This window comes from Oryx dammah, unplaced genomic scaffold (genome assembly GCF_014754425.2).
Source record: "Oryx dammah isolate SB20612 unplaced genomic scaffold, SCBI_Odam_1.1 HiC_scaffold_20, whole genome shotgun sequence".
Taxonomy (NCBI): Eukaryota; Metazoa; Chordata; class Mammalia; order Artiodactyla; family Bovidae; genus Oryx; species Oryx dammah.
The window spans coordinates 15,742,784-15,814,872 of NW_024070204.1; the positions used below are offsets into that span (position 1 = coordinate 15,742,784).

Genomic DNA, 72,089 nt, shown 5'->3' on the forward strand with positions numbered 1-72,089 from the left:
GATCTATATTCTAACCACACCTTTGAAAGGCTTGTTTTCTCCATCATGAAAATTTAGCTAGGAGCACTGAAAGTACCAAACATTAATTGTTAGGGGTTTTTTTTAAATTGAAAAATGAAAAGATAGAAGATAACATCCAAAGACTTTACCACACAAAGACAATAGTAACATATATTTACTCATTTGGGGATGAGTTTACATGACTGGAAGATCACAGGGATGAAAACTGAATGCTAAATGAAATAACTATGCAGATACCCTAACAAATATATTCAGTACATGTTATGAGCATAAAACTGTAAGTGCTCATTTAATTGAATAGGGTTAAAACTTAAAGACTTGCTTATAACAGTTCAAAAAAAAAAAAATGATAGGTCAGTAGTTTTCAACCTGGAGGGATGTTTGCCTCCCGGGGGATGTTTGGCTATGTCTGGAGACATTTTGGTTGTCACAAGTGGTGGTGGTGGGGGTGATATGTGTGTGTGTTTCTGTTTGTGTTACTGGTAACTAGTGGATGGATAGAGGTCAATAATGATGGTGAACAATCTATAGTACACTGGACATCCACCCAATCCCCACCCCGATCAGAAAATTATCTGTCCAAAACAGGAGACTGAGAAACCCAACACCTAACTTCATAAATAATGTGCTGGAATGAGGGACATATACTGAACATAGAAAATTATTGAACATTTATGTTCAAATAAATAAAATGCTTTTATTTGTAATTTGCTTCCCTGTTTTTGTACCATATTTACTTCTTTGGCTCAGTGGTAAAGACTCCTCCTATGAATTCGGAAGCTGCAGGAGATGTGGGTTCGATCCCTGGGTCAGGAAGATCCCCTAGGAGGAGGAAATGACAACCCACTCCACTGTTCTTGCCTGGAATATTCCGTGGGGAGAGGAGCCTGGTAGGCTACAGTCCAAGGGTCGAAAAGAGTTGGACAGGACTTAGCGACTGAGCGCACACACACACACACTTTATTTCATTTAAATGGGAAACAGACAAAAGAAAAAAATGAAAAAGACAGCAGAATTCCCTTGCCCCTTTGGCTTTCATAGGTGTATATTTCCAGCTTTCACGCCTTTGTCTAATTTGGCGTGACCCACATAAACTGTAAATATCAGTACAGTCGGGGAGCCTTGTTCCACCGCAAAACTTCGAGGGTTGTATGGGGTTGATATTGTCACCCAGCTTAATTTAAATATAGCAATTAAATTCTGTTAAGTTTATTCCTTGTTAATCGGAAATGGACTTACCTTTTCCCACTTGAATGCGGATGCACTTGCCTTTGGCGTCTGCCTCCTTGTAACATATGGTTACACTGTATCATTCCGGCTTTGGATACATTCCTATCCTCGAATCCTCGCCCAGGTCAAGAGGGCAGAACCATCCTGGAGAAGCAGCCGCCGCGTACTTTGGTTTTCTTTGCTGCGATGTGGGCGAGCCAGAAAGCAATCCAGAAACCGCCAGAGGGCGCCCAAATGCCGCAAATGAAAGTTCCAAAGCCTCAGAAGGGTTTTGCAGGAAGGGTAAAATTGGCTTTTGTCTAATGAAAAGAGCTATACCGTTCTAAGCGATGTTGTGTTACGTTATTTTTCGCATTTGCTTCTTGCCAATAGATAAGCAAGGTGAGCATATATCCCCACCCTGGTTATTTTGTATTCCTGTGATAAAGTGGCAGCCCCCCAGGGACACCCCACACCCCGCAGTTGGCCACGGTTTTGACCTGTCGTTTCTGAGCTGGCACTGTGCAGCTTGTCTCGGCTAACTCGCTCTTCCTGAAAACTGGTGCCTCCGTTAAAGCACAGACATCAAAAACAGAAACAAATACAAAAACAAAAACCCGACGGCTCCGTGCCTAGGGCTCTGGTCTTCCCTCCTTCTTCTCCCAAGTCCTGAGAGCATCCTCGCAGGGGCGACGCCGTGCGCCCGGCCAGCTGGACCTCCGCGCCGCGCTGGTCCAAAGCCGCAGCCTGCCGGGGCGCAGCACACTCGGTGCACCCGGGCGCCGCCCAGGCGTGCCTGCCCTGGGAGACCACTGTCCACCCTCGGGCGTCGGTCCTAATGGCCCGAAGGGAGCCGCCAGGTCAACCCCTCCCCCGAACCTCACTGCCCGCCCGGGTATCAGAATTTCAGCCGGACATCGCGAGCGTTCGGATGGGATGCTGAGAAAGGGTAGCAAGGGGCAGGGGGGCATCAGGCACCACCTCGAGGCGGCCCCTCAAGGTCTGAGCGAGAGCCCGAGACCTTCTTACCCAACCGTTCCAAACAGAATAGACAGAGAGAGGGGGGCGCAATGGAGAGCGAGTGTGTGTGTGTGTGTGTGTGCCCCAAACATCGCCGGCGCTGCGGGGGGAGGAGAGGCGACGGAGATGGGGAGCCAAGGACTGGAGAGGAGTGGAGGGGAGGTGGGTTGAGAGTGGGCTAGGAAGGCAGGAGGGGCCCGGGGATGGAGGGAAGGGGAGGAGGCGAGGAGGGGAACCAGCCCTTTGGAGAAGGCAGGCGGGGGTACCCGGGCGGACGGGGCTGGGGGACCGCGGGGAGCGGACGGGAGGCGGGCGGGGCCCCGAGCGGGAGGGAGGGGAGGGGCGTTCGAGGGGCGGGGCGAGCGGGGGGCGGGCGGGCGCGCGGGGGGAGGGCGCAGGGCAGGAAGGGGAGGGGGAGCGCGCGCGCGAGAAATGCAGAGGCTGCGGCGGCGGCGGCGAGGGCAGTAGCGGCAGCGGCGAGGGCGGCGGCGGCAGCAGCGCGACAGCTCGCTCCTCGCTCCGGGCTCCCCGCCGTCGAGCCGGGGAGAGAGCCTCCCGCCTAGCGGCCAGGCACCCGGCCGGACGACGCCCAGCGACCCGGGCCCCTCCGCGGCACCGCGTTCACCTCGGGGCGGCCACAGGCACCCAGACCCGGTAAGGAGGCGCGCCCCGGTGGCCCTCGCAGCCGCCGCGGACCCGGGGTGCCGGCCACCCCGGGGGCCTCCGTTTCCTTCCCCCCACCGGCACCCCCCCCTTCTTTCCCCATCTGTACCCGCCCCACCCCCCCGAGGCCCTTTGTTCTCTCTCGGCACCGCGGCCCAGGATGGGGGGTGTGGGGAGGGGGAGTGGTGCGGGGCCCCCGATTAGACGGCGCTGGTCGTGGGGGTGGGGATCCCTCGGGGAGGGCTCCGTCGCGCCGCGGGGAACTGAAGAGATGGGGGGCGGCCCCCTGAGGTGGGTGGCTGCAGCCACTCGCAGGGTGGGGAGGCTGGGGGGATGGGGGTGCTGGTGAGCCTGTTAAGCGGAGTTGGTGGTGGGTAGCGGGAGGAAAGCAGCTAGTGCAGCAGGACATTGCCGAACGTGAAGCCCTTGCGGTGCACTGAGTCCCGAAGAGACGGTTTTGTGAGTCTGGTGGGAGAGGCTGTCACCCGCCCGGCTCATCGCCGGGAAGAAGGCGCTGGGTGCGGGGGTCGCAGCGGCAGAAGACGAAGGGTGGGGGTGGGGTGGGGCGAGAGTGTAAGGGGGAGAAGGGATACGGGGGGACGTGGTGTGATCAGAAGGAAGGAGGTGGCTTTTTGGTTCAGCAAATGGGTTTCCTTGGCTGCTGGGACTCCTGAATCTTGGCTTGGAGTGGCCGAGGAATGCGAGGCTCACACGACAGCGTGCCTCCGGAAGCACCACTGAGCCGATCAGAGCCCCAGCTCCGGAGGGGGCCGAGCTGCCTTGCCATTAACCTGTGGGCTCCATCTGAGCGTTTCCTTGTCTCCAGCACTCAGTTCGGAGAATGCGCTGGGCGCCTCCTCTGGCGGCCCTGGCCCGGAGGGTGTGAGCTGGAACCTGACAGCGCGCGGCCCCTCGCCGCCCAGCCCGGCCGGGAGCGAAGGTTCGGGGTTTAGTAGGTTTTGCCTAAAGCGCTAACACTGAAACCTGATGCCTGGCCCCTGTTCCCCCTTCTACGCCCAATCGCCTCCTCCCTCCTTCCCCAAAGAATAAAAATTGCAGAATCCTTGGATCCGAGCGCACACACAATGCGTGGCTACAAACCGCATTCTTTTCATGAATATTCATCGAACGCTTGGCTGGGCTCCTTATCTGCTTCCTCAAGAGACATTTCCGCCTTGAAACGAACTCCGTGAACAGTCTTTGCCTGTGTAATTTTCACCCTGCTTAAAATAACGCAGCGCACATGGGTGCATTTTTTAGTATCTGGAACAGGATTGACAACCACGCCTCGGTCTGCCGCGAGGCCACTAGCATATCTGCGGCAGGTTAAAATCAAACACTGTCAAAGAGGTGGTCTTCCTGCACTAGGGGTGTGGATCAGCCCCGCAGGGATTACAACCGGGGCTCACAGACCTCAGTACTGCGGGCAAAATGAATGAATCCGGACTGTAATTACCTATTCCTTTGTCTTGGCCTCGCGCATGCGCCGGAGAGCAGGGTGTGGAGGGCCCGGGCCGACCCATCTGATCCCTCCATCACCCACCCACCCACTCCCTTCCCAAGCCCAGGAACAAAGGCGTTTGCCCTAAATGTTGCGTGAAACCCTTGGATACAGATGACAGTTTCCCCGCACCCCGTGCGTATATTTCTTCTCCCAGGCTATCTCATCTTTTGCCTTCTTAGCTATTTCAATTGATGAAAAATAAGATTAGCCTTGATGCTGAGGGCAAACTGTGGGGTTTAATGTTTTTGTAACCGAACACTGCTCTTTTCCTTTCTCGTGCTGTTCATTGTTCTTTTTCCTGTAACATATCGCACTGCAGTGATGGTGGCCCTATTAATTTGCATCAGTTAACCGTTTGTCTGAAAGATTTTTGCTGCTGGCCATTTGATGAAGGGACATTGGTCTCAAAAATGACAGTGGGTCTTCCCCCTGGTGTCACTACGGGAAAAATTAAGACATTTGGCATTTCTTCGAACAAGAGGGCCTACAAAACCCAGAGCTGAGAAAATCATTACTTTGTCAGGATCCTAACGCTGTTTTCTTTTGATTCCTACCTCATTGTTTCATTAGGAAAATCCGAGAAGAACCCCATGGAGATGGAGACCACTGGTAGGGGAGGAAGAAGGCACATGGGGCTGCTGGGGTGAAGATGGTCTATTAAGTTCTTAATTTTTCTTTTCCATATATATCGATATACGTCTCCATATATATATACATATGTGGACACACACACACATTTGATGGTTGATGACTGATTTTTCTTTACAGTGATGCAGATTATGGCCTCTTTTTGGGCCCGTTTGTTCTACCAGCTAAAAAGAGACTTAACTGTTGTGTATAAAAAGGAGCTAAATAATTATCTTTTTGCTATGGTACATTACACTTGAAAGAATTTTATGTTTCAGTATTCTCAGTACACCCTGGTAAGACAACACGTGGCAGGAAAATGGAAATTATCTTTTTTGTTCCTGTTAATAAAACTTGATATTGATCAAGTTGAATGTATCAGGACCTTTATTTGATATGGAGGGTAGCCGCCTGCTACCCATGGTCCTCCATAGTACTGGGTGGATTTTTTAGGGTTTAGAGGGCTAGGGGTAGGGTTTTTTTTTCTTTAGGTTATGTTTTTGAGGAACAGATGAATCAGAGTATAGATCACATGCAATAACAAGTATATACCAATATGCCCCCAATTCGAGGAGTCTCAGGTTTTTGAGCAAGATAATTTTTAAATTGAATTATAAATGATCGGTTACCTTATTCTTTTACCCAGCTAGCTTTTTGGCAAGCTTTAGCAGGTAGAGAAAGGGAGCTGAGTCTTTTGACAAAATGCGCCAACAATGACCATATTATCAGTGGCGCCAGTGGCGTATCTCTCCTTAACTGATACACTTGCTCTCATTATGCAGGCAGAAGAGAACCTTTTCTCCCCACAGACCACCCTAATTTGAACATCTTGATTTGAGTGGAAGAGTCCTACGGGGCTTTGGCTCCTTATCTTTGGAGTCGTCCGTTGCAATCTTCCTGGATTTACTAGAACAAACCGTATTATAATCTAAGGTGTGATGTATTCTGTCTCGTTAATTTTTGTCTTCAAAAATTTTTTCATATGAAGGACAATTTCAAACCATTTTCATCCCACAGTCAAGATAAGGGGAGTATGAAAAACTTAGAAGATTTGGTCACTGTTAAATGGATGTCTGTAATATCCACTATAATTTTGTAAAAAATTACCCAAATCCGAAACCGTTTTTAAGGAAAGTAAGGTGGCAGGTATATACATATGTATACACACACACACACAATTTGTGTATATATATATATATACACACACTAATGTTACAAAATAAATTTTATTACTGATATGAAACAAAATAGTTGGTATAAAATATCATTTTATAGTGCTTCATGTTGGTCTTTGGAAAATAATCAGTTTTCTGTTTTTCTCAGTATGTATATAGAAGGGAGAGCCTAGCTAGTCTTCTAAGATACTTGTTTCCAATTTTTACCAGTGTACCCCTGAAATAAATGGGTTGCATTGAGCATCTTAAATTAGCGTGTTCATTTAGGATCTTAAACATTCACAGGAAAGCATTTTAAAAGCTGTAATAAACAAATGCTTATACTAAACAAGATTTATAAAGTTGCTCTGCCTTATTTTTGTTATTGTTTATAAAATTTTGTTTTGAAAATATTTAAAAAGAGGCCTGCTCACTATTGTTCATCAAAAGCAATTGATTTCCTTTGGTTTCTGATTCTGTTGAAAGAGATGTTCTGAATTGCTTAGGTCTTTATCTTTCTAATATGTAGTTTTAACTACTTTATTTATATCCTCTATCAAAAGATTAACATCTTCTTGATGATTGTTTTAGTTGGTAAACTGGAAGCCAGGTACTGTGGAGGTAAAACTGAGCTTGTATATGAGTTGAAGTTCTGGAGGTGGGTGGGGGGATGGGGGCGGAATCTGTTGTTTTATCAAGTTTTCTTAACTCATTGAATCCTGTCCATTTATTCTGACTCTTAAGACTTTGGGTAATACAATGCAATGGGAACTTTACTTTACAGCTTAAGTCTGGTGGATTAGTATCAGGAAATAACCCAGGCTGTGAATAGCCAGAATGTTTTTTAGAGAGAAAATATTCTCGATAGGGGGGTTTCCTAGGGTGTAGTCGAAAGGAGAGTCAGTTTGAAAAATCTCTAGGCACTGGCTGGGCCACTTTGACCAAACTGCTTCAGACCACTCTGAATTTCGTTTTATCCAATTGTAAAACTGGAGTAATAATTCCTAATTTTAAGCTATAAAAAGGATCGCACGTGTCTGAAAAGGGCGTAAGTACCGTGGCTGGCTCCTCGAGGCCCCTCGCCCTCAGTCTGCATTTGCAACGTAGTCATCAGTGTGACTGACATCAGTAACTAATTTCTGTATATTGAGCTGTGTTTTTGTTCCATGCTGATTAAGACTTGAGGGTTTCAGTATATTCAGTCAGAAATAGGATATTTCAAACCTCATGGAGATACATATTTGAAATTCTATGAGATACCGTATGGGAGTTTGCTCCCATGTGGACTGAATGACGCCAGAATGGCCACCCTCACTGAATTTCCCACGGCTGCCTACATAACTCAAGAGATGGCATTTCAGTTCTTTTGAGAAAATACAGGGGTGGTCTTAAAACCACAGAAGTTCCCAGCCTGCCAAAAGATTTTTGTTAAATGCCGTCCCCTCCCCTGCTATCAAGACAGACATCTAGGTAAGTGCCATGTAAGAAAATGTCCAGTAAACCGTATCAGAAGTAAATGATAATCATCTAGATCTTTCCAGTGGATAGTTAAATTGTAATTTTGAAAAGACACAAGCCTAGGAAGCAAAGTGATTAAACGACATTCTCGTCTTTGTTCTGGAACTCAGAAATGGGATGACGTGGATGCTGAGTCTCATAGTATATTTTTCTTCTTCTGCACCCTAAGGGTTTAAGGAACATTAAAAATCAGGCTTTCCAAAGGCAGTAGATGTTTTTGAACAAAAACAGAGAAAGCAAGAGTTTTTTTGACTAGCCAAGGAAGTTAGAGAGGGGAGGTGCTGATTGAGCATGCCTCGAAATCTAGGAGTAAATTCCTGAAAGCTTTAGAGACTTTGAAATGGAAGCCATCTGCAAGCGCCACAGGGACCCAGGTCATAAGGACACATGTCAAGATTATATAAGAAAATGGTGTTCAGCTGGGAAGGCGAAGTATTTCCACATTTCCTTATCACTTGACGCTTTCTAAACTTGTTTTTGAATTGATTTATTTTCTTAATCATTTTGGATGACTTAAGAATTTCTTTTTAGCCATTTACTAGTTGTGTGACATTTATCAAATTGCTTAACTTCTCTGTGCTTCAATTCTCATCTGTAAAGTGAAGATTACAATATAGAGTTTCTGTAAAGATTAAGTAATCAAACAGGAGAATACCTCACACATTCTGTGTACCTTTATAATGCACACTCACTGTAAAGTGAGAGGACCAGCTTTCTTTACTTCATCCTCTGTATCTATAGCTGTTTATATTCTTTCTTCGAAGGTTATCGTTGCAAGAAAGTCTGGTTGAGGTACCTTGGACAGGAGTTAGTAGAACATAGAAATCTGGTTTAGAAAAGCCTCCAAGTGCAGCTCTGATACCTTGAAGTTGTTGCCAAGATACTTGTGCTAGTTTTAAAAGTCCAGAGTGGGTCCCCAGCCCCCATATTGATTAGTATTACAATGAAAAACAATACGGTGAAAGTCTTTGGAACTTACAGCCCCTGCTGACTCAGATGGTAAAGAGTCTGCCTGTAATGCAGAAGACCCAGGTTTGACCCTGGGTCAGGAAGATCCCCTGGAGAAGGAAATGGCAACCCACTCCAGTGGAGATCTTCAGAGAAAGGCTCTCTGTTTTGATCTGGACTCCACTGGAAGACCTTAGGTATAGACACAATTCATTCATAACCTGAAAAGACTTGGCTTTGTGGTGTCCTGAATCAAGGTGCATTCATTGGCATCTGAAAGGAGTCAGTACAAAGATTGGTAAAAACCAATTTAGATATTTAAAATCCTGAGGACACTGTTCCACATCCCTACCACCCGCACCAGGAATAAAACCAAAGCTTGTCTTATTCAGGGATGTGAAGATATTGTTACCTGTTGACAAAATCTCTGGAAATAATTATCCCCCTGGCAACCTTAGTCAGTGTGACAAAAAAAAAAAAAAAAAAAAGAAGTTCTTTAGCCTTCCAGATATTTGAGATGGTTTATCCTGGAATCACTTTGACTTTTCAGGCATTTAATTCAGGGATCTGCCTAAGTGATTCATCTTTGGCTTTCTGGACACTGGGCTTTGCGTTGAGTGAAGGTAAAATCATTTTCATTTTGGTTAAATTATTTTTTCTAATAGTTTCTTTAAACAGGATTTTGAATCTTACGGAATCAGAAGGGAAATTAATTTATCTGTCAGGTATCCACTGTGGGAAAGTGGTTTTGGGTATGGTAAGTGTATCATAGAAGAAATTTCCTTTTTCCTTTTAAATATGGAGAAGTTAAGGGATGAAATTGGACATCTGTTGACTATTATGTGTCTTATGCTGTAATTGAAATTTATCCCCTTAAATTGTAAGAGGCATTTTGCCTGTGAATAAATGACCCCCCAGAAAGGAGGGTTAAATAATGTACATAAGATCCTAGGGCTAACAGAAATTAATAGAATTTGGATCCATGTCTAATAGTTCTATTCTGCTGGCCAATGCTGATTTTTCCCGTAAGCCTTGGCCATTTTATCTCATGTAATATGGACACTTGGGATAAAATGGATAATATATTGTAACACATTAACCTCTTCAATATTCATTTAGAGAGAGTTGTGCTAGGTTCTTCTCTGAAAAATTATCTTAGAAGAGATACACTGTCTAATAAATATTTAATCCATAAATGCATTTAGTGGCCTCTAGATTAGAAATGCTTCCTGTTGTGTGAATATAGGCTGATGTCTTTAAGTCATCTCTTTTTCTGGGGATGACGATGATAAAGGCTGCTTTTGAGGACTATAGAGAAATGGCCTCGTTGCACTTCACATGTAGAAATAATCACTCAAATGCCTTACCTGTAATTCTACTTTTGAAATACTAATCAGAGACACTAATCAGCCCTCTTCCAGCTCTGTAGTTGCCTGATTAGAAATAAACCAAGTCCTGAACTCGTGACCCCATTTTCATTCTACCTCCAGGAAGGGTTCCTTTTCACGATGTCAGTGGCTGCGTTTAAATACTCCTAATTATGAACGCAACCTCAGTGTTCTTTTGTAAATTCTTGCATCATCCTAACAGAAGGATTGTAAGCTCATCACCAAAACACTTCTTTTGGAACTCAGAGGACCTTAGAAATGTTAGTGGCATAGTGAAGGTCCCATGAGCTGGTTAGTGGCCAAGTGGAAACCCAGGTTATTTCCCACTAAAACTCCATTCCTACCAGCCCTCCTTTTGGTCTAATTGAGTCAAACCCTTACTATCTTCAGCTTAAAAAAAAAAATTCCTTCCTTTCTTTGACTCTGATACCAGTTTTGGGTTTTTTTTTTTTTTTTTTTTAAGTCTTTATTGAGTTTGTTAACAATATTACTTCTGTTTTTTTACGTTTTGGGTTTTTGACCCTCGAGGCACTTGGGATCTAAGTTCCCCAAACAGGGATGGAATCCACACCCTGTGCCTTGGAAGGGGAAGCCTTAACCACTGGACCACCAGGGAAGTCCCTGATAACAGTTTTTGAAAATCCAGTCCTGATCCTGTGTTCTCTCCAGCAGAGAACCAGTTCCACCTTCTTGATAGCACCACTTGTGCTTCCTGCCTGCTGCTGCTTTTTCGACATGCCATCTTCTCCGCTTTCTTCTTATTATAGGCGTGTGGTTTCCTTCAGATGCTAAAGAATTTATGGCATGCGTTAAAATAATTTCGCCCAGAAGACTAAATTTTTGTGTCATATCTTTGTTTCTCTCCTAAAATAAACAAATGTTGCAGGGTTTGGAGCCTGCAGATGGAGGGTAGGAGTTTGAAAAGAAAGCCAGTTGGTTTTAGACTAATTTGGGGGCTGTGGAGTGAGCAGAGCAGTGAAGCATTGTGCCCTAGAAATGCTCCAGAATCTCCTGGAAGATCCAGTGTGCACAGTGCTGTAGAGATGGACATGAGTCTTTCTGTCCGTTCCTAGGGTTATCTGGACTCCCCAGGTGGCACTAATGATAAAGAACTCAGCTGTCCAGGGCAACATACATAAAAGACAGTGGGTTTGATCCCTGGGTCAGGAAGATCCCCTGGAGGAGGGCATGACAACCCAGCCCAGTATTCTTACTTGGAGAATCCCATGGACAGAGGGGCCTGGTAGGCTGCAGTCCATAATGTCGCAAAGAGTCAGACAGAGCGAGTTAGCATACACAGACAGTCTGGTTTACTGGCTTGAGAGCTGCGTGAAACATGAGGTTTGATCTTTTTTCTTTAGAATGATCAGAATGATCATTTGTGGTATTTGGGATGATTTAGAGGATTTAAAAGGGCAGTAAGTTTCTGAAGTAGTCATTAAAATATGAAACTGAAGTACTTAAGTTGTTAAAACGCTTGATAAAGCTTAATATATTCAGATGCTTGAAATGAATTTTAGCAATGTAAACTGTGCATTTGTATTTGGAGAAACTATGATAAGTTTATTTTTAGATAAGAGAGTTCTAATTCATATTTTAAACAATCTATTTAGACATTTCAGTAAGTAGAGAATGAGTCTTAGATAAGTTTATATTTTTTCCCCAGGGAACCCTGCAATAAACAAATCACTTTGCAATTTTGTTTATGCTTTTAAATTATCAGTTTTGCAGGTTCAGAAATGGAAATATTTCTTAAATAAAGCCAAATTAAACCCTTTTCTTTTTTTTTACATTTATGAGGCAAAGGATATCAGAGAACAGCTTCTCCTGGTTAAGCTTTCTAAATTACGAGTATCCTAGATTGCTTGGCCAACTAATTTTGAAAAGACCCACATCATTTACCTGATGGTGGCCATTCAAAACACCATTGCCAGTAGGCTAATACAATAGCCAAGTTAAACAGTAACAGGATCTACTTGGGGAAATAGTATATCAAAAGAGAAAGCAATAACAACCATCTAGTGCCTGTGAGGACATCCAGATTTCCTTGGAATCACTGGATCTTCCCACAGTCCTGTTTTAAGCCTCTCTGAGCTTGTCTTGGAAACCATAGGGGCTGTAGAAGATTTGCTGACTCTGACCTTTATGAATATTCTCAGCTGTTTCAACATGGGATAAGAGCATCTGAGTTTGCTTTAGGCATGTTTAAGACTTGGGGAAAAGGAAACTCTAGAGAAATCAGTGACTTACAGATAGAGAGATTTGAGATGGCTTTCCTCCTTTATCCTGTATTCCATCCAAGAGGTAGGGTGAGATTATATGACCACTTGGGTATTCACTGAAGACTTGATTGATTAAATGAGGTGTTCTGGAATCTAATTTGCATGACTCATTTTCCTAAGATAGGAAAAAAAGAGTTTCAATTAACAATTAATGGTGACAATGGTTCTTAACAGAGTCTTGTGATCGCCCAGCCTCAATGAATACAATTGACCAGAGGTTATTACGGCACTAGAGTTTCTCAGTAGCCCTGGTCTTTTGTTGAGACTTCAAGCTTTGAATTCCCAGGGCTCACCCAGCTGGACTTTAGAAACCTGGTTCCAGAACTTCTACTATGTGGTTTTCAGACAAATAGTAACAAGTGTTTGTAGCAATGGTCTCCCACCGAGAGCATTTGTAGCAATGGTCTCCCACCGAGAGCATTTGTAGCAATGGTCTCCCACCGAGAGCATTTGTAGCAATGGTCTCCCACAGGTTAACACAAGGTTGATGGTTTCCCAGGTATGTGATTCTACATGTGACTCACATCTGAGTGTCACTCTTGTCCATTACCTAATTCAGTGGTTGACTAAGGAAAAGTCTCGTTGAAAGTTTCATTGGTATAAGAGACAGAAGCAATAGCTCACTCCACTTAACCTCCACCCTTTCTGTTCTAACTGGCTTCGCTCCTACCTTCCAAAGAGCTTAGCCTTCATTTCATTTATACTAAAGTCTCCTGGGTGGGTGGGTACGAGGTCCTCCTAGGAGAACTCAACTGGCTACAATGCAGAGAAAAACAACTACATGATGGGATTATGACACATACTTCCACTAAGGTAAGAGAAGAATTTTTAAAAAACTGAGTCTGAAGGTCACCAAGCTTCTCATGTCTCTGCCTCACCCAACCATGTTAATTGGTCCTTTCCTGCCTGAAAAATATCACATGGTTGTACTTTAAACTTTAATGTTGTCAGTAGTAATACATTTTATGACTGTATCCTTATTTCCAGCAACAAATATTACCATATTAAGGGGAGATGTGGTGGTTAGAGGAATCAGTTGGCAACTTAGGGTTTGTCCCAAGTTAAATTAGGATTTGTACCCACGCTGCCACCTTTAACTTGCCTTCTTTATGATCAAGAGTGACCGTTTGCATATGTCTTTCCTGTTAGTGATCCCCTTTGCTAGGCATACTACTTAAGGAGTGTTCTTCTATCTGTAGTGAGATAGCCAAGGGTCCCAAATAAAGGGTAAAGAGTCCAGAATGATGTAATACTGCAAAAAAAGTTACTGCTGTTATAAGTGGAATGAAGAAAATAGAGGTGAGCATTATTTCTGTTGGAAGAGGGTGTCATCTGGGGCAGATAATATCTAAAAACTAGCCCCCTCAATTTCCTAAACCCTTAGGGTATTTAGATAGCATCATATAAAATTACTGTTAGCAGCACACAGCATGGTGAAGCAGCAAGCCCTGACATGTTAGCAGCTGTTTGCATAGTTTACCTGGCAGAGAAAACATCTAACTGCTAGAACAAATGTTTCAGATCGCTAATGTGCACCGTGGTTAGTGTGAAGTGTAAGTTGGCTGCGGAAGAATTTCCACTGAATTCTGATTCTGATAACACAGTTAACTACCACCCTAACTAAACCATCCCATCTTGAGAGAGGAAGACGCCTTTGGGAGTAATAGCATTTCTTATTAAATACTGAGGTTTGTGAAAATCCTTCTGAAAAGAAGGAAATGGCTATGCTTGAGGGAAGTTTCCACGGGGTATTTTTGCAGCTCTGTTTCTGGATGGAGAGAGGGGAACACCATTCCTTTCTGTTCCTGAGAGTGTCTGGATTCCCCTTGTGTGGGCAGGGTTTCTGGTAAGTACAATACAGGAAGCAAAACTGCATTGTTCTAGATCAGCAGTCGGTGACCTCGTTTCTAGGCCCCAACCCCCTCTTTCTAATGCTTTCAGGGGAGAAAAGGAGCCTGGAGAGTGAGAGGAGGCAGGGGAGGGGCAGGAGAGCTGGAGATAATCGTGTGTAACAGGCATTGCAGAGGCAGGGCACTTTGTTCCTGGGTTCCTCTGCTAGGGCTGCCATGACAGGCTCCCCGGACTGGAGGCTACAGTGCCAAAGTCAAGGTGTTGCCCCGTTCAGCTTCCTCTTGCGATGTCTCGCCCTGGCTTGCAGATGGCTGCCTTCTGGCTGGGTCCTCCTTGAGTCTTCCATGTGTGCGTGCACCGCTGGTATTCCTCTCTATGTCCCAATCTCTTTGTATAAGGACACACCAGTTCTATTGGATTTAGGCCTACCTCTGTGGCCTCATTTTCACCTAATTTACCTCTTAAGTTTTGAGGTGCAGTAAGTTAGAACTTCAGCATACGAATGAAAGCAGGGCACAGCCCATTTCACATTAGGAAAGGTGGTTTAGAGGAATATTCAAAGCCGCTGTGCAAAGTGCCCCGTTCCCTGCCCTCAAGACAAAGGAGGTGGGGAGAATCAGCTCCCCTGGAGCCTCTGGTTTTGTTGTTGTTCAGACACTACGTCCGACTCTTTGTGACCTCATGGACTGCAGCATGCCAGGCTTCCCTGTGCTTCACCATCTCCCGGAGTTTGCTCAAACGCACGTCCACTGAGTCGGTGATGCCATCCAACCGTCTCATTCTCTGTCGTCCCCTTCTCCTCCCATCTTCAGTCTTTCCCAGCATCAGGGTCTTCCAGAGAGTCAGCTCTTCACATGAGGTAGCCAAAGTACTGGAGCTTCAGCTTCAGTCCTTCCCGTGCCTGTGGTTTACTCCTGGCAAATCCATGTGAGGCAAGCCTGAGCAGTGTTCTCTTTTGACAACATGAGATGCAGAGAAGTTAATTTCCTTGAGATTCACATCACTAGGAAAGGTAGAAACTATGTGGACTTCAAAACCTATTTCTATGGCTCCCTCGGGCTGGGGATGGCAAAGGGTATGTGCAGGTACTATTCTCTCTGTTGTACTCAGGATAGATGTGGGATGAGGCCTCAGAATCTTTCTCAACACTGCTCTAGGCAGTTGCCGCCAATCAATAGGTATTAATATGTGGTGCAGCCCTTTTCATTCCAGCACTACATGATCATGCCTTTCCTCTGCATGAAGCCTTTTCCATTGGTTATCCATATTTCTAAATACAGCAAGGGAATAAAGAAAGAGAGAAGGATTGACATAGTCCAGGTCATGTAAAGGACACCCATTCTTGAGTAGATTAAAATAGAGGTATTCTGGGGGGAGAAAAAGAAAAAACACAACTCCTACCAGTAGTGGCATTGGTCAAGAGCCCTTCTTAATGTAGATGGAAGGGTTGACCAGATGTTTAAGCCAGTTTAAAATCCTGTACCAGCATCCATGCTTGTTGGTAGGGATTCAGGGTCCAGAAGAATCTTACTGTGGGCAAGTGTTTATTGGATGGATGGTTGAAGACATTAGAAGATACAGGTTTTAACAGAAAGCAAATGTGGAAAGAATGGTTGGAATTTTGATAGGTTTCTCTACAGTGGGACAGTAAGGGTAGGGAAGCTAGTGTCAGTCATATGAAGTTTTTGATAATGAAAAAATCAAGGCTTATGAATTCTGGGGCCTTTCCAAGAAGTAAAACAAGTAGTGATACTGAAGGGACTCTTTGAGGGGGCATTCTCAACAAGTGTGAATGTGGCTGTATCTTCACCTAACACTCTGGCGGCTCTTTTTCAGAAAGCACTTGACTTTTGAAAGTGCCCTTTCAAGTAATTCAGTCATTGCCTTTCTGTTTCGAGCTGCAGGTCACGTCATGTTGTGTTTAACTATAGCGATAAAAATATTACCTCACTAAGCCACAGTCTAATTGAATATAGTAATTCAATTTGGTGAAGCTAGATGAGCCACCGGCCCTAAACTAAATTGAAAGTTGCTACTGTTTCATATCTTTTATGGAAATAATTTTCTTCATAAAACCTGCAATGTTACTGTAGAATTTTTTTAACTCTTTAATTTATGCAACATCGGTCTTTGAGCCGATGTCTGCAGTCTTCTTTCGGTGTTCAGTTTCTGATCAATAGCACCTTCTTCCATTCATTCCAGAAAACGGGGATCTTCCTGCAAACAAAGGTCTGGGGCATCTCCCTGGTCATTGCCCCTCATATCCGTCCATTCCTCTCTACACTAAGTCGTGAACGTAGTTGAAGTTTTCACCCCTCTCCTCGATTACTGTGGTCATACTCTGCTAAATGCACGCGTGGCATTCCTGTGCTGAACACTTTTTTATCATGACTTTCTGTTACACGTAGAATAAAATTATCAGAATCCTTTGCCAATCTGTAAGTTCCCTCGAGTTCACCTTCTGTTTTCCTCTTCAGCCTCCTCTAATCCCCATTCTCACCCGTGTGGCCTGCCTTTCAGTTCTTCCAAATGCTCCAGCCCCTTTCCCATTGTTCTTCCAGGAATATTCTTTTTTCCATTGTTCAAGTACTCCTCAACCTAAAAATGCCACTTTCTCAGATGTTCCTTTCCTGACTGTCCCCATCCCTCTCAGAGCACTTGGCATTTTTGGCTCTTAATTGATCAAAACATGATGTGATTATTTAATGTCTCCATTCCTCTGGATGGAAAGACCCAGGAGGCAGGGATGCGTCAGTTTTGATGATCCGTGACAGAGCTGTCCAGCAGTTCTGGGGCTTACGTAGTGCTTCATATTTGCTCGGTGTCAAGGTTGTCCACAGGACCATATATTTCATGGAGGGCACACATCCTCTGAAAGTCACCTTTGGCGGCTGAGATAACTTCCATGTATTGACATGCAATTTCACCTCATCAGTTGTGCTTACTATGAAGATGAATACCTGATGAACTCCAATTAGTGTAATTATTCTGTTTCCAAGCACCAACCTTAGTGGTAATTGTTGTGCAGGCCTGTGACTTTATGGAGTAATTAGTATTAATGGCTCATGCATCCAGACTTCCTCCTAAGGTAGGGTGTCAAATAATGAAATTGTGTTATTTGGGAAACAGCAGTATTACCCTGTGAGGTCTTTTCAGACAGAAACCACAGCAAGTGAACATTGGGGCAGATTGTAGCTGTACTTCTCATGCGTTCTTTCAAGTGCTTGAATGTCACGGGTCTGCCATGAACCGGTCATATTGAGCATCTTAACCACTGAATTTTTATAACAGACTTTGTGAGGTCGGGAGTATTAGGCCCCCAGATGAGCATAATGATTTTAACACTAATAGATTATAAACTTAATGAAGTAAATATGAATTTAATGGGCAGAGGAGCCTGGCAGGCTACATACAGTCCATGGGGTAGCAAAGAATCAGATATGACTGAGCACACAGCCCTGATTTTATGCTGTGACCTCTTACTCTAAATGATTTTCTCCAGCACAAGGCTTTGCTTCGTTCATCTTTGGATGTCAGTTTCTAGCACGAAACCTATGGTCCAGTAAGGACTGAAGGCATAAGAGGTCATGTTTTACGGCCATGTGACATCTTGCTGTGCAGATAAAGGCATATTTCAGAGTACTGACCTTTGCTGTACTTTCACATCCCGGAACCAGCTTGTAACAAACTTTTAGCAGATAATCACAGTGTTTCCTTTGGGTTGGTTGGGGTGAACACAATTTAAACGGTTGTGATTTACTCCTCATCCACCCCTTACCCCCACCATTTACAGGTACTCTTTGATGGTCAGTGTTCAACTTTCATTGTCTCATCCCTGAGTGTTTTTAGCTTCAGTGTGAACTAAAATTCTTAGAGATGAATATTTTCTTCTCAGCCCTGAGATCTCTCACAGGACAGTAACCTCATTCTTAATGATAGGATTCTTATTAAATAAAAAAAGTTTGTAGTTTTTGACAATCATAGGAAGTTGATTTTTAAAATAACCTGTAGTTAAGAAATAATAATGTAAGGTTCCAGTTAAAAGCAAGTCTAATCTGGTAATACAACTTATTCTGAAACATTTCTAGATATTGATATTTTACTTGCAACATTTTTATTTTAATTGTCTACTTTTAAAAAACATATTCAATGTGCAGTTATAGGTGAAGTGATTTCTGGGTCTTGATTGTCTTTATCTTTGAGCTGTGTTGGGCTGGCTATTGGGCATCTCATACCATCTACATGGTTAATACCATAAACACGTGCTACTTTACTAGTAAATCAATACTTTGTCTTAAAATGGTCTCATTTTAGATGAAATGGGGTGCATTCTACAAGATGGCTGTAGACTTGTACGGTCTCATTTTCAATGAGTTCAGTTTGTGAATTAGCCAGTGGCATTCTCTGCAGCTGTGGCTCCTTTATCTCCCCCTTGCTTTCTGATGTCCCTCCCTACTAACACATAGGATGGCACATCCGTATGGATTGAAGGGAACTGGCCATCAGAAGGGAGAGCTCAGCCTGGGATCATCGACTCTGTAGGGCCATGAGTTGGATTTAAATTGAGTAGTGGAATGAAAAGGGCAGTGATGCTCTTTGCAGTTAATCTTTGATCTTATGTGCTGTTGAGTATCCCTAACTCACCATACTGACAGCTGGCTTCTCACATACCAGACTTCTTGTTTTGAAGCCTTGAGGTTGTAGATTATGTACTTGGAATATGTAATTAGCCGGAATGACATGGTATTGATGGTTGAGCAGCGGTTTATGACACAAATGAGTAACTGGATGACTGATAGACTTTTGGATGTGTATTTCCAAGAAGAATTTACTAAGCAATATTTTCCTTGATTTATTTAAAAAAAATCATCTTAATGTGGCTTGCTAAGATAAAGATGTCATTTTGGTTTTAAAGTTGAGGAATAGAAACAGAAAAGTTGCTGTGGCTGCAGTAAGGAAGCCCAAGGCATGGTTGGCTTAGATATTCAAGTCCCACCATCCCCCAGCTCCAGGAAGCATTCTGTGTGGGCCTCCTGCTGTTGTGGATACCTACGTCACTCCCCTTCAATTTTTTGTGAAGACAGTTCTATTTCTGTTCTATAAATGCATTATCAGGTTGGGTGCACATGACGTACACGCACACATTTGAAGACGTAAGCTTAAAAATTTATTTTATATAGTTAAAAGGTACAGGTATTACTTGGTAATGAATTCAGTCTTTATTTTAATATCAATGGTTTTCTAAAAAACAAAATAAAACAGGCAGTGGTTTTGGTAAGCATATTTTTAAGACTAAGCTTTTTAAAAGCAGTTCAAATGAGCAGCCGACGTGGGAGTTTGCTACTCTGTTAAATGCAGTGTAGGAAAATACAAACCACATTAAAATCTTGTAGAGTTAATATTTGTTTATTGGGTGAGCTGAGAGACGCAGAGACCTGTTAACCTTGTTTTTAAGGAGTTTACAGTTGGTGAAGGCAAACAGGTACACCAGTAATTACAGTGAGACAAAAGCGTTGGTCTGTATCCACATAGAGATATTAGATACTTATTGAATTAGCAGCATGGATCAATCATTACCTCTGTCCTCTCTCTGTTCTGCTGTTGGTAGATCCATCTTTTCTACTTGACTAAGCCATCCATGTGGGATATTCTGAGTTGGTAGGCTATTATTTAAAGAGTTTTATGTAACTATCACTTTTGAGAATATAGAATCCAGCATTGGTTTCATTTAATTCAAAGGTCTTAATCTCTCGGTAGAGAAGTCATTTACATATCTTACATTTTTATTAAGAACATAGTACTTTGGGATTATAAACTGAAGGGAAAGCCTTCAAGCCTAGTTAGTTCTCAGAACACATATGAATATGCTTTAGGTCTCAAGCAGAGCGGCCTCTTCAGTATCTGAGGGATCTAACAGGGGAGGGGTTCCCAGCTGGTGCCCCCTGACCACTTTAAGACAGTCTGCTCAGCCTGAGAAATAAAAGGGAAGAATTTCTCTTGTTCTTTCTTTGAAAGTCTCAGAAAAGCACTTAATGCTTTGTAGGATCCTTCAAATCTTTATTCTTGGGAAGTTGCTTCCTGAATTCAGGAATGAATGATGCTTGTCCTTTGTTCTAGAGAGAGTTGGAATCTCTAGGAACACAATGGGAGGGGTGTGGAAATGACTCTGACCTGGGACTAAGGAGTATCTCTGCACAAAGTTCATTTTGATAAAAGGTGCTTTGGAAAATCTTAATTCTAGAGTTTCTTGGATTGGGTAAGTTTGCAGTGCTAAAGTTAGTAACAGATCATTTTTCTATTAGTATTCAATGTTTTGTCATAGGAATTATATTTCCTTATGTGTCTAATCCTTTTTTCTCTAAAGTGCTGGTTTCTCTTGACTTCTGTATTGCAAATAGCTTACAGAGATTCGTGAACATGACTTTAAAAAGAAATCTCAATGACTTCATGGCAAGTTTGGTAACTAATCTCATATTGTTCTTCTAACCTTCACCTTCTAGTTTGATTTGTACTACGTGTTGTCTACCAGCTGACTGACAAATGATTATTTTTCAACCCCATAGGGAAACTCGTTGGACATAGAAACCCTGTCCACTTGACTGCTGTTCTTCTACAACTTAGGCAATAGTTGTCTCAGAAATATTGTTCAACACAAATCAATGTATTAGTCTTAGAGACTTATCTATCTGCCTTGAGGGAGAAATACAAGAATGATTATTTTGTACATTTTAAACATTTGTTATTACATGAATTTAAACCAGTGATACATTTGTGAGTCCCTTGGGCAAGTCATTTGGAGAACTAATTTTCTGGCTGATAGATGAGAATTATAGTATTCATGCTCTGTTGATATTCTCTTAAGTAGTTAAATGGCTACTGAATATATCCTGAGACCATGTCCTAAGAGTTTAGTTTTCATGTCATTGTTATTTATATCATCTTTGTAGACCCTAATATCTAGATGTTGAGTAAGTCAAATATACTGGGTAAAGCACACTTCTAATTAGATCCATCTTAAGAAAAAACTATTAACAGAAAGTCTTGTAAATATATCAGGTCTTCATATCAAACAAGCCACTGTGTAAATCCTGATATTTTCAAGAGCTGGAATTTTTCTGTATACCTTTTAAAGTTTGTTGATGGAATTTTCCAGCTCACCTTGCAGTAAACAACCGCAAATTCTTTCTGGAGGTGTTGTAAGCAAGACTGATAAGGCTTTCTGAGAGGGAAGCAAAGAACCTTCCTTGAGCGCATCAGGAATGCATTTCTGAATTAAAGCACAGATTAAAGATCTGTTTTTAACATTACTGACTTGGACGCTTTTCATTTTGAAGAAGGAAAACTGCCTAAATATGGGCTTGGGGTTGAAGGCATTACCGTGTAGACCTCTAGAGACAGGTGTTTAAATGAGGCTTCTGTAACCTGGCCAGGGCAGAAGGAGAAGAGGATGGCAGAGGATGAGATGGTTAGATAGCCTCACCAGCTCAATGGATATGAATCTGAGCAAACTCTGGGAGATGGTGATGGACAGGGAAGCCTGGCATGCTGCAGTTCCATGGGGTTGCAAAGAGTCAGACCCAACTGAGCAACTGAACAATGATAGTAGCGTGTGTCACCAAACCAGTACAAACATGTGTGAAGAGGTTCGTTCGTGTTATAAATGCTTATTTGGAGTCTTGTCTTTTCTGAGTTTCTCAGTTACATTCTCTTTGATGGGTCTGAGCACTTTGAGACACTTCGCCTAACACTTTTCTTGGTGTGTGACTTGAGATATATTTATGAATTATACTTATTCTATTGTCCAGGTGCCTTTCGTTTGTATTTTTCCCCACTGTTTCAATCGCTTTCTCTTTTCAGAACAGCATTGCGCTTTCTTCTTCTTAAACTCATTCCAGATTTCTTTGGTTCTCCTCGGCAGCTTAGTTTCATCCAGGACAAGTGGTCACCATTTTCAGCCAACTCACTTCACATAGCTGCCTATCTGAGTTTTTATTGAAGGCAAAATAAAACTTCAAAGACGCCGAAGAAGCTTGAGCATCCCTTCTCTCCCTTTCAACTAACACCTACCAGTGTTTATCTTGGGAGTAATTTGAGGTTTATTTGATGAAACATGTAGTCAAGTGTTAATAGAGACTAATATCAAGCTTCAGAACAGTGTGCAGAAAGCTTTAATATTTTTTGTTGAGCATTTGATACTCTCTGATCATGGGTTTCTGTGGAATCCATGAAAGCTTGGAGTAAAAATGCTCGCCTGGCTCCCTGATAACCTCAACCACATGCGCTGATGTGCAGCCCCAGCCGTTTCCCATCTGAGCTTGTTCCGCCTTTTCTTTGTCCCCTTTTCTTCTTGAGCCTCATGCCATCTCCAGTTTGCCATCCCATTTTCCAGCACCACGTTGGCTCCTAATTTCTCATAAATACCTGAAGTGTGGTGCAAAGGATATGACTCTTTAAACGTGATTCATTGTGAATCATATTTAAATATTGATACCACAGTGATTTCCCAAAGAATATGTGGAAGCTTCTTTCTGAGTGTAAACTGTTAATCATCTACTTTCTATCCAACATTGGTTATCTTCAGTATGTTTTAAGGACCCAACTTCTCAGGTGAAGACTACATAGCTCTCTAGCGAATGGCTAGGAAAGGACGACTGGTCTAGCGCTTGCTCAGTTCAGGCCGGTAAGAAGCCAGTTTAGCTGCTTTGAGCCAAAGGAATGTGTACAGTAGTGACAGTAAAGCCACATGAGTCCTTCACTCTCACCTGACTTATCAGTCAGCACTTGACTGAATATTGGGCTTCCCTGATGGCTCAGACGGTAAAGAATCTGCCTGCAATGTAGGAGACCCGAGTTCAATCCCTGGGTCAGGAAGATCTCCTGGAGAAGGGAATGGCAACCCACTCCCACCTTCTTCCCTGGAGAAGTCCATGGGCAGAGACCCTGGTGGGCTACAATCCATGGGGTCGCAAAGAGCTGGACACAACTGAGTGACCTTCCGTTTCACTTTAACCGAATGTTATACAGTATTCTAGCTCCTCCTGAAAGAACGTGTAGCATAGATGAAAAGTCTTCTCACTTCATTTTTTTTTTCCCCTCTTTTTTTCTTTCCTTAAGTTACCAGACCCCGGGTCCAGATAAGAAGGTCGACGCTCTTACATGCACAGAGGGCCATGTATTTGGTGATAACCATTGGCCTCCCACTCAGCTTGACCCTAGGTCTCAGAGTCCTAAAGGATGTGTTAAGATAGCTAGGGCCATCATCTTAATTACAGCTTGGGTTACCTTCCTTCCAGGATCTTTGCAATGTAAGGCTGATTCCAGTTTGGACCCAGTTAGGAATTGAGATGTGTCTGGCATATATCCATCTGCTAATGGCCTTTAATGGTTGAAAACAGAAGCTTCCCTTAGGAAGCAAAACTGCTCCAGTTTGGATTTCCCCTCCCCTTTTACCCCCGTGTGTGAAATCCTCTTGACTGGTAACCACTGCAGAGTGGTCTTTGGGAAAGCCACCCAGGAGTGTGGTGGTGTTTTCATTTGCTTTCAGTCTTTCAACCTGTAGGCCTGTATTTGACACTGTTAATAGTTGATGCAGTTTCAAAGGTGCTTCTAAAAAGGCCTAGGATGTTATGGTTTTGATTAAAAGTTGATAACATGAAACCATCATTACAGGGAAGGTAAACCATACAAAGATACGGTTTTCAAATGACATCTTACAGCATTTTATATTCTTTTAAAATTATGTTATTATAAAATAAAGCCTTTTAGTGTGCTGAACACAAGCTTAGCAGAGACCAAGCAGGTAGTGCCGCAGGCTTCACAGATGCTGACGTTTTAGGGTACAGCAACCTGAAGGGGGACATGTTGTTATCCTCCCATTGTACAGATGAGAAGACTGATGTACAAGAGCCTTAAACCCCAGCTCACACAGCCTCTGAGACCAACCCTTTCTGGGCCACAGTCTATGCTCTTCACTTGCCAGAAGCATTCCAGTCAATGGAAAAACTTAATTTGTTGCTTCCAATTTGGGTCACTTCTCTTGACCTCTTTAAGTAAGTGCCATGCATTAACTATTGGAAATAGAACAGGAGTCGGAAGCTATGTCTGTTCGGGGGCTGGAGTGGGGCCAGTGTGCACAGAGGTCCCTGTGTCTGCCTGTGAGACTGCGGGCTACCAGTGTCTCATTGCCTCTCCTTCAGCCCCTTTGGCTGCAGTGGGTGGGAATTGATCCTGTGGGTCAATTTACCAAAAAAAACACCAAGACCCCAGACCCGTTGGCGACCAGGAGATGGGGACTTGGGTGCCAGGCTGCAAAACTTGTCCAATGATTCAGCGTGCAAACATTGGAATTCCTGAGACTCAAATTTAAGCTTAAAGAATTAAATCAGAGGACTCAACTGAAATATTGAATTGTACTGTGATCTCCCTACAAAATATGAGGTGCGCTGTATTTTAAGGGAAGGTGGTTATCTCCGAGAAGACACCCCATTCCCTCATGTTCTGTTTGGTTTCTTCAGTGGCAGAGAGAGGAGTGAAACCACAGTAAGGCGCTGGCTTCTCAGACTGCTCCTTAGAGTGGAAAGATTCTTGATGTTTTGGCAATTACTATCAATTACACTGATTTTGTTGGAGAAGGAAATGGCAACCCACTCCAATGTTCTTGCCTGGATAATCCCAAGACAGAGGAGCCTGGAGGGCTACAGTCCATGGGGTTGCAAAGAGTTGGACATGACTGAGTGACTAAACCACCACCACCACACTGAATTTGTAGTTTGTGTGTGTGTGTGTGCGCTCGCACACGCACGTGCGCAGTTACATCTGACTCTTTGAGACCCCATGGACGGTAGCCCACCAGGCTCCTTTTTTCATGGGATTCTTCAGGTAAGAATACTGGAGTGGGCTGCAATTTCCTTCTCCAGGGGATTTCCTTGACCCAGGGATTGACCTTGGGTCTCCTGCATTGCAGGCAGATTCTTTACCATCTGAGCCACCAAAGGTGCTAATACTGGGTAGGCTAAAGACTTTGTTCAGATTTTGCAGCAATGTCATATGGGAAAACCTGAATGAACTTTTTGGCCAGCACAGTGAAATGATGTGTTTATAAGCCCTTTTATGCCCAGAAGTTTGCCCTTTTCCTTAAAATCTGAGTATAAGACTGGATCTTGTATGTGAAGGGAAATAGAACATTCTGGAACACCTGTACCCTACTGTCTCCACCAGAGTCCTGCAATAGATGGTAAGAGGGAGTAGTGATAGACCCACCTGGACCTAAATCTTTGCCTTATTTATTTACATTGCCTTATTTATATCTACACTGACTTGGGTCAGTTTCTCCATCCTTCTTAGCTTCAGTTACTTTGTGCCTAATTTGATATGAACTGTATCTACCTCCTGTTGCTATGAGGATTGGTCTGCCCTGGAGTAGTCCCTCAAAAAGGAGTGATAGTTACTGTTAACTCCCCTCCTGGCTCTTATCCAGATCTTTGTTATAACATGTATTCGTGGACTATATCCTATCATACTATCTTCTCGTTGATGGTCTTGTCTTGTATGTGTGTGATGCTGTCTCCTTACTAGGCGGTAATGGAAGCTCTCTGCTACCAGCCCAGGTCTGTCTCCAGCACTGTGCCGCTTACATGTCCTCAATGCATAGTCATCCCCTGCTGGCAGAAAACCAAGCACTGGGCCTGTTGCCAAAGTGTTTATCAGACACGGTTTCTCCATGCCATATGTGCTTCATATTATGTAAAGTCAGGTAACATTCAGTTCAGTTCAGTTCAGTTGCTCAGTTGTGTTCAACTCTTTGCGACCCCGTGAATTGCAGCACTCCAGGCCTCCCTGTCCATCACCAACTCCCGGAGTTCACTCAAACTCATGTCCATTGAATCGGTGATGCCATCCAGCCATCTCATCCTCTGTCGTCCCCTTCTCGTCCTGCCTCCAATCCCTCCCAGAATCAGGGTATTTTCCAATAAGTCAGCTCTTCATATGAGGTGGCCAAAGTCCTGGAGTTTCAGCTTTAGCATCAGTCCTTCCAAAGAACACCCAGGACTGATCTCCTTTAGGATGGACTGGTTGGATCTCCTTGCAGTCCATTTCCTTGCAAATATATCCTTACACTGTAAACTGTAACACAGAGTTTAAGGTTCCTCTTTGATAGTTCAGGCTCTCAAATATTGGATGATAACGTTTTCTTCAGTAAGAATCTCAATGTTAAATATTTCAATATATGCCCTTTTGGTAAGAATGTATCAGTATGTATTATATATCACAAGGTCTGGAGGACAGAATAAGTAGGTGAAAGGCTGGTCCAATGTTATGCTATTTTTTTTCTTCCAAACTGGTAATTTAACTCATGCCAGAATAATTGGATTTATACTTCTGAGTGACCTTGCTTTAACTTCAGACCAAATTTTGTATAATGTCAGTTTTGTTTGATTTGCTTTGTGAGGACAGGTAAAAATTATATCAAGTCAGAAACGTGAATAAAACATCAAAGAGCTGTCCAGTATCAGGAAACACATAATGACTTAGGAGTATGGTATCCATGGATGTCTGGGGACATACATTCTAGCCAGTAACTTCTGCTGAGCTGAGGTCTGACATTGAATCCTGGAAGCCCTGTCTTTCAGTTCTCCCTTTTAGGGGTGAGGGAACTGATGACCAAAGGGTCTATGAGTTACCCACAAGCACACTGCTGTTATATATATACAGATCCTAAAGTTATGTTTTAATGTGTAGGGGCCTTGATAGGTGTTTAGGCATTGAATATATATGTACATTTATGTGCAAAATACTGTCATTACAGTTTTTAAAAAGGTAATTAAGACTTTTTCTTTTAGTGGATGTCAAATATATTATATATAAGTTATTTAACATTTTAATATTTTAGCATTAAAATTATTTTTAAATTAAAATTTAAAAAATTATTTTTTAACTGATTTTGAAGATGGAGTTCATTTTATCCTTATGCTGTTTTGTCTCAGTGGAGCTATTTGAGTAACACTGATTGGTTTCACTCTTCTAATGGTTAACAGACATTTTATAAATGCTAAATATAAACGCCAACTAAATAATATTTGTATATAAACTAACACAAATCTATAAATGCTACCTTGCCTCCCTTATTAATTTTATTTCTTTTATAAACACTCTCACCTCAGCAATTTAATATCTGAGATCCCAAGATTAAGGACAAACTTGTAATTTTATAGGCCTTTAAAAATTACTAGGTTCTACATAGAAAGTTGGGGCTTCCCCAGGTGGTTCAATGGTAAAAGAATCCACCTGCCAATGCAAGAGACATAAGTTCAATCCCTGGGTAGGGAAGATCCCCTGGAATAGGAAATGGCGAGCCACTCCAGGATTCTTGCCTGGAAAACCCCGTGGACAGAGGAGCGTGAGTTAAAGTCCATGGAGTTGCCACGTGCACTTAGAAAGTTACATTCTTCCCCCTCTAGAAAGAGAATCTCCTTGGTCTTTACTGTTTGTCTCACTTGGAAAAAAAACAAAAGAGAGAAAACTTGCTGGGTGGGAAAGGTAAAAATAGAGAAAAGACCAAGGGAGGGAAGACCAGAAAAGAAGAGAGAGGAGAAGAAACTGAGATCAGAGTGCATAAATACATCGAATAATCCCGAAGTACCAGGACTCAGAGCTGTGTGTGCAAAGCTTGAACTTGTGCTTATCTTCCTGGAGTCAGAACAAACCTGGAGTCCAGTAGCAAGGTACTGATGTGTTGAATGATGTCAGTAAATGTACAGACAGAGACAAAGGTGTGAAGAGCACTCTCAAAAAGCAAAGGGAATAGCTTTTTCTAGAATTTTTTCCCTAGAATTTTCTAGAATTACTGGGAAAGGCTTCATGGTAGAGCCCCATCATACTCAAAGGTTTTGTGTGTTTTTTTGTTCATTCGTTTGTTTTTGCACGACATGTGGAATCTTAGTTCCTGGATCAGGGATCTAACCCCTGTCCTCTACAGTGGAAGCATGGAGTCTTACACTGAACCATCAGGGAAGTCCCCCCAAAGGTATTTGAAGGAGGCTTTATCAACAAGATTTGTTCCTGTTTTGAGTATAGACTTATCAGTCCCTTTAGAGGACAGTCTCGACCGTGTTGACAAGAACTAAAGACTCCCCATAAAGACCTTTGGAAGGGAGAGAGCCTAGGTCACAGGAACCAGAAGACAACCCTATTAACAGTAATTAATAATAATAATAATTAGTCACTCAGTCGGGTCCGGCTCTTTGCAATCCCATGGACTGTAGCCTGCCAGGCTCCTCTGTTCATGGGATTCTCCAGGCAAGAATGCTGGAGTGGGTTGCCATGCCCTTCTCCAGGGCATCTTCCTGACCCAGGGATCAAACCCTGGTCTCCTGCATTGCAGGCAGATTCTTTACCATCTGGGCCACCAGGGAATCCCATTAATATTAATAGGTTAAAACTGGGGCTTGCAAGATGGCTGTGGGGAGTTAGACTGGTAACTAACTGAATACACCAAGTTTCCCAAATCCACAGTGCATAAAGGTGTTACTTGGGAGGGAGAGAAAGAAATTCATGTGCCAGGGGCTAACCTGCAAACTAGTAAACTTAGAGGATTTCTAGGTTTAGACAAACCCAGGTTATTATTTCAGTAATGGCTGATTTAGTTCAAACTCTGTTAAGTGCAGCTCACTGTGAAAGGAACGGTGCTGTGCTTTGGGTCAACTCACATCCCTGCATCTAGATACAAGCTTATATAGATACTTGTAACTTGGCAAAATCTGAAGAGAGGGATCTTTTTCAAAATGCATTTTTCTACCTCTGAGTCTCTGGGCTTTTGAGCTCTGTGACTGTGGAGCAAAGTTGCCCCGTCTTCTCTGTCATTTTGTGTCACCTTATAAAAGTCATCTGGATTTCTGAATGTTGGATTCTTACTTGGATTAAAGTTGTCAGCATAGAAAGTACTGGCCACTGGATCTGGGAGGCTGTTGATCCAGGAGTCTTCCGTGTGAAAAGGGGGCTCCAATGGACTCTAAAGGATATGGATCCTGACTTCATATGTGCAAGGGGTTTCTGAGATGTTTTCATTTAGTCTGAGATTGGGAAAACATAAATGTTACCATGTCTTCATTCAACTACGGAAGCAGTTATTTGAGTACCAGATTGTCCAGGGGGTGTGTGTTCCCTGTGCCGTCAGGCTGTCGAGACTGATGTGAAGCTGCAACTGTATCATGGATGCTGATCCTTCAGAGGTATCTGTGGTTGGGAACCAGCTTTGATGTGGCTCATGAACTTCCTGGGCCAGCACTTAAGCCTGCCTTTGATGGAATCGCCCCTCAGTCAGATTTAAGCAATGTGTCTGAAGTTGTATCTCTTTCAGTGTATAAGACAGTGATAGGAGCGAGGTACATGAGTGTGGCTGAAGAAATCCTTTGCCACTTCACATGGCCCAGATGTAACGTAAAAGAATCGGTGGAGTTTGTGTTATGAGAAGCAGGGGATAAATGTATTGCAGAGGATTTGGGAAATAGTTAGCATTTTTGTGGTCTCTTTAGCAGTGCCCCACTGTTGCCTGGAAAAGCAACATTAGTGATCAGAGAAATTGTGAATCTCTTTGCATCTGGGCCACCATGAAGCTGCCTTAGGCGTGGACTGATCTATAGCCCCACAGTCGAGGCTTCCTCTGTCTTGTTCTCAGTTGCTTATGATTTTTTTTTTCAGTTCAAACATTTAATTATTCCAGATCTAGGATAGTGAGCAAATGGTTTCATGCTGGTCAGTATTCTATTAAATACATTTTAGATGGTCGCCTATAGTCATATTGTCAGAATTCTCATTTAAGCTATAGGCGTGACTTTCTCTGCACACTCTAAGTATAGCTATTGTTTATAAGGACCACGTTCACACCTGGTGTCTATTACCTGGAGAAGGTGACCACGTGTGCCCTTCAGAGCAGCCTCTGTTGTGACCTTAATTTCTTGATTTGGTGTGAAAACAGTTACATCATATTTTAAAATAAAAGGTGTTTTCATCATGTGCTGCTGCTGTGTGTGCCAGATAAGGATTTTGTAACTCAAATTTATTTCCGAATGTCAGTGACTGTTGCTGCTCTAGTCGACTGTGTGAATTTAAATGGGAAGTCCCTTCAGCAGAACCGTTAAAAAAGATCTGCTTCAGGTTGAGTTGGCCATTACACTTCCCAGTGTTTATTCTACCATGGGACATTCCCATTGCATAAACCAGAGGATTAGTAAAACCAAGTTCAGTCACGGAAGTGTTCTCCTGAACTCAGAAGGAAGGAGCGGTGTGTTGTCCTGGGTGGTTCGCAGTCCGTGGTAGAGCATGATGTCCTAAAACAAGCATGTCTGGGGGCCTCTGTCAAACAGGAGGGCACTGGATGACTCTGACACCATAATATCAGACAGTATCATTGTTAGAACAATAACAAATATTGTTTATAAACACAGGCCACATTGCCATTGTGCTTTTTCATCCCTTTTAAGCACTTTTACCTACGATTACACTTCCTTTAGGCTCCTTCATTACCTTTTTCTAGTCACATACCACCATTCCACCAAGTTCTAGCATCCCTTAATTATGGAAGGCTTATTCCATGTCATAGTAAATATGAAAACACTAGCATCCCAAATTAATATGATTTACATAACTAAATCTTGCTGTGCTGAAGTGTAGGTGCTCATTGGCATAAGTATTACTGTGGATGTGTTTCTCTGAGTCCATTTGGGCTTCAGCAATAAGTATTAATTTCACTTTGATTTGGAGGCTGGGAAGTCCAGGATCAAGATGCCAGCAGACTTGTGTCTGGAAGGGACAAGGAGCTCTTTGGGACCTGTTTTATAAGAGCGTTAATCCCACTCATCAGGGCTCTGCCTCCAAGACCTAATACCTCGAAAAGACCCCACCTCCAGACACTATCACTTTGGGGACTGGATTTCAACATGTGGATTTTGGGTGAGGGGAGGAAACAAATATTCAATCTGTAGCAACAGTTAAACACTTATTCATTAAAATCTGGAGGTCTTTTTGCATTTTGCAGGCTGTCTTTAATTTCTTTGAGATCTCAACATTTTATACATTCCAGGGCCCTCTGTGAGCTCAGACACCCTCACTGTGTACCTGCAGGGCCTGACTTGGAACCATCCCTGTTGCTGGCTCTGCCTTGCTGAATTCTGCTCTTGATTGGGTGGGTCTGACCTGTGTTATTCAGTTGCTCAGTTGTGTCTGACTCTTATTGACCCACAGACTGTAGCACGCCAGGCTTCCCTGTGCTTCACCATCTCCCGGAGCTTGCTCAAACTCATGTCCGTCGAGTCAGTGATGCCATCCAGCCGTCTCAACCTCTGTCATCCCCTTCTCCTCCTGCCTTCAGTCTTTCCCAGTATCAGGGTCTTTTCCAGTGAGTCAGCTCTTCACAACAGGTGGCGAAAGTACTGGAGCTTTAGCTTCAGCATCAGTCCTTCCAGTGAATATTCAGGGTTGATTTCCTTTAGGATTGACTGCTTTGTTCTCCTTGCTATCCAAGGGACTCAGTATTTGTCAGTCTTCCTGAAGCCGTTTATTTTTCACCCGGAAAAAAATTTGGCCACAGGTGAGAAGACATCTGCTCCTCTAAGCCTGTAGCAACAAATTTGAGCTTGCATCTCTTTGAGTTGCAGTGTACAGGTCCTTCTTCATGGTACTTCTCCAAGCCAGATTCAGGTACTAGTTCAATGAGACCCTAGGAGTCCTGGTTAATCAGTGCCAAGGCAGTATTTCTCATCATACATTAAAAACACACACACACACTATTTAAAGTCACTTGCTAAACACAGCCTCTTTTTCTTTGTTTAATCATCAATTCGTTGATGGTGGTTTAGTTGCTAAGTCCTGTCTGACTATTGCGACTCTGTGGACTGTAGCCCACCTGGCTCCTCTGTCCATGGGATTCTCCAGGCAGGAATGGGTGGGTTGTCATTTTCTTGGGTTGGTCCAAAAGTTCGTTTGGTTTTAAGTAAAAATAAAAGACATATTTTCAGTTTTCATCAAGAACTTGATTGAATAACGGATTGACTAACTGAATGAACTTTTGGGCCAACCCAATAGTTTCTATCATGTTTCATACCAGCACGTCTCTATCTTTGCTTGCTTTGCGCCTTCCTACTTGATTTTTTTCAACCCACAACTTTTTTCTTGTCCACCCTTAAGCATGTGTTTTTAGAGCTCCTTTCTGCTTTTTTCTTAGTGCTAAGAGTCGCTCTTGCTTGTGCTGTTTAATCAGTCTTGACTAAACTGCACCTCCTATTTCAGTTGATACATGATCTTCCTGACTATAAAAAGTCACTTTGTTCTTTATAAAAACTTTGCACTTAACAGAAAGTGTGTTCTTTGGTGAACTTGTCTGTTGTATGTGTGTGAGATTACCTGCCTTGAGTTTATAGAAGTATGAAAAATGAACCTAATATTCTGTTACTGGCTTGTCCAGAGTTTTTAAGCTGGAGGTGCTATGTTGATATCAAACCTAAGTCTATTCTCAGGCAGTCAGAATACAAAGTATGTGATAAGAGGTTTTTTAAAAAAAATTATCTTGTTTCCCAATCTTAAAACATTCCCTTGTGACATTCTTCTTTACTGATAATATTGTTGCAGGCTCAAAAGAGCCTGATTAATCTTTGTAGCATCTTTTAGGCTTGAATCACACTTTCATCTGATAGTAGGAACTGAGTCACTGGTGAAGTATGTTCATCCAAGACTCTAGCCTAGACAGGGGTCAGCAAACATCTTCTTAAAGGACTAGACAGTAAATATTTGAGACTTTGCCAGCCCTACAGTTTCTACCATAGCTACTCCACTCTGCTTTCGTGACATGAAAGCAGCTGTAATGTGTAAATGAATGGGGTGGCTGTGTTCCAGTTAAGCTTTATTTTCAAAAACGAGCAGGTGGCCCAGTTTACTGACCCCTACTCTAGAAGAAAGCTAAGTTCTAGAATTTCTGCTTTTAATGCTGCAAGTAAAATCTGACAAAATTGTGAAAAAAAGGCAGTTGTTCTTTCTCATTTCTAGAACTCAAAATATTTAGCCAATTTTGTTTTTAAAATTAACTTATCTCTATAATGATCTTTTCTAAGTGTGATGACAATTTGGGGAGAGCAGCTGCAAAGTATGAAATTGGATTTCCTTTGTTCTCTACTTTATTTTGTCCTGTCTAGTCTTGATGGAATTCTGAGCTAAGATCCCTCCAGATCTCTCAAAATAATCAATATCTTTCAAGTCAGTCCCTAAATCATGGAAAGCCTTGATTACCTAACTGAGACATTGAGTTCTTTGATCATCATCCATGTGTGTGTATCCCAACATCTGTGGTGTTACAGGCTGGAATCTGAATGTTTGGCTACTTGCATTATTAGCAAAGTTTCATGCATTTTACTTACCAACGAAAAGACCACTATGACATTTAGGGGACTTTATGGAAAAGAAAACATCTGCACCTCAGTTACTTTATCTATTTTTTTTCTAAAATTTGTATTATGCATATATATATATATATGTATATATATGTATATATATATGTATATATCTTAGAAAAGCATTCTAAGTGGAATTTGCCTGTTGATAGTTTTCCAGTAGGTTCAAATTGCAAATCTTCTTTTGTATTATAGTAGAGAATTTGGGGTGATATGAGCTACACGGGGTTTTTAAGGGAATTATCTTTTTCTCATGAAGGAACAAATTCCCAGGACTTTGTATGCAAATAAGTGCTGATTATAACAAATGAGCATAATGAATTTGTAAAAGAGTCATAAGCAGATTCTTGAGTCTCTTTCGCAGTTCTCATTTATTTGTAATTGAAAAAGCAAATCTCTGCAAAAATAATTTTCATCCGTCGTGTGTGTTCATTTCAGAGTGCCCTTCCTCTCCCGGGCCAGGCTGGCTGTGCGCATCGTTAATACAGGATGCACCTTTGGGGAATGGCCCCCTCGTGGCTCTTGAGTCCTGTTTATTTGTTTGCCCTTTGGCTCTCCTCACAACTTACAGGAAATATACAATTCTTGTACAGAAGGTCTTTGAAATTTGAGTGCCTGGGGGAAGTGAGAAGTCCTGGTGGACTTTGGGTGTCTATTATAATGAGTCTATTATAATCACCTGTGACACTTTTCATTAATTCCAAGTAAGAGAGAGTTTTGCCAAAAAAGATGGTTTGGATTTTAACGTTGTCTGCTTCACAGCTGTGTTATAAATGGAATAAACCTGTGTGAATAAGTGAGGTAAGTTGTTAGACGTGTTTAATTTGCAAAAGAGCTTCTGTATTTAATGAAGAATTCAATAAGCTTTGAATAACTATGTTCATTTCTCAGGTAAGAATTTGGGAACAATCGCAAAGCCCATGTTTGAGTCATCACAAAGTTGAATCCTGATTTAGCGTAAGGAATTTTTCCTCTCCGCCATGCTTCATAATGATCCCTAAGACATGTTAGGCTTAAGTTAGTAAGTGATCCAATATTAAAATGGAGGGAGTAAATCTTAAGGCAGTGTCTATGTTGAATGTCCTTATTTCACTGGATGGCACCTTGGCTGGCCTATTTCAGTTGGCACCAAAAGAAGTAACAAGGTTCAGACACTGATCTTGCCCTTTAATAGATGCTCTATCTTTCGTAGGTGGTCTTAGGTAATTTTAACTCACCTTGTGCTTCCTTTTAGCCTCCCAATTGACTGAAGGTGCAGCTTTGATTTTTCTTCATGTTGCATGATAATTCTAATCAGCAACACTTATTTATTCACTTATTTGGACCCATTTTGGCAAATAAGTTAATAATTTGGGACATGCGAATTCTTCTGTACTAGAGTTTATTGTCATCATCATTGAGACACATGATATTTTAGAGAGGAAATAGCTCAGCCCCTTTGTTTTATAGAAAAGCATTACAGGTCTAGAGAGGTGGGGAGCAGGTGGACAGTGATAAAAGCAAGAGGACGCTGTTCTGACAGAGATTCTTCTGCCCTTTGGTTCAACTTAATTTATTTTAGGACTCCTGGTAATGACGGAGTAGAATAATATACCCACTTCATACTATAATAGGTTCACTAGGATTTTCCCATTAATGTAGATTCATGAGTCATAGCCTAGTGTTACCTTCCATACTTTGATTCTGTACAGTAAGTGCCCTACGAGCAAACTTTCAAAGATGTGGACATGTGTCTGGTTCCAGCAAGGAACCGGAACCTTTGCGATCAGTGTCAGACATGAGTGAAGTACAGCTTGTTCGCTGCCCTCTATTGCTGGTGATTCTTCAGCTCCACCATCTCTGCCTCTTACTCTTCCAGTTGGTAATTTGCCTGTTCACCCAGTGCCAGCTGTTGTACTTCTCAAGGTTCTGTATTGTAAGATTAAAAAATTCCCTTTATCTTTTTATATTTCTTTTAATACATTTATTTATTTTCAATGGAAGGATAATTGCTTTACAATGTTGTGTTGGTTTTTGCCACACGTCAACATGAATCAGCCATAGGTATATGTTTTTTTATGTATTTAGGTATACATATTTTTTGTGTATTATTTGTGTGAAGTCAAAGTGTTAGTTGCTCAGTCATGTCCAACTCTTTTGTGACCCCGTGGACTGTCACCTGCCAGGATCTTCTGTCCATGGATTTCTCTAGGTATGAATGGTGCAGTGGGTGCCCTTTCTTTTTCCAATAGTAATACTGTAAACTCACTGCGGTACAGTACTGTATAGCCGATTGTGTTAGTTGGGTACCTAGGCTAACTCTGGGACTTAAGAACAAATTGGACTTTAAAATGTGCTGTTGGAACGGAAGAGTCCCTTGGACTGCAAGGAGATCCAACCAGTCCATCCTAAAGGAGATCAGTCCTGGGTGTTCTTTGGAAGGACTGATGTTGAAGCTGAAACTCCAGTACTTTAGCCACCTCATGCAAAGAGCTGACTCATTGGAAAAGACCCTGATGCTGGGAAAGATTGAGGGCAGGAGGAGAAGGGGACGACAGAGGATGAGATTGTGGGATGGCATCGCCGACTCAATGGATATGGGTTTGGGTGGACTCTGGGAGTTGGTGATGGACAGGGAGGCCTGGCGTGCTGTGATTCATGGGGTCGCAGGGAGTCGGACACGACTGAGCGACTGAACTGAACTGATTGGAATGGAACTTGTTGGGATGTAGGGATCTTAAGAGTAGCGTAGCATCTGTGGTACCTGTGCCAGACTAAGGCTCTTGTGTCTTTTGAAATCTCTTGCCCCACGCTGATGCCTAGTGTCAACCAGGAAGTGTGGTAATTGTTACCCAGTACCCTTGAAAGTGTTACCAGGCAGGAAGTTGTGGGAGTGTAGGCTTGGTGGCGGGGATGAGTCGTAGAAGCCTCAGGATCTCTAGTGAGGCTTACTTTTTCCTGCTTGTCTAAATCAGGTAAACTTTGTCACATTGAATACATTTTCTCTGTCACCTCCACCTTCTGTTTTCAATGGACACTATGTTTGCCTTTGACTTTCTAAGACAGCACACCTCTCATCAAATGTATGTCACAACGCCAGGGTTGCTTAAGACTCAGACCGTCATTGGTGTATTCCATTTAGCAACATCCTTCAGATCAGAACACATTGTAGACTGTGAACTCCAGGTACCCGCATATAGAAGACACGGGTTGAGTGCACAGATGGGACCCTTGGTTTCCTGGTCAGAAGGAATTTGTGCCCGACTGAGTGACTCCTGATGTGTCTGTCATTGACGTCAGAGGTGTCCCTCATCTTTCCTTTGTCTGGTATCAGCATGCCTTCCCACCCTGCTTTTTAGTGCTTTTCTTAGACCTTTCAGCTCCCACCTTGGTCTGCATCTCAGATACTGTGGAAAAAATTGGAAGAACACCCCAAAGAAAGCCTCATTGGCAAAGATTTTGGTCCCTATACTTCTGTATTTTCTGCTCTAACTTTTGCAAAATAAATTCAGCTGAAATGTTTTTGTTGAAATAGTTTAAGCCATACCATTAGCATCCAGCCCACAAGTTAGCATTACCTTTGACTTTTTTCAGAGGAAGAATTTTCCTCTGACCTGGACTTAAAAGATGGGGCTGTCAGAGTTGATTTCGTTTCCCATTGGCCATCCAGCACAGTGCCTGGGCGTTAGTGGCATTCTTGAAATATACGCATTAGCAGGTTTGAGTACTCAGCAACATCTCATTAAGTTTGTGCATTATTATAGCTTCTTTGGGTAAAGATGAAAGATTATAGACCTAAGGGATATAGTTCTAGTTGTTTATATTACAAATGAAATAACCAAGCCCTGGGGAGTAACGTGGCTTTTTTAACATAAGCAGCTAGCATTGGTTATGGTGAGACTCAAGCTCAGGCTTAACAGATACTTGTAAAGATTTAGGTTCACAAGGAGGGGTGTCAGTTCTTTTTTGAGGGGGAGTGATTCAGGTGAATTTTTGTGTGGCTTGAATGGCCCCGGAGGGACTCCACTGAGGCATGCAATGGGTGGCCTGTTATAAGTCCCCCATGTTGGGATGGTGTTTAGCACTTGGTCAATAGACTGAGTCTTAGCATGATGCTGGTGTGGCTCAGAACTCAGTGCCACATTTCCTAGGACCTGTCCAACTCTCAAGAAACATGCTTATGGATTCAGACAGTTGGATTTTCTTAGCTTGCTTTTCTCAGTCTATAGGCAAAAATAGAGAAGTGACTGGCCTCTTGCCTGAATTTTTTTCCTGAGACCTAGAAAGGATATCTGGTAATTCCTTCCTTCACTTTGTATTTAAATGTATTATTTTATAGCTGTAGATGAAGAATAAGATATTCCTAAGGAAAAGGTTTATTGATATCATTTTGTAACCAGTTTATTGAGATGTAATTCACATACCATACATCTATCTGTTTAAAGTGTACACTCAATAGTTTGTGGATTACATTTAAAACTCCATTAAATTATGGAACGGAGAAGGCAATGGCACCTCACTCCAGTACTCTTGCCTGAAAAATCCCATGGACGGAGGAGCCTGGTAGGCTGCAGACCATGGGGTTGCTAAGAGTCGGACACGACTGGGCGACTTCACTTTCACTTTTCACTTTCATGCATTGGAGAAGGAAATGGCAACCCACTCCAGTGTTCTTGCCTGGAGAATTTCAGGGACGGCGAAGCCTGGTGGGCTGCCATCTATGGGGTCGCACAGAGTTGGACACAACTGAAGTGACTTAGCAGTAGCAGCAGCAGTAAATTATGGAAAAATACATATAACATAAAATTTGTCAACTTAACCATTGCTAAGTGTTCAGTTAATTCAGTGGTATTAATTACATTCACAGTGCTGTGCACCCATCATCACTTCTGTTTCTGAAACTTTTTCATCGTCTCAAGTAGAAACTCTGTACCCATTAAGTAAAAATCCCCCTTTACCACCAGCATCCCCCAGCTCCTGTTAGCCTCTCATCTGTTTCTTGTCTCTATGAATTTAACTCCTTTGGGTACCTCATATAAGTGTAATCATACAGTGTTTGTCCTTTGATGTCTGGCTCATTTTGTAATGTCATCAAGGTTCATCTATGGGGTAGCATGTGCCCAAACTTCATTCCTTCTTATGGTGTGAACTCCAGACAGGTGAAGTGGGCAAAACAGGGGTACTCTGTATGGCCCTTCACCACAGTTGCTCAGTCTAAAGCAGTAAGAGAGAAAAATAGTCAGGAAAAGACTCTCCCTTCTCCCAAGGTTGCTTTAAAGCACTTTTTAAGACCCTTTGTCCCTTCTGATTTTTCCTGTAGCATTTTCTCATGTATGCTGGGCACACTTGGTCCTTTAGTGTTCCAGTGTGGCATTCATCTTTTCCCAGTGTTACTTAACTCAGGTTTGGCTGCTCACTGCTCGAAAGCCAATACTAGAGACTGTTGATTGGGAAGGAAAGATTGCTTTATTCAGGAGGCCGGTAACCTGGGGAGAAGGCGGACTCATGTCCAAGAACCAACATCTGTTCTCATCATTTTAAGATTTTGCCCATATAGTAACATTTATTGCTTTTAAAATCTACAGATTATAGAATGGATATTGCAGGCTTCAATATAGAATGTAAACGTTAATGGAAGTGATTACTAGTTTGATTACAATTGGATCCATTTTCTTTTTTTTTGCTTGTTTTGAATATAGTAATTTGTATACACCTCTGTTTTCCTTAATCTTGAAATTCAAGATTACTCTGTATTATATATTAACACAGCTGAGAAATGGTTTTAGGTAAAAGAGTAAACAAAAAAATTACTGAATACCTACTGTGTGTCTTTAGTTGAACTATGTCCTTTTCTGAAAATTGTCCATTAATAACCTCCTCTCCCTCTTTTTTCTTTTATGGTTGAGGCGCGTTTGCTGAGGTTGATGTTCATGCCCAAGTTCACATAGCTGAACTTCGCCTGCTGACCCCATTGCCCATACAATTTCCCCCACAGAGTGTTGGATCAGGTCTCAAAACTCATTGGCAAGCCATCAAAGTTCAGTTTGAAACTAAAAAAGGAAAACCTGTTTTCTGAAACGTGAACTCTCAATTACATAAAATGGATGCTTCTGAAAACGGTATTGTCTCAACAGGGCGGACTGTAGACCTTGAACAACAGTGTAAACTTCATGTTATGTAAGAAGGGAGTTTACAGAGCCGAATATCCACTGAGCTGTGTTTCCGCTCCAGTAATGGGCAGAGTTGCTAGGGTAACAAGGGAAGGAGCCTTGATCTTCTAAGTGGGCTGCTCGTGTGGTGTCCCACATGGCTAAAATGAGAGGGGCCCAGGGAGGAGAGTGGTGGGGAGGGGGTGGTAGAGTGCTGGTGTGTGTGTGTGTTACTCGCTCAGTCGTGTCCGACTCTTTGCACCCCCATGACTGCCAGGCTCCTATGTCTATGGAATTCTCCAAGCAAGCATACTGGAGTGGGTTGCCATGCCCTTTAGGGGATCTTCCCGACTTAGGGATCGAACCTGGGTCTCCCACATCGCAGGCAGATTCTTTACCATCTGAGCCACAAGGGAAGCTGGGGATGATTGAATACTGGGACAAGACAGTCTCTTTTTCAGTAGTTGTGTGGTTAGGAAGAAATACCCCTCAGTTGTGTTTTTAAATCTCACAGCCCCCTGAGACTCAAACCTTTAATGTCTCTTCAGTGCTTCATTAAGTAGCCAAGATGCTAAGTTTTGAAGAAGGCAAAAGCATGGCAGGGAGTATGAACATGGACAGCTTGGGATAGAATGTTTGATTGAGAAGTTTTGAGAAATAAACTTGATTTGTATGGAGAGGGCAGATGACGTTAAATGTTACACTCTTGCTTTAATTCTATTGCAGTAGCCTTTTGAAGATAGATATAGCACATACTATTTGCCTGTGGATTTAATGCATTGTATCTTAATTCAGAATATGTTTACTGAATCCTTATTTGTGCTAAGCACAACACCAAGAAAAAAAAGCAGATTCTTTGTTTAAAAATCAAGGGTGCATATATATATATATATATATGTGGAATTTAGAAAGATGGTAACGATGACCCTATATGTGAGACAGCAAAAGAGACACAGATGTAAAGAACAGACTTTTGGACTCTGTGGGAGAAGGCGAGGGTGGGAGGATTTGAGAGAATAGCATTGAATCATGTATATTATCATATGTGAAATAGATTGCCAGTCCAGGTTCGATGCATGAGACAGGGTGCTCAGGGCTGGTGCAGTGGGATGACCCTGAGGGATGGGATGGGGAGGAAGGTGGGAGGGGGATTCAGGATGGGGGACACATGTACACCCATGGCTGATTCATGTCAATGTATGGCAAAAACCACTACAATATTGTAAAGTAATTAGCCTCCAATTAAAGTAAATAAATTAAAAATAAAATAAAAATCAAGGATGTGTATAGAGAATTTTAGGATGATTTTCATCAAAAATGGTCAGGACTGGAAATATTGCATTTGCTGTTGGTGCCGTGGGAGAAGAAAACGACACATTAAATGTCAATATATGGTGACTTTAGGGGTTCACAGAGAGTGTAGGCCTCCCTTTATGATTGAATGTAGAAATTACTGGAATGAAATTGCAGTTCTTCTCAGTGTAGGTGGCCGCCTCTCTGTCTCCTTGGCCACCAGCCTCTTTTTGTTGGATGAGCCACACTGAGCAAGTCTGGTACAGCTCCAGAGCCCAGGATGGTCTGTCTAATCCATCTTAGCTCCTGTAAGTTTTTTCCCTGTGCTTTAAAAACTCTGTTTTGAGAGTTCAAAATTAGCCATGGTGATAAGACATGCTAGTTTCCTGGGTCTTTGGAAGGGAGGAATGGTTCAGAAGTGATCTCAGTGGCTTGCATTTCCTGGGCTGATTGTTGTTCCTTTACCAGCTTTATTGACTAAAAGAGCAGGTGATTCATTTAAACTCATATGTTAGATGCAGTTAAGCATGGCTTTTGAAAGGACCACCTCACCCGTTAAGTGCAAATAAATAACGATGTGTGTATACAGCAGACTCTAAAAGCATATTAGACAATTGATGAGAATGAATAATACATGTTCTCTGATAGTGTTTGCTCTGTGTGGTAGGATATTTTAAAAGTGGGGTGATAAACCCTCTGCATGAGGCCTGCGTTTAGTTATTCCAAGACAAGCTTAACCATCATCTGCCATATTTATAACAATAGCATCAATTCAGGGTTTTATGCTCAAAGCTTGTAGAATAAATTAGGAGATATACTTTGAAAAATTGATCTTTACAATATACACATAGTAATCTAAAAGAAAAATGCCTTGTCAATATTAGTGTAGTAGTTTCTCTGTATTCTCATGTTAATTATGTGATGGCTTCTAATGCTTTAGAGTTTCTTATCATGGATGATCCCTGGAGCTTGGCCATGTCCCATTTAATGGAATGGACGTTTCAGTTTTAATTTAGCCTTATTTCTACTGCTAAGTGAAGGCCCAGTTTATATAACTCAATTTATATGGTTGTATAAACTCATCTTCTGAGCCTATAACTTGAAAACTGAATCTTTGTTCTGGTATCATTATATTTACATTGAATAAATCTGAAGTTAGACTACAGGTTGATGTTGAAATGGGGTCCAGTCTATCTTACTGCTAAAACTTCCTACACAATACAACACAATGTAAAAGGGTTAAGAAATGATGGTATAGATAAATAACCAAAAATAGAGGCTTATCTAAGACTAGATTGCATAATAAGGAAATAATAGGGTAGTAATTAGGTTCCTAAGAATTAACGTTCCTTGTATACACCGTTATATTTAAAATCGATAACCAACAAGGTTCTACTGTATAGCACAAGGAACTCTACTCAATACTCTGTAATAACCTTAATGGGAAAATAATTTGAAAAAGAATCTGTTCAGTCGCACAGTCGTGTTCGACTCTTTGTGACCCCAGCACGCCTGGCTTCCCTGTCCATCCCCAACTCCTGGAGCTTACTCAAACTCATGTCAATCGAGTTGGTGATGCCATTCAACCATCTCATCCTCTCGTCGCTTCTCCTCCTGTCTTCAAAGAATGGATGCATGTATATGCAAAACTGAATCGCTCTGCTTTATACCAGAAACTAACACAACACTGTTGATCAACTGTACTCCAATGTAAACATTAAAAATAAATAAATAAATTTTGGCTTTAGCAAAAAATAAATTAATTTCATTTTTATATTTACATAAATTATGGGTCTAGATATCAACTATGCATTTGTTATCTAAGAAACTCCTAATCTCCTTTGTAATGCACTAACCCTATTTGCTCTCCTTTTGCACATCAGATTGTTTCACAAATAAGGCCTCTCCTGGTTTAGTGGTCACTGTATTCATTCTTTAGCGTTTTCAAACATTTTAGTTGATGAAATATCAGTCCTTTTCCTTCCAGTACTTGAGAAAGCTCTTAACTGTTACATGAAAGAACTGAGAAGATAGAGTACCATAGGTCAATGGCTACTTCCAAGACACGTGATCTCATGTTGATTCTAGAGAGACCTTACTGAGTCTTTGGTCTGGAATAATTCGGATTTGACTACATGCACATAAAAGAGAGCTATGCCGATGGCCAGTCTGGGAAAACCACTGGATTTGAAATTCACTTAACTCCTCTCCCTCCTCCATCTGTATAGCAAGGGTTCCTGCTTACCAAGCTTAATCTTGACTGACAGTCTTTAAGAACTGTGCCCTGTCCATTATTTCTCCTTTATCTTTCCACTTTAGTTTCTCTCTTTATTCTTTGTCTCATCCCATCTTCCCATATATATTTTCAGTTCTTCCAAATCCTTATAAGCAAATAAAATCCAATATTGACAAAATTGTAAATTGTTCCCCTGAGATTGCTTTCACTTCACCAAAACCCTTCAGTGTGGGCCTTTGTAGATATCTTTTCTGGCTCATGCCTTTTTTTGAGCCTTTTCCAAAGAGGTGAATGTCTTCACTCCTACCTGAGTCACTCCAGGGTCAGGAGTAAACAACTCATCACAAGATCAAATTGCACAATTTCTGTTCTTGGTTTGTTTTTTTAAAACTCATTTTGTAGCAGAATCTAACTCCTCCAAGCTGCTTCCTAAAATTCTTTCTTGACTTCTGACACCTTTTTTTTTTTCTTTTCCCCCTTTCTGGAAAAATCTGGTTTTCCGCTTTCTGCCACATAGATATAAACATTCTGTTAGGTACCTTGATAGATTATGTTTCACCACCCCTCCCTCCAGGTAGATGAGTCCTCACCTAGCTCCAAAGTGTAGGTAAGTTTTTCATACACTCTTGGCTAGATTCTTCAGTCAAGAATTTGTTGCTGTTGTTGTTTGTTGTTTAGTCACCAAGTTGTGTCTGACTGTTTGCAATCCTATGGACTGCAGAACGCCAGGCTCCGTGTCCTCCACTGTGTCCCAGAGTTCGCTAAGATTCATGTCCATTGAGTTGATGTTGCCATCCAACCATCTCATCCTCTGTCGTCCCCTTCTCCTCCTGCCCTCAAACTTTCCCAGCATCAGGATCTTTTCCAATGAGTTGGCTCTTTGCATCAGCTGGCCAAAGTATTGGAGCTTCAGCTTTAGCATCAGTCCTTCCAGTGAATATTCAGGGTTGCTTTCCTTTAGGACGGACTGGTTTGATCTTGCAGTCCAAGGGACTCTCAAGAGTCTTCTCCAGCACCACAGTTTGAAAGCATCCTGTTTGTTTGCTCTAAAATAAATGCTTTGCAATTCCCTATTTTCATTTAAAGGTAGCTTAGTCATCTTTCAAGGCAGTTTATCATAGTGTTTAAGAGACCTCACTCCAGAGGCAGAGTCTGTGGCTTAATACCACTGTTTCCAGAGTGCCAGTTGTGTCATGTTGGGGTAGGTCACTTGCCTTGCTGCTGCTGCTGCTGCTGCTGCTGCTGCTGCTAAGTCGCTTCAGTCGTGTCCGACTCTGCGCGACCCCATAGACGGCAGCCTGCCAGGCTCCCCCGTCCCTGGGATGCTCCAGGCAAGAACACTGGAGTGGGTTGCCATTTCCTTCTCCAATGCATGAAAGTGAAAAGTGAAAGTGAAGTTGCTCCGTTGTGTCCGACTCTTCGTGACCCCATGGACTGTAGCCTACCGGGCTCCTCCGTCCATGGGATTTTCCAGGCAAGAGTCCTGGAGTGGGGTGCCATCGCCTTCTCCGGTTACTTGGCTTAGTTTCCTTGTGATAAAGTGGAAGTGGTAATAATTTCTTATAGGATTGATGAGATTATGGGCTAATGGGTTAATATATGTAAAGATTAAATAGTAAGACAGTCCCAGACAGAGTAAGTTCTAGTGTATAAATACTTTGGTTATTTCTGCTGTTTTCAACTCCACCTTGTCTGTCTCCCAACTTCAACTAAAGGTCATCTCTTCTGGGAAAACTAATTTTTTGCTGTCTGATTTTAATTGTTTCTGTATGTCTAACCCTCATGGCTGGATGGCATCACCGACTCGATGGACATGAGTTTGGGTGAACTCCGGGAGATGGTGATGGGCAGGGAGGCCTGGCGTGCTGCGATTCATGGGGTCGCAAAGAGTCGGACACCACTGAGCGACTGAACTGAACTGAACCCTCATGCTAGACTAGACTAGACATTTTGCTCTCATGTGTTCTCTGCTGTGTCTTACTTAACTTGAAAAAATTTTTCTTTTCCTACTAAAGAGCAAGTCTATTTTTAAATCTAGAATAATTTCTGAAGATTTTAAGTTCTTAAGTCAACTCTGCATGTTGGATTTTTGTTTTTATCCGAGTGTGTGGGATCTTAGTTCTCTGACCAGGGATTGAACCCACACCCCCTACATTAGAAGCACGGAGACTTAACCACTGGACTACCAGGGAAGCCCCTGCGTGTTGAATTTTTGATGAGAGATCTTTAAAGATACTCGAGGATGCTCTATAGGGCCCGGACTTCATAAAGGAGAATGGAAATGTCATTGGGGGATTAATTTCCCTTTCTATAAGAGAGCTTTCTGACTTTGTAGTTATAACTCTTCTTAACCAGCTCTCTAGGAAAATTGGGTTATAGCAGGGTGAGTGTTTGTGTATCTGTGTGCCTTCCACAGATTTGCACATTTTACAGTACATTTTTACAATGTTGAACACTTTTATTGTGACAGGGAAATAAACTAACTTTGAAAATGTTTCTCTAAAATCTTACTCGTATTTAATAGGTTTGCCTTAGAAATTTAGACATGGGTTGACAATTCTTACTGTAGTACCCTCTCCCTGGAGGACATTCCCATCCCTAAATGTTGGTGATGTTACCGAATGGAAGCTTTCATTGAATCAGATAACACCTAAGAGCAAATCATTATGACATAGTGCACCCTGGTAGGAATACTGAAAATACACATGGGCAATATTATCTTTACTTCATTTTCCTCTTCTAGAATAAAACTTTTGGCATTTGAAAAGTCATTTATGAAAAACAGAAATTTCTGGACATAAACAATCATGTTTTAGATTCCCCCCCCCACTCTTATTGTAAATGTATTTTGAATTTGTTGTGTTTCTCCATACTTTTAAAATTCTTTACTTAAGGTAAAAAAAGAAAAAGACCAAAGTTGTTGATCAAACCTACCTGAAGCAAATGCAGGTAGGTTTGATCAAAACTTGGATTTTTTCAGCCAGAATCATTATGAAACCAGCATGTCTGGTGATGTTTGTCTGCAGATGCATTTTATGAGTCACTTCTAACTTTGTATGTTACCTTAAAAAAAACAATAATTGGATTGTCTTGTATTTAAACCTGTTGAGTTTTTATAGCCCTGAAGTTGCAGAGTGACACAGTTTAATTTGCTATGACCACATATTTAACTTCGTCAAGAAATCTTGATTGGTTCTCATGACGTGATCAAGATGAATGGTCTCTTTTTGATTCTGTTTCCATCTTATAATCAGCAGAAAATATATCTGCCTCACAGAAGGAAACAGAATCAAAAGGAGACACTATTCTTCATCTTGATCACACCATGAAGCAGCAATCAAACCAGAAATAACACTTCAGTCTCTGACACATACTGTTGCATATTCATGTTAGGTTTTGCCACAGACTTGGCGTCATCTTTTTCACTGTAATCTGTTTGACATTATCCCTAAGAACTTTATAGTCTCCTGGTTCTAGATGAAATGATTAATTAGTCCAAATTCGTATTTTCAAAGTAGAAACTTGGCAGTGGATGGGACCTTTGTATGATTCAAGCTGTCCTATATAGAAAAATGCCTATATAATAGTGCAGAGAGCGATATAAATAGGAATAGCATTGAAGTCATAATATGGTAACCTTCAGGCCATATGGAGAAATACTCTGTTAATCATTTTCTTGTTTTCTTTTGTATACCAGTTAATGTATGCCAGTGATTTTCATTGTCACAGAATTACATCATTGTTCATTGACAAAGTAACAAAAATACAGAATTATGCTAAGGAGAAATGGAACTGGGAAATGTCATGAAGTATGTAGTCATTGTAGGAAGAATATAGTAAACACATAATCCCTGTGGTTTCCAGGTGGTTAATGCCTAGAAACTGGGACATTATGCAAGGTTGCATTTTCTGAAGAGAGTCGGTGCTATAATTGGGACTTGCATTTTTCATCTGAAGATATGGGAAGCCAACTAATGAATGTAACCAACAAAATGCTACCTAAATGATGGTGATCATCTGCATATCAGAACATCTAAAATTCAGTACATGGGCTGAGATCAACATTTTACATTTAATCACCAATAGTTTTCCTTTCAGAATGCAGAATGGTTCTTGAGAGTTCTTTGGATGACCCAGCTATCTAGAGGGACTCTTCTAGAATGCCCAGTGGCATGCTATTCCTTAGACCTACCTCTAAGAACTGAAATTTTAAAGTTGGTGATGACAACATTATTATTTCTCCAACTTAAAAACTCCTTTCAATTCAATATTTACCCCATTCTCTCTCACTGAACACAACCAGATTACTTATTGCTTTATTTCAGACTAAAGAAAGGAAAGAGTAAATAGGAGTCCCAGAAACATCTTATTTTTTTTTTTGGAAAACCATAACACTTTCACAATGGCTAAAATATTGATTAAGTCCTATCCTGGTAGGTAAGGTTTTGAGTTCCTGTGTCTTAAAACATAGACAGTTGTCATGATGGAAAGCAAAGGAATATATGAGCAGAGTGGCTGAGCCATGTGTTTTCACGTGGTAGCCAGGTTATTTGAGAACCTTAGTCAGTGGAAGGGGCGGAACTGCTTTCTGTAGAGACTACTCAGGACCAGGTTGGCTCAGTGACTCCACTCACATAGTCTACCAGTGGGCTCCTTTTCTTAGCTGGGAACAGGGAAACTATCCCAATGGGCTTCCAGTTGCTGCTACCATCGCTTTGCCTTTGGTGCAGGATGGAGTCAAGATTTAAATCCTTCACTGCTAGATCTTTTATCTTGCCTCTGAAGCTGTCCTCCTCAAGAAACTTGTAGGATTGAATATTTGGCTTCAGTTTCTATAAGTTAAAGTGCAGAGAACGACTGGATCCAGAGGAAGAGCAGATATTAATACGCAGTAAAGGGAGGTAAAGAGGAGTATTTGTAATCTCCTGGAGAAGAGGCAAAGAACCCACTTGCCAGTGCAAAAGACAAGATCCCCTGGAGAAGAGAATGGCAACCCACTCCAGTATTCTTGCCTGGAGAATCCCATGGACCTAGGAGCCTGGCAGGCTACAGTCCATGGAGTTGAACAGAATCGGACAGACACGACTGAAGCAACTTAGCACGCAGTGAATCTTTGCTCTTACTGTATTAAAGTCACCATGACCTCATGCTAATATTCCCAAAGCAAAGATGTTGGTATTAAAAATCTATAACTGACTGGAACTCTTTCCCAACTTATGATAAACTCCAAACAAAATCTTCTCAAATGTTGCATTCTAAGTAGCTCTGTAACAATGCAGCTGTGTCCTAGTTTTGTGTGGTATAGCTTTCCATTACAATAGATGTAGAAATGAATTACCCCTTGATTTTGGAAACAAGCAACTCATGAGAGATTTCTTAGGTAAAACTATTTTCTAGTCAGATTCTAAACATGCAAGGGGATCCATGAAAAGATACAGGCCTTTATGAGCAAATGAAAAAAAAAATTTTTTTTCTTAGAATTAATATTCCATTTTCTGGGCTCATTTCAGTTCAAAGCAAAACAAAGCAAAAATGCTTCCTTCCAAAGGAAATGATAATACTGTGAGTGAGTGCTAGGTGGCTTGTTTTTGACATAAGTTGTAAAGAAAATATTTATAATTTTTCCAAAATGACACTTTATCCTCTGCCTGTCCACTTTTATTTTCACAAAATGAAAGCTAAGTTTTAATTTGGTAGGCTATACTGGTGTGCATGCTCAGTTGTTTTAATCGTGTCCGATTCTTTGTGACTTTATGCGCTGCAGCCCACCAGTCTCCTCTGTCCATGGGATTCTCCAGGCAAGAATACTAGAGTGGGTTGCCATGCCTTACTCCAAGGGATTTTTCCCACCTGCGTTTCCTGCGTTGCAGGCACGTTCTTTAAAAACATATTGGGAAAGTCCTAGATGAGTTGATCATATTAGAATTTGCGAGAATTGTGGTTCATCTAATACAGATGTAATTTTGCCTAGCATGTCCTGGGATTGTGTGTACAAAATAAACACAAACTTAGATGATTTGAATGGCTAAGAACCATCTTCTGTGTTCTCTAACGGCCTTCCTGGAGCAAAAGGATCAAAGAATTTGAAAAGCTTTGTGGAGGTGACTATCTTTGTCTATTAGAGTATCATTATTACCATATAATATTTCAAATTATTTCTTCGCCTGAATGCCTCAAAGAAAATTCTTTTAAGGTTTGCAATAGTGGTGATATGTAGAATTACATTTTTTTTTCTCTTCATAGATATATATTAGTATTCAACTTGGTAGTTGACCATTACCTTGTAAACAGGAATTCCATTTACAAGAAAATAAATACTGGTTAGCTCAAAGACTCAACAAAATCCTCCAAATATTTGTTTTGGAGAAAAAATTAAAATCTCATTTTGAGGCCATTTATTATTTACTTCATGGATTTATTTCTGAGGCCAAAAAATGCCTTACCTTACTTAAGGTAAGGCAAGGAAGGTTCTCTATCACATGGATGTGATCTGAGTCCTGATGTGAGGTGTAGGCAAAGAACTGGGCTCCGGGGCTTCATACCCGCCACTGACCTTCCCTCTGATTCTCACGGCTTCTCTCCTGTTTCCCCACCTTCCCTTCCAGGTTGCTTTGATCACATAGCAGTGCTAGAATGTCACTTTCTCTCTTCACCAAAGAGCAGACTTTTCATTCTTCTGGAGTATTTGTGTATATAGCCAAGGGGGATTAATTAACTAGATAGAGGCTCACTTTTATCAGAATGGAGGAGCAGATAAGTCACATGGCAGCTGTGAGCCATTTCGAATACTGCAGTACCTGAAAAATATGAAATGATTTGGGACTTTATAAAAGAAAAGTTTCATCTGTGGGGGAAAAAAAAAGATAGGTGGTGGCATTTGACTGTTACCTTCCCTCATAAACATTCTATGTTTAGCTTATTACCCGAGATAAAGTGTAGATCAGTTTTTTTTTTCTTTCACATATGTATATAATATGAGTAAAATGAAGAGTTTTAATTGAAGAATTTGGATTCTCTGTTCATCCTGAGAACTGAGAGGGAGTTTTTTTTCTTGTTTCCGTGGACCAGGTGACAGAGAATTAGTGGGGAGATAAAATGATGTTTCTTCTATGATCACTCTGAGTATGAGCTCAGATTGGGAGGAAGTAGATTTGATGACTGATCCATAATTTTTACTTCTGTCTGGGAAATGATTTCTTGGTATAATAGACTGTTTATATTTTTAAAAGATTTCTAACCTCAAGAATCTTAAGTACATTAAAGAATCAAATCAAAGGAGTAGACTAATATTAATATTAGCAGTATGGGGATAATAGGTGACAATAGGGGCTTCCCAGGTGGTGCAGGGGACACTAGAGATACAGGTTCCACCCCTGGGTCAGGATGATCCCCTGGAGGAGGGTATGTCAATCCACTGCAGTATTCTTGCCTGGAGAATCCCATGGACAGTGGAGCCTGGCAGGCTACAGTCCACAGGGTCCCACAGTCGGATACGAGTAAAGCAACTTAGCATTCATGCACACGTGGCGACAACAGATAACCACACAAACTTCTTCTCCACGCATATCCAGTCAGCAGGAGCATCCTTGGAACACAGATACCAAAAATCTTGATGCCATTTAAAAATATTTTAACCACAATGCTTCTAATTCCTGATTCTAGAGTGTGTTTGTGGAACCTGTGGCCTACTATTCTCTTACAGTTTACAAGCACATAATTATCTAAGAATTGCAAAATTAAATGATGGGGGAAAGAACTAGCACTTATTGCAGGCCCATGAAATGGCATGTGCAACGTCTCCATGAAGTAATTCCCGTCCAACATTTTCAAGGTTAAAAACAGTGAAGTTTCTCTCTCTTGCTGTTGGTTGTCAGTTGTTTTCTAGGCCAGTTTGAAGCCATCAGTCTGTAGTTTTGGCCCTTGTAACATACAATTCTTTTGTAATTTCAAAGGACAACTCCTGAGTTTGCTTTCCTCTGAGATGTTGTAACTAATAAATCAACTTTAGTGTTTGGTTGTCATATCAACCTGGAGAGCTTAGTTCAGTGCACAGGTCTGAGTTTTCCTGCTGTGTCACTCAGTGGCTGGGAAATGTCCCAATGTGGAGAAATGCAAAGGTCGCCTAGCCCTTTCTTTGTAGCTTGAAAATGAAAGTTGCTCAGTTGTGTCTGACTCTTTGTGACCCCATGGGCTATACAGGCCATGGAATTCTCCAGGCCAGAATACTGGAGTGGGTAGCCTTTCTCTTTTCCAGGGGATCTTCCCAACCCAGGGATCAAACCCAGGTCTCCCACATTGCAGGTGGATTCTGTACCAGCTGAGCCACAAGGGAAGCCCAGGAATACTGTGTTAGCCTATCCCTTCTCCAGCAGATCTTCCCGAACCAGGGTCTCCTGCATTGCAGGCGGATTCTTTCCCAACTGAGCTATCAGGGAAAGATTTGGGTTTAAGTACCTTCTAGGATGGATTACTAGTTGATGTGCCTGTGTGTGTGTTTAACTGTTTTTTTTTTTAATTTAGAAGTTCAAACTTCTGAATTTCTACACCAACTGATTTCTTTCAAAATTATAAGTGATAGAAATAAGAGAAAAAATATATGCCCACCCCCCCTCATTTCCTTAGGATTTTGATACAAAGCTCCATTAGCAAATGGGATGATAAAAAGTTAGAGGGACAGAGGGTACCAGAAAATCTGAAATTTGTCCTAATCATGTCAACATCTTGAGTTCGCCCTAGATCTGCACCAACCTTGTGACTCAGGATGGGTACCCTTCCTGAGATGAGAAGTTTGCCCACTTGTTAATTTCTCAGTGGAGTTCTCTGTGACAACCTAGACAGTGCCATCCTGCCTCACCTAATTTTGTAGGACTTGGCCTTTTTGTTTTATGACACTGCTCCATGAACTCAGCTAGTTAGAATTTGGATAGGGATAACAGGAAGACACTGATGGTATACTTACAATCTCATGGTGCTGTTGAGAAGATTAAATAAAATACTTTAGTAACATATTTGGGATTAGGGTTGCTCCTGGACCCCTGGAAACAGGTAATAGACTTGAAATTTGAATTCTAATTTATCCCTGGTTGTTGGCAAGGTTTTCACCCATATTTTCTGGAGAAATAATCAGACTGTTCTACTTTTCCAGTGTTCTAGAGAATTCTATAAGACTTCCTCTGATACCTCACTATAACTAACACAGGAAAATTTGCAAAAAGTAATAGTGTTTATTAACTTTCAAAGACCAGTAGGAATGGAGACATACTTTCTTACTTAGAATTTGATTATGTACATTTGTTCATTTCCTGCCCAGAAACAAAGAATAGAGACTGGCCCTAATTGTGTTTCAGAACACCAGTTTTCGTAAAGTAGATTTTAGGTTTGTAAACTAACATGACTAAGTCTCTAGGGATAGCTGTATACAATTCCATGCTGAGTATTTCAGAGAGGACACTTGGTTTTGGTCATATGCCCGCCACATTTATACTTTGTCTTCTGTACTTTTTAAGTTGGTTCATGGGTTTCTATTATGGAATTGGGAGAAGATCCTACCAGGCAGACCTGCCAGGTTTTCTGTTTCTTAGCTGGAGAAGGCAATGGCACCCCACTCCAGTACTCTTGCTTGGAGAATCCCATGGACAATGGAGCCTGGTGGGCTGCAGTCCATGGGGTCACTAAGAGTCAGACACGACTGAGCGTCTTTGCTTTCTCTTTTCACTTTCATGCAATGGAGAAGGAAATGGCAACCCACTCCAGTGTTCTTGCCTGGAGAATCCCAGGGACGGGGGAGCCAGCTGGGCTGCCGTCTATGGGGTCGCACAGAGTTGAACACGACTGAAGCGACTTAGCAGCAGCGGCAGCTCTAACCTAATGTACCAAAATAGCTTGAAATATCAGAGTTGAAATTTTGACATGCAGCATTCATACATACTGGGTAATTTAGAATTCAGTGAAAGAGTTTAAACTATAATTTAAAATACTGCTCCAGTTTATTTCTTCATATTTTCATTTATTGTTTTGTGATTGCTTACAGGATAAAGGTACATTTAAAGTATTTTTACCATATATGCTTGCTCTCACTTCTGAGGGAAAAATAACCCAAAATTAAGTCAAATATAGCCTGTCGGATGTCTGAAGTAGGTTATGACCAAAGTCACTCCCTTTTCAAAAAGAAATGTGTATAAGAGAAATTCTTACTTTGATAACATAATAAAGGTCTTCTTTGAGAACAGGAACAGTATTTTCGTCATCTTTTGGTTTATTGCTTTTTTTTTCCCCTCCCCAACTATTAAAGTCATTCCGGACAGGAAATTCACGTACATCATGGTGAGACAAATTTTGACTGAAGAATAGCACTTTTGTATCTAACACCCGGCTCTTAAGTAAGATAAATGTAGGTTATCACTGTCCTGAATCGTGAGTCCAAGGAATGGAATGAATAAGCAGAAAATTTTCTATTCTAAATGGAAAATACTTAAAAAAACCATATCACAGAGTACAATATAGTTCTGCCAGGGGTCAGTTCTGACCTGAAACAGAACCAGAGGCGTCACCTGTATGTGGGGACTCAAAGCACAGGGTACGTTCTCCTCTCTCTCTTTTTCTCCTGAACTTATTTGTGGGGAAGAAAGAGAATATTGCCATGTGATTTTTTGCCACACTTAAAAGCAACCAATTTGCCTCCAAAGAGCAACATTTCAGTGGATTCCCACTGATACATGATGCCATAAAAATACATTTGAACTAAATTTATACCTGATTATTGATTTGGATGAATGCTTTAGTACCAGAGGAGAAAGATTCAGGATCAAGTACACTCACAGGTTCTTATACCAGAGTCAGTTTCAGCCTCCAGGAAGTTGGAGACTTACCTTTGAGTGAAAAGGCCATTAATGACCGTTAAAGTTGAGTATCTAGTTTGAATTCTCATCAGGAAATTGATCATGAAGGACATTGTTATATTACTATGGAACTATTTCTTTTAAGCCAAAAATACCTTGAAAAGCAATGAATACAAGTCTGACACAATTAACAAACCAAATGTAACTGGTGACACTCTTTTCTGAGCAATAGCTTTCCTTTAATGGGTCCTTCTTAATGAGATAGACCAAATCCTTCTTGCCTTTGGTCTTTGAAGATGTGAGTGCATATACGAATAGTGGAGTGTGAAGCTTGAGATTATTTTCTTGAAATTTGAGATCTGTGTGGTGTTTTTTTCCAGCTATGTCATTTCTCTGGAATGTGTTTTAAAATTATGACACCTTTCACTAGCTCTCCCATAAACCTAAAACGGCTGTCACTCCCAATTTGCTCAGTCCTTGGTGTTTGAGCTGGACACGAGGAAGCAGATAAGCAAATAGTGGCTCCATTTCTCTTTGTAGTTGACAGTCTTAGTCTTTTTAATCACTGTTCTTTGATTTTAGCTGGGTATGTCCTTGGCTTACTACTGATCAGATACTTTAAATGATTCATTGTTTAATTTTATTTTGTTTTTAACTGTGATGAAATACTTGTAGCATATGATTTACGGTGTTTACCATTCTAAGGTGCACGGCTCAGTAGTGTTCTGAACCCTTCACTTTGTAAATAGAAGCCTCTTTCAGTTTTTATACTTGACAAGCATCTTAGCGCTGCTGTAGCTAATTACCATAGATCGAGTGGCTTGTGGGAGAAGGCAGTGGCAACCCACTCCAGTACTCTTGCCTGGAAAAATCCCATGGACGGATGAGCCTGGTAGGCTGCAGCCCATGGGGTCGCTAAGAGTCAGATGTGACTGAGTGACTTCACTTTCATTTTTCACTTTCATGCATTGGAGAAGGAAATGGCAACCCAATCCAGTGTTCTTGCCTGGAGAATCCCAGGGACGGGGGAGCCTGGCAGGCTGTCTATGGGATCACACAGAGTCGGGCACGACTGAAGCGACTTAGCAGCAGCAGCAGAGTGTTTTGTAAACAATAACAATTGATTTTTCACAGTTCTGCTAGGGTGGGAAGTCTTAGATCAAGATGTGGGCAGATTTGCTATCTGGTGAGGACATGCTTTGAGATTATAGGGGGCTGGTTCCTGGCTTCGAGGGCACATGGGGAAGGGGGCCAGAGAGGTCTGTGCCGGGGTTGCTTCTGTGAGGGTGCTGATATCCAGGAGGGCCCCACCAGCATGTCCTAATCACCTCCGGAAGGCCACCCACCCCACCCTGCCTCCTAATACTGTCACCCAGGGGTTTAGAATGTCAACCCATGAATTTGGGGGGACGCAGACCTTTTGTCTGGAGCCTCAAGTAACTCTTTCTCGTTTTGTTCTATGTTGTGTTGTTACAGAACTCCAAGATGGGAGGCAAACTGAGCAAGAAGAAGAAGGGGTACAATGTGAATGATGAGAAGGCCAAGGAGAAAGACAAGAAGGCCGAAGGAGCCGGGACAGAAGAGGAGGGAACCCCGAAGGAGAATGAGACCCAGGCAGCTGCCGAGACCGCAGAGGTGAAGGAGGGCAAAGAGGAGAAGCAGGAGAAGGAGGCCCAGGACGCCGCCAACAAGCCCGAAGACAAGGAAGGTGAGAAAGACGCCGAGGCGGCCAAGGAAGACGCCCCGAAGGCAGAGCCTGAGCCGACGGAGGGGGCGGAGGGCAAGCCGGAGCCCCCCAAAGATGCTGAGCAGGAGCCGGCGGCCGCCTCAGGCCCCTCCGCTGGCGGCGATGCCCCCAAAGCTCCGGAGGCCGAGGCAGCGGAGCCCGCGGCCCCCACCAAGGATGACAAGAGCAAGGAGGGAGGGGACCCCACAAAGACTGAGGCTCCCGCCGCTCCTGCCGCGCAGGAGACGAAAAGTGACGGGGCCCCAGCTTCAGACTCAAAACCCAGCAGCACTGAGGCTGCCCCATCCTCCAAGGAGACGCCGGCGGCCACGGAAGCGCCAAGTTCCACGCCCAAGGCTCAGGCCCCCGCAGCCCCCGCAGACGAGGTCAAACCTGCCGAGACCCCGGCACCTAATTCCGATCAAACCGTAGCAGTGAAAGAGTAACAAAGGACAGCCTATGGAAAAAAAAAAAAAAAAAGAATACAGCTTAACGACGACCTGTCTCTCTTGTCTCTCTATCTCTCTCTCTTGTCTCTCTCCTATACTAACTTGTTTCAAATCGGAAGTAATCATATGTATTGCCCAAGAATAAGGATGTGGTCCCATCAAAGGGAGGGAGGGGGTGGGGAGAATCCAAATAGTATTTTTGTGGGGAAATATCTAATATACCTTCAGTCAACTCTACCGATCAGCCCTGGATTTTCAAGATCAATGTCTGAAAGTGCAGTACATCTTTTGTACCTGAACTGCGTTCACATGCGCTCCTGCCACTAAGATCTGAACATCTTGTCTTTCTGCAAGGAGCAGGGGGTGGGGAGTGATGCGTTTGATTCTGCCCGCAGGGCTGTGCCAAGGCAATCAGATGTTTATGAAAGCAGTATTTTCTGTGTTTTCTTTTTCATTTACAGCCTTTCTTATTTTGATATTTTTTTAATGTTGTGGATGAATGCCAACTTTCAGACAGCCCACCATAGCCTGTCCACATGTATCTTGATGCCAGTACTCCATTTTTCCTCCCCTGGTCTTTTTGGGAATAACAAACATTCTCTCATCCTACTTAGCCTCCCTAGATTTCTCATGACGAGTTAATGCATGTCCGTGGTTGGGTGCACCTGTAGTTCTGTTTATTGGTCAGTGGAAATGAAAAAAAATAAAAATAAAAAAAGTCTGCGTTCATTGCAGTTCCAGTTTTCTCTTCCATTCTGTGTCACAGACACCAACACACCACTCATTGGAAAATGGAAAAACATAAAAATTAAAAAAAAAAAAACAAAAAAAATGTACAATGGATGCATTGAAATTATATGTAATTGTATAAATGGTGCAACAGTAATAAAGTTAAACAATTAAAATGAAGTCATGAAGACTACTGGTTTTCTTTTTACCACCATTACCCTTCCCTGCTCCTGGGTCATTGCCTCAGTAGAGAACAGGACAATTATTGGGAGTTTTCTTGGGTAAATTTGGATAGAAAAATAAAGCAGGATCTTCAAGATTATTTGTTTAAAAAAATGAGCTGGATCAGTGTCAGTCTGTGGAGATATACTCTATAAAAAATGAGGATGTGATTAATTAAAAGTCACATATTTTGGACGAAATACATTGTAAGACAATAAATGGATTTGAACTTAAAGGCTGGGTAGAAGAGAATCATAAGGTCTTATAGGTAGATACCATGCAGGTCAGGTAAGTTGTGAAACCACTGAAGGTTATTTTATCTGTTTGTATACCATATTCATGGTAGCTGTGGAGTGAAAGCAAGCATGGAACTGGCCTTTGCAGTGACTGGATTCCTGTTCTGGTTTTGCACTGATGACTTAGGGCTTTTGCTGCTGCTGCTGCTAAGTCGCTTCAGTTGTGTCCGACTCTGCCCGACCCCATAGACAGCAGTCCACCAGGCTCCACTGTCCCTGGGATTCTCCAGGCAAGAACACTGGAGTGGGTTGCCATTTCCTTCTCCAATGCATGAAAGTGAAAAGTGAAAGTGAAGTCGCTCAGTTGTTTCCGACTCTTAGCGACCCCATGGTCTGCAGCCTACCAGGCTCCTCCGTCCATGGGATTTTCCAGGCAAGAGTACTGGAGTGGGGTGCCATTGGCTTTTAAGTCACTTCTAATTGTAGGCTTCTCTCTTACATGTAAGTGGGTTAAAACAAACCCCGTTTCACTTCTGAAATACTAGCTTGTGTATATCCTGGTGATGACTTTATGGGGTGGACAGGTATGTCCCAACAGGAGGTATGTCACCTCTGTCCCTCGATTTCTCCCCCAGGGCTGGAATAGCGACCCTCAGTTTGCTCATATTCCATAGATGGGGAAGGGGTTGGGAAACTGGTATCAGTTGCTTTTATGGAGCAGCAAGGCAGGTGCATCAGTGCTTTAACCTAAGAAAAGAAGGAATTTTCTCAGATCTCTTGGTAGTGCTTTGGGTCTTTTGCAGTTGGTTATTAAAAGCCAAATCTCAAATATAAACCACTTAAAAGTGAAGTGAATCCTGAAAAGTGAAAGTTGCTCAGTCGTGTCAGACTCCGTGACCCCAAGGACTGTTACAGTCCATGGAATTCTCCAGGCCAGAATACTGGAGTGGGGAGCCTTTCCCTTCTACAGGGGATCTAACCAACCCAGGGATCAAACCCAGGTCTCCTGCATTGCAGGCAGATTACCAACTGAGCCACTAGGGAAGCCCAAGAGTACTGGAGTGGGTAGCCTATCCCTTCTCCAGGGGATCATCCCAACCAAAAAATCCAACCGGGGTCTCCTGCATTGCAGGCAGATTCTTTACCAACTGAGCTATCAAGGAAGCCCCGAAGTTAATCCTAGACAAAGCTTTCTCATGATTGAGGCCATCAAATGCCAGATTTGAGAAGAGTGGGTTGGGTGGTAATAGAGTAATAAATAATAGTAATAAACTAATAAATAGACCCTAACCTAAGAAATTTTCTTTAGAATTTGTGAAGGCCCAGTATACTGGAATTAATTCCCAAAATTAGTTCATCCTCATCCACTAGTGAACGGTGGATGAGGAGGGACCTTATTCGGTTTTTATGGGTTACATTACACAGGATTTAAAAAGCAGAAAGAAGTCCCCTCCAATGATCATCTCAGTAGTGTAGTCTGTACCACACTTAAGATGTTGCCAGTGGGTTATACTGGAGAAGAAGAAATGCTGAAACTGGACACAGGTTCAATGCGGGTTCTTGTTTCTATTGTGAAATAAATTTGAACTCTTAATGCTTGAAAGCACAGCAAGAAATATGTAAACACACTAACCACCAAGCAGCTGTTTTAGGTAAGAAAAATAGCAGAGAAATGTCCACATTATTACCAGTGTGTCCTGGCCTATGTAAAATAGCTCGGGGGTGGATTAGTGGTGCTGGTAGAGAGATAACAGATTCTTTGAACCATGGAGGATATTTAAATGATTACTAATATTAAGTACCATGCATTTCTTGCAGATAGACGTGCTCGTTGATGAAAGTCATATAAAGTCACTCTCTTCATCCTTTTCTCATAAAAAACTCACTAGCCTTTTGGGTGATTAGAACAATCAAATCAGTCTCCTGGATTAGTGCTCATGACATTTAACTTTACTGTAGTGAAGAAAACCTTGGTTTGAAGTTGTGTATTCAGCAGAACGTGTTTTGTGTGTGGGAGTGATGCACTCAGCCCGGAAATGTTGAGCGTCCATTTTAACTCTGGAGGAAGCTCAATTGCTCCCTTCTCATGAATGATTTTAAATAAAGGGAAGGTACTGCATAGACTTGTGCGTCACTGGCAAGTTATTTGGGGACTCACCACATGTTTAGCTCACCACTTCATGCGTGTTTAACATCTGCTTTATGGAGAGGAAAGGCTCCCGGGGCTAACACTCACTGGGTGCCTATGTACCTAGAGCAAAAACTAACAGAGAGTGAAATGAGCTTTTCCACAGTGACCAGCTTTGTCCCCTTCACCTTGAATGTCCTGTCCAGTAGCTAACACTGCTGCTGCATGGTAGGGATGGACTCAAGTCCTCAAGAGCTGGTGTGTGCCATGGTGATCCTGCCTGGCCTCAACCCTAAGAGCAGGCCATCTTCAGCCTGTCTGCGGTCACTGAGGCAAAGGCCTCACATGGCCACCATCCAGGAACCCCACTTGCCATTCTTAGTGGAGTCAAGGCCAAGGTTTGGTGTACACTAGGCACATGGTTGTCAACCATCTGGTGCTGATAAAATCTAGACATTCTTTAGTTGCCTCAGTTGGGAAAATTACTAGGTGCAGCAGCTACACATTTTGTTCTCACAGTTCAGTTCAGTCGCTCGGTCGTGTCCGACTCTTTGCGACCCCATGAATCAAGCACTCCAGGCCTGCCTGTCCATCACCAACTCCCGGAGTTCACTCAGACTCACATCCATCAAGTCAGTGATGCCATCCAGCCATCTCATCCTCGATCATCCCCTTCTCCTCCTGCCCCTAATCCCTCCCAGCATCAGAGTCTTTTCCAATGAGTCAACTCTTCACATGAGGTGGCCAAAGTACTGGAGTTTCAGCTTTAGCATCATTCCTTCCAAAGAAATCCCAGGGTTGATCTCCTTTAGAATGGACTGGTTGGATCTCTTTGCAGTCCAAGGGACTCTCAAGAGTCTTCTCCAACACCACAGTTCAAAAGCATCAATTCTTCGGCACTCAGCTTTCTTCACAGTCCAACTCTCACATCCATACATGACCACAGGAAAAACCATAGCCTTGACTAGACGGACCTTTGTTGGCAAAGTAATGTCTCTGCTTTTCAATATGCTGTCTAGGTTGGTCATAACTTTTCTTCCAAGGAGTAAGCATCTTTTAATTTCATGGCTGCAGTCACCATCTGCAGTGATTTTGGAGCCCCCCAAAATAAAGCCAGCCACTGTTTCCACTGTTTCCCCATCTATTTCCCATGAAGTGATGGGACCAGATGCCATGATCTTCATTTTCTGAATGTTGAGCTTTAAGCCAACTTTTTCACTTTCATCAAGAGGCTTTTTAGTTCCTCTTCACTTTCTGCCATAAGGGTGGTGCCATTTGCATGTCTGAGGTCATTGATATTTCTCCCGGCAATCTTGATTCCAGCTTGTGCTTCTTCCAGCCCAGCGTTTCTCATGATGTGCTCTGCATATAAGTTAAATAAGCAGGGTGACAATATACAGTCTTGACGTACTCCTTTTCCAATTTGGAACCAGTCTGCTGTTCCATGTCCAGTTCTAACTGTTGCTTCCTGACCTGCATATAGGTTTCTCAAGAGGCAGGTTAGGTGGTCTGGTATTCCCATCTCTTTCAGAATTTTCCACAGTTTATTGTGATCCACACAGTCAAAGGCTTTGGCATAGTCAATAAAGCAGAAATAGATGTTTTTCTGGAACTCTCTTGCTTTTTCGATGAGCCAGCAGTTGTTGGCAATTTGATCTCTGGTTCCTCTGCCTTTTCTAAAACCAGCTTGAACATCTGGAAGTTCATGGTTCATGTATTGCTGAAGCCTGGCTTGGAGAATTTTGAGCATTATTTTACTAGCATGTGAGATGAGTGCAATTGTGCGGTAGTTTGAGCATTCTTAAAACATCCCCAAATCTTAATTTTCATTAAATGAAATACCATGCTCTACTGAAACACATTATCTTCATTGTAACACTCAACGAATCAATTGATGTCCATCCACTGTCAAAACTGGCTTAGGAACAAAGATTTACATTGTTTCTTTATAGACATAAGGCTTTTGACATACAGTAAATTTCACTCGTTTTATTTACGGGGAAAAAAATTACTAATTAGATAATTTACTATTTTGTTGTAATCCAAATTCTTTCCTCAAGATTGATGAGATTAGTCCTCATTCTTTTGATTTCTATTTTCCAGCGTAACAGTGCAGTTATTTTAGTCTTTATTTTTAACCAATTTACACAATATTGGAAATCAGATGCTTGGAAGATAATTTTCTTACCATCAAATCTGAATGAAATCCTTGCTGGGTAGAGTAACCTTGATTTATGTTTTCCTCTTTCATCACTTTAAATATATCCTTCTACTCACTTCTGGCCTGCAGAGTTTCTGTTGAAAAATCATCTGTTAGCCTTATGGGGATTTCTTTGTATGTTATTTTTTTGCTTTTCCCTTGTGGCTTTTAATAGTTTTCCTTTGTGTTTAATTTCTGTTAGTTTGGTTAATATATGTCTTTGTATGTTTCTCTTTGGATTTATCCTGTATCGGACTCTGGGCTTCCTGGATTTGGGTGACTATTCCTTGTTGGTGGGAATGTAAATTGATACAGCCACTATTGAGAACAGTATGTGGAGTCCTTAAAAAAAGCTAGGAATAGAACTACTTTATGGTCCAGCAATCCCACTACTGGGCATATAACCTGAGAAAAGCACTAGTGAAAGATACGTGTGTACCCTGGGTGTCCCTGGTTCCTCAGTGGTAAAGAATCTGCCCACAAGGCAGGCTTGGGTTGTATCCCCGAGTCAGGAAGATTCCCTGGAGGAGGGCATGGCAACCCATTCCAGTATCCTTACCTGGAGAATCCTATGGACAGAGGAGCCTGGCAGGCTAGAGTCCAAAGGGTCACAAACAGTTGAACACAACCGATGTGACTGAGCATGCACACATGTACCCAGTGTTCATTGCAGTACTTTTAACAATGGCTAGGGCATGCACGTGATAGCTCAAAGTGAACGATGTCAGATTCATGATCTCCAAAGAAGAAGACCTAGCTTCTGGACCAGGGACCAGGTTTGATCACTCAAAAGGTTTTGTATAGCAGAGTTTTCAGTTTAGTTCAGTTCAGGCACTCAGTCATATACAACTCTTTGTGACCCCATGGACTGCAGCACTCCAGGCATTCCTGTCCATCACCAACTCCCAGAGTTTGCTCAAACTCATGTCCATTGAGTTGGTGATGCCATCCATTCATCTCATCCTCTGTTGTCCCCTTATCCTTGCGCTGTCAATCTTTCCCAACATCTGGGTCTTTCCAGTGAGTCAGTTCTTTGCATCATGTGGCCAAAGTATTGGAGCTTCAGCTTCAGCATCAATCCTTCCAATGAGTGTTCAGGATTGATTTCCTTTAGGATGGACTGGTTGGATCTCTTTGCACTCCAAGGGACTCTCAAGAGTCTTCTCCAACACCACAGTTAAAAAGCATCAATTCTTCGGCGCTCAGCTTTCTTTGTGGTCCAACTCTCACATCCATACATGACTATTGGAAAAACCATAGCTTTGACTAGATGGACTTTTGTTGGTAAAGTAATGTCTGCTTTTTAATATGCTGTCCAGGTTGATCATAGCTTTTCTTCCAAGGAGCAAGTGTCTTTTAATTTCATGGCTGCAGTCACCATCTGCAGTGATTTTGGAAACCAAAAAAATAAAGTCTGTCACTGTATCCATTGTTTTCCTGTCTGTTTCCCATGAAGTGATGGGACCGGATGCCATGATCTTAGTTTTTTGAATGTTGAGTTTTGAGCCAACTTTTTCACTCTCCTCTTTCACTTTCATCAAGAAGCTCTTTAGTTCCTCTTGGCTTTCTGCCATAAGGGTGGTGTCATCTGCATATCTGAGGTTATTGATATTTCTTGAAATCTTCATTCCAACTTGTGCTTCATCCAGCCTGGCATTTCACATGATGCATTATGTCTTCTGCATATAGGTTAAATAAGCAGGGTGACAATATACAGCCTTTATGTACTCCTTTCCCAATTTGGAACCAGTCTGTTGTTCCATGTCCAGTTCTAACTGTTGCTTCTTGACTTGCATACATATTTCTCAGGAGGCAGGTCAAGTGGTCTGGTATTCCCATCTCTAAGAATTTTCCACAGTTTATGTGATCCATACAGTCAGAGGCTTTGGCATAGTCAATATAGCACAAGTAGATGTTTTTCTGGAGCTCTCTTGCTTTTTTTATGATCCAACACATGTTGGCAATTTGATCTCTGGTTTCTCTGCCTTTTCTAAATCCAGCTTGAACATCTGGATATTCTCGGTTCATGTACAGTTGAAGCCTCATTTGGAGAATTTTGAGCATTTCTTTGCTAGCGTGTGAGATGAGTTCAATTATGCAGTAGTCTGAACAGTCTTTGGTGTTGCCTTTCTTGGAGATTGGAATGAAAACTGGCATTTTCCAGTCCTGTGGCCACTGCTGAGTTTTCCAAATTTGCTGGCAAATTGAGTGCAGCACTTTCACAGCATCATCTTTTAGGATTTGAAATAGCTCAACTGGAATTCTATTACTTCCACTAGCTTTGTTCATAGTGACTTAACTTCGGATTCCAGGATGTCTTGCTCTAGGTGAGTGATCACACCATCGTGATTATCTGAGTTGTGAAGATCATTTTTGTATAGTTCTGTGTATTCTTGCCACCTCTTCATCATATCTTCTGCTTCTGTTAGGTTTATACCATTTATGTCTTTATAGTACCCATCTTTTCAACAAATGTTTCCCTGGTATCTAATTTTCTTAAAGAGATTCACCTCTCCTTGCTATAGCAGAATTTTATTAAAGTATAAAAAGGGACAGAGGAAGCTTCTGACATAGACATCAGAAGGGGGATGGAGCATGCCCCCTTTGCTAGTCTTAGCAAGAGAGCTATATACTTTTTCAATTGGTTGTTACAGTAAATCAAAAGAATGTCTCAATTTTGTAAAGGTCTTACCAGACCCACTCCCATGATTTACATTTTAAGATAAGGGATTAGAGCTAACAATAGAAAGATCTTACTAGACCCACTGCCATAATATACATTTAAAGATGACGGAATTAGTCAGAAGGGTCATAAGAAGTAGAAACATGTCCTGGAGCAGGATACATTGTTGTTATATAATCACCGGTACAGAGTTTAAGGCTATGGTTTTTCCTGTGGGCATGTATGGATGTGAGAGTTGGGCTGTGAAGAAGGCTGAGCGCCAAAGAACTGATGCTTTTGAACTGTGGTGTTGGAGAAGACTCTTGAGAGTCCCTTGGTCTGCAAGGAGATCCAACCAGTCCATTCTAAAGGAGATCAACCCTGGGATTTCTTTGGAAGGAATGATGCTAAAGCTGAAACTCCAATACTTTGGCCACCTCATGTGAAGAGTTGACTCATTGGAAAAGACTCTGATGCTGGGAGGGATTAGGGGCAGGAGGAGAAGGGGATGACCGAGGATGAGATGGCTGGATGGCATCACGGACTCAATGGATGTGAGTCTGAGTGAACTCCGGGAGATGGTGATGGACAGGGAGGCCTGGCATGCTGCGGTTCATGGGGTCGCAAAGAGTCGGACACGACTGAGCGACTGAATTGAACTGAACTGAACTGAACTGAACAGAGTTTAAGCTGAGTTGTTTGTTTTGTAATCATCCGCTCTAGGCTTAAAGAAAAATGCCATTTTATAAGATGAAGCAATGTAGAAAACAAGTTTATCCTTTTCTCCTTCTCAAGAGCCCCAGACCCCTTTCAACTCCTCCGAGACCCCAGACGTCTCATCAACCTGCCTAAGAATTGACTCTCAGAAGCAACCAGGTACCCATCAACAGATGAATGGATACAGACATTGTGGTACATATATACCATGGAATATTACTCAACTGTTAAAAAGAATGCGTTTGAGTCAGTCCTAATGAGGTGGATGAACCTAGGGCCTATTAGAGGGAAGTAAGTCAGAAAGAGACATATGTTGTATATTAACACATGTATGGCATCTAGGAAGATGGTACTGATGTACCTATTTGCAGGGCAGCAATGGAGATGCAAACCTAGGGAACAGACTTATGGACACAGTGGGAAAGAGAGGGTGGGATGAATTGAGAGAATAGCATGGAAACATATATTACCATATGTAAAACAGGTAGCAAGTGGGAATTTGCTGGGTGACACAGGGAACTCAACCCAGTGCTCTATGACAACGTAAAGGGGTGGGATGGAGAGGGAGATGGGAGAGGGGTTCAGGAAGGATGGGATGTATGCATGCTTGTGGCTGATTCATATTGACATATGGCAGAAACCAACACAATTAGTGTAAAGCAATTATTCTCCAATTTTAAAAAAATGCTAAGATAAAGGAAAAAACAATATACCAAATAGCAGTGCCACTAATATTTATGGGATTAATCAGATGAATTTTTCTATGCAACCTTATAAATGGAGACCAAATTTTCCTCATTTATATCTGACATTGTTTTGGTCAGCCAAGTAGTTCATGTTTTAAATGTTTAATCAACGACTGCTATTTGGCCAGGAGTTTTTAACCCTTCCTGCTCATGGGAAAGTGAAGAGAGTAATTCAGAGAGTTTTTCATAAAAGTATTTGTCTTTTTAAAAGTTTATTTATTTTTTGACTGTGCCATGCAGCATGCAAAATCTTAGTTCCACAACCAAGGATTGAACCTGTGCCCCTTGTATTAAGAGTGCAGTTTTAAATAAAGATATATGTCCTCGATTAAAAATTAAAAAAACTATTTCTTTTCATGAGCCTATATGCCTTGTGCCTTTTTAAGGATAGAAATTTTATTAGTGTATGAAATCTCAAAATCCACGAACCATTGGTTAAGTACATTTCTCCAAACTCCTCTCAGTCATTTTATTAAAAGCAATTTTTCTTCTGAAGCTGTGTACTTCCATTCACTTACATATTTAAATTCCTGGAGGGAAATTTTTTGCAAAAGAACTATGCTTTTGAAAAAGGATACTTGGTACAACTGTACACATTGAAATAGAAAATCAAATAGCAATATCGTATATCTCTATCTCATGTACACTTGACCTTCATATTTTCCTAAGGCCCAAATATCACATTTGTTCCTCATTTCATTTCCTTTGAAGGTGGTTTTATGTTTCTCCCAAGTTTCCCTCTGAGTCCAGAATTCACATTTAACATCATTCATTTATAAATTAATAAGCCTTCTATAATGTATCTACTTCTTTTGTTCTAATGCCCCCAGATTCATGTCTTTACTGGTCAAATGACAAAATGATGGCGCGATAAGCACCAATTTAGAATCATCAAAAAACCTTTCGTATTTGTTATCTTCACAGATGTTTTTGATTATGCAGTCCAGGATTTAAGAGTAAGAGAAAAGAGTCCAAAAATGTTGTATTGAGGAATTCTCATCTTGAATATGGCTTTACATCCATTTCCCTAATTCTAAGGCAGTTTCAGATAACAAAAACCAAGCCAGACAGGCTGTAGGCTTCCCCAAAGGCATGGGTCGGACAGTCTACTAAAGCTTAAAACAAAATTTGCTCTTTTAAACACATAAATATTCTGATACATTAAAAATGTATGTCTTAAAGACTCAGTTTCAGTCACTAGATAGACTACTGGCAACCTCACTGTCTTTTGGCTTTTTAAGCTATGAATTTATTCAAGTAGAAACAACGTTGAAATAGGCACCAAAGACTATTCTTGCCTTGTTGACTAAATTAATCCTTCCTATCAATTGGTTTGTATTTAAGAGCCACACATTCAGAAACTCAGGCCCATCAATGTTGTTACTCAAAGGAAAAAGGCACTTTTTATTTTTTTAAACTAGAGGAAACCATAGTCACTTGTAATACATTTTTGTTAACAAAAAGAACAGTGAAAAAAACTGAAAAAGAAAAAAAAAAAATCCCTGAGCCCCTAAAATGAAAGCAAGCCTCTTAATGGAAGGGAAAGACTACATTTTAGTACTTTACTGACAGAAAGAGCCCTGTTTGGAGATTTGCCATGAGCAGAAGGGAATGACACGTCTGATTACAATCACCTTTTACACAGGTTTGGGAAATTTGATCTGACAGGTGAACCCCGTTAAAAACACTGACTAGAAGAAGGTCCTGTAGGAGCAGTGAACAATTTCCATCCTCAGCACAGACGTCTAAGAATAGAGCTGCCTCCCAGCCGGAACCACCCACCGCAGCCACCAGAGTCTGACTAGTATGCAAATTCCCCAGAGGGTGCTTTTCCTTCTTCTTCTTTAAAAAAAATAAAAATAAAAAAAATATATAGATAGTGTTTTTTTTTTTTTTTTTTAAGCTGGGTATAATAGAGCCCGTATTTTGCTTGCTACCTATTCATCTGCTTTCCCTAGCAGGGGCTGAAAAATGCTTGACCTTCATGGCAAATTCTAAGTTTTCTAAATAACACATGCACACACAGACACACACACACACACACACACTAGTAAAAACAACGAAACCAAAAATAACATAATTAGAAGACAAAAAAGAGTTGCTTACATTTCTGATGCTAGCCAGAATTTCATTATAACTTAAAAAAATCTTTCATTTCCTCTCTCCCTGTGCATTTTGTCTTTCCCATCAAGTTTCCTACTTCTATTTTTTTTTTCTTTGATCAGCTAGTAAAATTCTAAAAAGATATTGTCTCTGTCTCCTTCCTCCTCTCCTTCCTTCCTTCCTTCTGCCCACTGAATTCACACTGAGGCAAATACATACCCTGGGTAAAAAATTTAAAAAGTATAAACATCGTTAAGTGTGTACTTTCTATGTACACAAGTGTACTGTTTTGTTTTCTACTTTGCACAACACATTATTCATTTGTTCTTTGCTCAGGAAGAACAATGTACTTTTCTTGGAATTCATCTGTACTTTATTTACTTTCCCCCTCAACCCACTTATCTATAAGAATAACAGGGAGATTAGTTCAGTTCAGTCACTCAGTCGTGTCTGACTCTTTGCGATCCCATGAATTGCAGCATGCCAGGCCTCCCTGTCTATCACCAACTCCCAGAGTTCACTCAAACTCATGTCCATTGAGGCAGTGATGCCATCCAGCCATCTCATCCTCTGTCATCCCCTTCTCCTCCTGTCCCTAATTCCTCCCAGCATCAGGGTCTTTTCCAATGAGTCAACTCTTCGCAGGAGGTGGCCAAAGTACTGGAGTTTCAGCCTTAGCATCAGTCCTTCCAAAGAACACCCAGGACTGATCTCCTTTAGGATGGACTGGTTGGATCTCTTTGCAGTCGAAGGGACTCTCAGGAGTCTTCTCCAACACCATAGTTCAAAAGCATCAATTCTTTGATGCTCACCTTTCTTCACAGTCCAACTCTCACATCCATACATGGCCACTGGGAAAACCACAGTCTTAACTAGACGGACCTTTGTTGGCACAGTAACATCTCTGCTTTTCAATATGCTGTCTAGTTTGGTCATAACTTTCCTTCCAAGGAGTAAGCGTCTTTTAATTTCATGGCTGCAATCACCATCTGCAGTGATTTTGGAGCCCCCCAAAATAAAGCCAGCCACTGTTTCCACTGTTTCCCCATCTATTTCCCATGAAGTGATGGGACCAGATGCCATAATCTTTGTTTTCTGAATGTTGAGCTTTAAGTCAACTTTTTCACTCTCCTCTTTCACTTTCATCAAGAGGCTTTTTAGTTCCTCTTCACTTTCTGCCATAAGGGTGGTGTTATCTGCATATCTGAGGTTATTGATATTTCTCCCGGCAATCTTGATTCCAGCTGTGTTTCGTCCAGCCCAGTGTTTCTCATGATGTACTCTGCATATAAGTTAAATAAGCAGGGTGACAATATACAGCCTTGATGTACTCCTTTTCCAATTTGGAACCAGTCTGTTGTTCCATGTCCAGTTCTAACTGTTGCTTCCTGACCTGCATATAGTTTCTCAAGAGGCAGGTTAGGTGGTCTGGTATTCCCATCTTTTTCAGAATTTTCCACAGTTTATTGTGATCCACACAGTCAAAGGCTTTGGCATAGTCAATAAAGCAGAAATAGATGTTTTTCTGGAACTCTCTTGCTTTTTCCATGATCCAGCAGATGTTGATAACAGGGAGATTAAGGGAGGATTAAATCAGAATCTAACATAATTTGAAATGGTCTTTGATGTGGAGTTCTCATTAAAAGGCAATCCTAAAGGTTTCACATCAAGAAACTCTTCCAGAAGGCAGGGCAGTGGTTCTGAAATGCCATAAAACCTGACTACATAAAAACTTTTAGGATATTGAAATAAACACAATCCAGGCACCAAGCCATGATTTTGAACCAGCAGTTCCTATAGAAGGCAGAGGGAGGGGAAGAGTTTTACAAAGCCCTTCTTTGGGAGTTCACTGAGATAGTGTGACTTTCATACAATTTTCAAAGAGCCTTGGAATAGAATCTGTTTTTCAGGATGATTTGATCTTAAGTAAATTATTTAACATCTCTGAGGCTCACTTACCTCATTAGGAAAAAATGGAATAATAATAAGCTGCAGTGAATATTTTTTAGCAAGAGCCAGAAGTAACCAACTCTTGACATATACTCAATGAATCACAGTAAAGTTTTCAGTTTCTAAAAAAAGCTGAGATTGTAAGCTCTGGCTTGTCTTAAATTGCAAAGGAAAATATAATGGGAAGACATTTCTTATGTTTCCTTGGACATACAAAGATAATGACTATGAACTTGAGACCCAAGTTATCCTAGACAAAACAGCCTAGTTTGTAGTGCTGGGAGAGTGTGTAATTTCCTTGGTTTTGTCTTGCTGCAGCAAGAGGCATGAGGGCAGGCCAACCCCAAAGGAGGAGCCTCAACAAGTCTTGGCTCCCTCTTTTTATACCTTTTGTCTCCTCCCCCTTAAGCCTGCCCTATGCAAATGAGAGCTAGCCAGCAGGGGAGCATGTTTGTTTCACCCGAGGTTCTCACTCAGGTCCAAGGATATTTCCTTTGCTCCCTTTTCACAGGCCTTTTCCTTTCTTTGTCTTTTAGCCACTGCCATTTTGGACTCCTTTTTCCTATTCTAACTACTTAACAGTAGGAAAAAAATAAAACACACATGCAAGGCATGGAAACCATTTGGTGTGGGGAGGTGGGGAAGGTCAAAATCCAAGATGGCTTTCCTGAGAATGTTCATATTAGGTTACTGAGGTAACTAAGATATGAATCAATGAGGGAGAATGAATGCCCTTTGTGTATGGCAAGCGAAGACCTTGGAATCCTACCTCTATTGTGTAATTAACTTTGTGAACAGAGGACAGCATTAACTTCTTAGAGCCTCAATATGCTAATCTGAAAATTAGAGAACATGTCTGTCTCAGGATGGGGGTGGGGGATTGTGGAGAGAATCAAAGGATGTGTTTAGCACAGTGCATAAGTGTTACCAAGACTGTTGCCCCAGAATCATACCCCTGCCTCTCCCTGATGGAAACCAACTACTTTTATCTAAGTTTCAGGAGGAAGCTGCAGAGAGAACAATACAAGAACTGGATAGAACCTGCTAGGCCCAAGATGGTGGAAGTCTTGACTTCCAGTAGACCTTGAACCTCCTTATACACTCATTGTAACACATTAGAATGCTAAAGGCACACCAGGGCTATGATTGCCATGATAACAGCCAGAAAAGCCCCAAAGTGCAGGTGGACTCAGTTGTGTCCAACTCTTTTCGACCCCATGTACTGTAACCCTCCAGGCTCCCCTGTCCATGAGATTTCCCAGGCAATAATACTGGAGTTGGTAGCCATTCATTTCTCCAGGGGATCTTCCCCTTTCAGGAATCACACCCAAGTCTCTTGCAATACAGGCAGATTCTTTACTGCCTGAGCCACCAGGAAAGCCCATAGAACTAGTGAAAATGAATGTAGCATCGGTTCCATGTAAAGTCACACCCCTGTTCTCAGATAAATCATGACTATTCCTCTGAGGAAAGAGTATTTACTGTGACTGCAGTTGAGCTGTTTCAAATCCTGAAAGATGATGCTGTCAAAGTGCTGCACTCAATATGCCAGCAAATTTGGAAAACTCAACAGTGGCCACAGGACTGGAAAGGGTCAGTTTTCATTCCAATTCCAAAGAAAGGTAATGCAAAAAAATGCTCAAACTACCGTGCAATTGCACTCATCTTGCATGCTAGTAAAGTAATGCTCAAAATTCTCCAAGCCAGGCTTCAGCAATACGTGAACCGTGAACCCCCTGATGTTCAAGCTGGTTTTAGAAAAGGCAGAGGAACCAGAGATCAAATTGCCAACATCCGCTGGATCATGGAAAAAGCAAGAGAGTTCCAGAAAAACATCTATTTCTGCTTTATTGACTATGCCAAAGCCTTTGACTGTGTGGATCACAAAAAACTGTGGAAAATTCTGAAAGAGATGGGAATACCAGACCACCTGACCTGCCTCTTGAAAAACCTATATGCAGGTCAGGAAACAACAGTTAGAACTGGACATGGAACAGCAGACTGGTTCCAAATAGGAAAAGGAGTATGTCAAGGCTGTATATTGTCACCCTGCTTATTTAACTTCTATACAGAGTACATCATGAGAAATGCTGGGCTGGACGAAA

At 41.8% G+C, this 72,089-nt stretch overlaps 1 protein-coding gene across 4 annotated transcripts; it reads left to right on the plus strand.

Annotated features, from left to right (window-relative positions):
• Positions 1–2,651: 2,651 nt before the first annotated feature.
• On the plus strand, positions 2,652–57,200 carry BASP1 (brain abundant membrane attached signal protein 1). Of its 4 annotated transcripts, none has more exons than XM_040262480.1 (2): positions 2,652–2,904; positions 55,593–57,200. In XM_040262480.1, the coding sequence occupies exon 2, from the start codon at positions 55,602–55,604 to the stop codon at positions 56,286–56,288; it is 687 nt and encodes a 228-aa protein (XP_040118414.1). In that variant the 5' UTR covers positions 2,652–2,904; positions 55,593–55,601; the 3' UTR covers positions 56,289–57,200. The 4 variants fall into 4 exon arrangements, with proteins under 4 accessions (XP_040118414.1, XP_040118416.1, XP_040118415.1 ...); XM_040262482.1 differs by lacking the exon at positions 2,652–2,904 and adding an exon at positions 3,264–3,372; XM_040262481.1 differs by lacking the exon at positions 2,652–2,904 and adding an exon at positions 20,308–20,441.
• Positions 57,201–72,089: the final 14,889 nt, after the last annotated feature.

Coding starts and splice junctions, on each gene's coding strand:
- BASP1 (XM_040262480.1), top strand. CDS start 55,602: ATGGGAGGCAAACTGAGCAAGAAGAAGAAGGGGTACAATGTGAATGAT.